We start from the raw sequence: 71,931 nt of genomic DNA on the forward strand, positions 1-71,931 counted from the left end.
GCGGGTTTTAAAGGTACGCATGAGCTTAGGCCTCGGGTCTCTCTCTCCCGTCCCTGGCGTCTGGCGAGGGTCCCGCTGGAACCTGCCAATCGATTCCGGCTTTGATCCGGAACGCTTTCGTTGCCAAACAGGCAACAACGACGCCACGTGGAAATTTCTTATTGGAGCTGTGACGTCGATGGCACTCGACAAAACGGAACGCTCGGGGCTTTCTCCCTCCTTGGAAACCCCCAGCACTCTCTCCTGGAGGCCCCTACCGACCTACCAGCCAGAGAGAGAGAGATAGATAGAGAGAGAGTCGCATTGCCTTCTCTTGTTCTTCACTCTGAAGCGGAAGCAAATTGTTGGTGCAGTGTGCTGAAGGTCTCTCCTGTGCCCTGTCTTTATCTCTTCGACGGGGAGGATGTGGAGGAGTGCCATGGTTAGCCTGCCCTTCCTCCTGTGCGCCCTTTTCTTTCCTCGATTTGGCGCTGCCCAACAAGGTACTCTCGTTCTTTTCCGATTCTCTAATTTTTCCTCTCTTTCATTTCCATTTACTTCTCTCTTCGATCCCTTACTTTCTTGGTTCATTCGGTGAAGAGTCGTTGGCATTGGTTTGCTGACATGGGTCTTGATCCAGGTGTCCTTTTAATGAATAGCCTTCATCTTGTGTTTGTCGTGTTGCTTACTCGAACGATCCGTTTTTAACTTGTCAACGCTTCTCTTAATTGTTGGTAATTTCTTTGGTTCCCTTTCTCTTCATTTTTGGCGGTTTAACACGCTCGTTTTTACGGTGGTCTTTCTCCTTCCTCGGTTCAGGCCTTCACCTTACTTTATTTGCTTCTCTTAATGTTTAGTGAAGGAACTGTGAACAAGGGGTGATGAATTCATCATTGAATTGGCTGTTAGTGATTGAGAAAGGTTTGCGGTAAGGAAGGGATAGGTGTTGTTTAATATGCTTATTTAGGTTTAGCTCAAGTGGATAACTGTGGCATGAAGGATGATGGTTAGTGACGTTTCAGATTAATTTGCCGTAGATATTTTTGTTTATTTTGCTTGGACATTGAAACATAGTTTGAATCCCCACAGAAAATATCAAAGCGGTATTAGCGGTTTACCAATTGAGTGAGTCTAAATAGTTGCTGGAATGCCATAGCAGTTGTCTGTTCTGGATAGTTCTCCCGTGACGTATTTCCTTCGCCTTTGAGCAAATTTATGCATTTGAATCGAAGAACTTATGTGGTATTTTAACGCGTTGTTCATTTAACTATTCATCTATATAGGAAATAGGGTGAGGGCAAGGGGTGTGGCTTCTCTTGCTATAAAGGAAAATATCACTTGACACGGCCATATAACAAGAAGGACATCACGTTATAAGGTGACATGGTTAAGCAACAAATACAAGTAGGTTGTGATATGCCTGCACATCACATCTTCTAGCATATCATTCCATTGTACATTTAGCATGTGTTGTTTGTCAATCACTGTCATTTTGTGATGCACATTTTGTCTCTGGTTAATTATAAGGTAATGTGGCAAATATGGATTTGTTATCTGGAGAAAGAATGATGAACAGCTAATTGTAATTCCATTCACAAGTTGCGCAAGTCTTTCTGTTGTTTGACATTGATGTATCTTTGTGAATAAGTTGACTGCCGGTTCTTGCTGCTCTAGGTTGGCTGAGCAGCTGAATTTGTTTCCCCCTTCTCATTTACTAATTTTTTGACATAAGCACCGTGTTCTATCTCAGTGATTTTTCGACCATTTCCTATATGTTCTTAAATGTTAATATGTATGACTTTGTAATCTTTTACTGAGAAGGTTGGGAAGAACTTTAAGAACCAAAGTACTTCCAAAAGCAGTGATCTCTTTATTTTTAAATAGGTAATGTCTACACAGGTTAAGAGGAATTGTCCAACTGCTTATAAGTTAAAGGAGATATTTCTATGTGGCATATTTACATGTTATTTTTTATGTTCTCTAATATGTCTAGCAGCTTATGACATCCATTTTTTCCTGGACTGTTTGTCTTATAAGCTATTTATTCATATCCTATGAGTTACAGATTTGCAAGCATGCATACCTGGACTTTTGTTTATAGCTTCATAGGTATCAGCATCAATAAGTCAAAAATTATTATAACTTGTCTTAAAGAGAATGGAGAGGATTGATATAAGCATGAAACATGCAGACACAAGAATTAAAAATATAAATGGAAATCTGTGTGTGTCAGTTGTCTTTCATGTACAAAGATTTTTACGCATCCATGATCAGTCAATGATTTTGTATCCCACAATTAGCTCAACCACTGGCTTCTATTTGGCTGAATAGAATGAAAAACTGAGCTATAACAGAATGACTGTTAAGAGCATGCAGAACTAAATCTCCACTAAGGAGAAAGAGATTGAGTAGCTGATTCAAACAAAAACATTGGCTTGAATATACAATTTAAACTTGGCATATAAAATTTATGATAACAGAATGACTGTTAAGAGCACGCAGAAGTAAATCTCCACTAAGGAGAAAGAGATCGAGTAGCTGATTCAAATAAAAACATTGGCTTGAATATACAATTTAAACTTGGCATATAAAATTTATGAATTGATAAGAGATTCAGTGATTTTTTTAGAAATTGGAGGCATGTAATCTTTTGGTGCTCTTATTTCTGCTTATCCCACATTGACTTAGATAAAAATGCAAGATTTGGCATGTATGCACTTGGTAGGATATGTTAAAGTTAGGATGGATACACACATATATGGAATTACCATTGGCCATCCAAGAATCTGGCAATCTGCCTATTTCAGTCAGATCCCAGTAGATTTTACCAGTCCAGAGACGTGGTGGGCTATCCAAAATGTACTATTTTAAAGAAGAAAGGTGCCGGAATTTAATGTCTAGCTTGAATTTATAAGGATTTAAAATCAATACTCTTCAGCTTCTTCAGTCATAAAATCAGATCTGCAGATTGGATTTGGTGACTTTTTAGTTTTTATCCTAGACTGATTGACACACCCCTTTTGCTTGTTTTTTACTTGATCTAACCTTGTAGATGCAATTTGAATATTTTATTTAGTAGAAAAATATGCCAAAATTGACAATGTTTGTGCTTTTAAGCAAGAACAACAACTCATATAATGCCAAAAACATTGAATAAGGACTCCTCTTCATGTGCCAGACAAATAGACAATCTTTAATGATAGTTGCCAATTCTGCAGATTTTTCTAGTGAAGATGCTGCTACCTTGTTGAAGAAAGCATCAGAAAATATTAAGATCGGGCACTATACCAATGCATTGGAAGAACTCAATGCTGCGATAGTATCTGATCCAACTTTATCAGAGGCGTATATGCATCGTGCCTTTGCTTATCGACAATTATGCAGGTAGGCCTGTGCTATTTATTTAACAACTATATTTATGTCTACGTTTGACATAGCTTATCTTTTGTGTACATGGGGGTAAACTTTTACTAAATTCATGTCTCTAATACGTAAGATTGTCACATAGGTTTAACCATGTTTCTGTTGTCTACCATAGGAAAAGATTTTTTTTTTTTTTGGTATACAAGCAGGAAGTCTTTATGAACATACTTTGCTAGCACCAAGAACTTTAGCCTTGGTGCTTTGGAGTTTGTGTTACATCTGATTTAGTAGATCATGGACCTGACAGCTCTGTCCTTTTCTTTCCATTTTTTAAAATCTTAAACCTTTTTGAAAACTAAACCAATGATTGGGTGGATCTTTTGCATGGGTGATGGACCTCTGATGGCCCCATATGCACTTATGTTTCCTAACTTTCTTGCACCATTATCTGCCGATACCTCTTATTGAAGATGCTTGTTCATGCAATGTAACATCTTTTTGCATCTTTTACGTTGTCTCTTATAGTCAATCCACTGTTAGTGACTTAGTTCCTTCTCTTCATCTCATATTTAGCTACTAGCTTACTGCTGGTGCTTCATCAGTTCTTCTGGTCTGTAGTAAGATGATTACATAATATGTCCTACACGTTCTTCCACGACTGCACTTAATGGCTTCCAAGCAATAAGAAGAGAACTGATTTTCAGTTGTTTCAGCTTAGGTTTTTGAGCATGTTAGTAACCAGTTTTAAAAGTGTAGGTGTAACAAGACAATTTTTGAAAAATATAAACAAGGTATGAGCCTTGAGGCATTCAGAGATGCAGTTCTTGATTTCTCAAGTATGGTTTCAGGAAGAGTCACAAATGTCACTGATATTTCAAATATTGGGATAAAAAGCACCAAAAATAAGTGAAATAAGGAAAGGGAAAGTATTGCAATGTTTTGAAATATTTGCCAAAATATAAATATTGAGAAAATATTGTATATTTTCCAAGAAATCATTTTTTAATATATATTTTAAAATTGGTGGGCTGTAAATATCTGAATGACTATGTTAAAATTTTGTCAATGTTTTTATATGAAATTAATTTCAAAATTTTATCTATTACTATATTTTAAAATTATGAATTACAGGAGAAAATCAATCTTTCTGATTAATAACTGAAAGAAACGTGGCCAATAAGATCCTGAAAAATTTTTGTCACTATTGTAAAGTAGGATACCAAAACTATAGCTTTTATCTGTAAGTTGTAAACACTTCAATATGTGCAATCTAACAAAAATAAGATTTGACTGTTGTTGGTGCATTTGATACCAATACTTTTAATCAGTTACCCTGAAAGTGTAAAGTTGATGGAATGTGGATATATTTGTATATGTATGTGCCTGGGTGCATGTAGGTGTGTGTTCTGCTGCCCAATAGTTCTGCCACCCAGATCGCTGTCTATCCAATTTTATCCAGTTTTTAATGTCAGATTTCACAAACCCAACCTGTCTGGACAGATGCAGAATTATAGATTTAAAAAATCGTGAATTCAACGTCTAAATAAGATTTTATATGAATTTTAAACTAACATTCTTAGCTTTTTGGTCCATAAGCTCTGATCTGCACATCGTTTTCATGATTTTCTTTTTATTCCTATACTTTTTTTGATATTTCACATCCATTCATGTAATTATTTTAGAAAAATGCTCAAAGACACCAGACTGGCAGAGACTCCAATAAAGGGATTCATTTTCCCTATTTGGATATCCAAACCAACACCCACTCACACATCTTCTTCCTTGTCAGATCCACATTCAACATTTCCTGAAAATGTTGCCTGTATCCAAAGATTCCAGTCTGTGCCTATTGCACTCATTTCACATAGAATATGTGCTCCAAAAAAAATTTTGGCTATCAATTGTACAAAATTTTGGATTTACTTTTTGTCCTTTCATTATTTTGTAACTCAATTTTTGAATGATTTAATTATGAAAATTCTAAAATTAGATGCTTGAACAATCTTATATCAATATGAGCTTGAAAAACTGCTATGAAATTATACTTTTTCCCACTAATATTATTTAATGTGAAATCAATAATTGCTACATTATTTTTACTTCTCACATTTTGTTTGTGTGTCACTTATTTTTTATTCTGAAATTTTTGTGAATAATCAATAGAGTTATAAAGATTACATATCATGTTCAGTTTAAGTACTCAGATTCTTATTCTAAGTTTGGTTTTACATTAAACCATTTCTTCTAAGGGGCTTAAATTTGAATGAAGAAGAAACTTAAATCTAACGATTGGTTGCTCTACAAAAGTAAATCACATTTTTGAGGTGTAAGCCTCTATAGAGAGGCTTAAGCCTTATGTAAAGGCATATGCCTTGAGACAAAGCAATGGATGAGGTGGAAGTAAATACCATGACCACTATGCAAGTTTGGAGATGCAATTGGAGACAAGCATCATTTAGTTCATATATGTAATCAATTCTTTACTTTTTCATGATACCTATAAGAGAGCCATGGTGGGGCGTCTCTAGGATGTGGGAAAGCATAAATACATCCTTGATCCTCCTTCATCAGCTTGTTAATCAGCTTTCCCAAAATTTCTAGAGTGCTTTCCTTTTCCTATTTTTAACCTATCTTATCATGCTTTTGATTTTATCATGCTGTTGCATGATCCTTAAAGGGCTTATCCACTTGTAGTCTTTTAGTTTGTATTGGTAAATGTGCTTGGCCTTCTCCCTAGGCGATGTGAGCCTGGTCTAGGCCCGCTTCCAGGACCCTGGGGTGAAGCTTGGCCAAGTGTGGCTGGGCTGCCCTGCAGCCATGGTTGGGAGCGGCCACGCTTGGGCGAAAGACAACTTTGCTCAACCATGTTTTTGGCTGTTAGAAGAACTTTTATTTTATAAGCTCACAACCCATATGATCCAAGTATGAGAGAGGGAGGTATGGCCCTTGGAAGTTGGTGGGCCAAGTGTCGAACAGATGGTGTGCACAGGGACAGGTTCTGGTCGATACACAGTCAGTTAGATTAAAAGGATAATAGCTCACTCGTCCAAACTCTAATCGAGTATGTAATGGCTTGTTGGAAAGATAATTTCAAGAGCTTTCCAACAAGTATAGGCACAGGTGGATCCAACATTGTTTGCTGGGGACAAACTGTTGAGGAAAATGACATCTCAATCTAGATTTCTGCAGAACAGAACCTCAATGTCGGGAAAACATCTGTCTGTTGAATCAATGATAGCTCTCTTGTCCGGATTCCGATTGAGGTGAGTAATATCTTGTTGGAAAGATAATTTCAAGAGCTTTCCAATGAGAATAGGTTCAGGGAGATCTGACTCGTTTGCTTAGATCAATTTGTCAAGAAAGTGCAGCCTAGATCCTGTTTTCTACAAAACAGGATCTGTAGGTCTTTCGATCGGCCAGATGTTGCTTTGATGGAGTAGATTGGGGCCTAGAATGCATGAGGGTGGAGTTGTCAGCAAAGTAGCCGTGCGGGGTCTCCTTTCTCGCTGGAGAGCTTCGCGTCTAGGGAAGAGTTGCGACAGTCGGACCTTGCTAGGCGATGGTGGACAGCCAGTGCATGGTTTGGGATTGAGGACAGATATAGAGAGTAAAACCATACCTTGGACAGCAGCAGCGGTCGTTGGATGGCGGCTGCCGGTTGGCGGTGGTGGTGGCACTTGAGTAGGATGCAAGAAAGGGAAGGGGGAAGAGAGAGAGAGAGAGAGACTCGCAACTAAATTTTCATTCTTCAAATTGCATAATCAACTAATGAACAATAGCATACTTAAATAGGTCCAGACATCCCTTACCTCGGTAAGGAAAAACTTCAAATTTGAATTTCCCTCCTAAAGAGGTTTCCTAATTCTAGATGGCTATAATTAAGGAGGGTTCTATTTCTGGAACCCACCCAAATCTGGCGTACATGGGAGAGAGGTCCACGTGGGCTGATGTGGTGTCCGGTTGGCACTGATGTGGCAGGGATGATGCAGGTGTAGTGCCCCTGATTTGGAAAGCGTGTCCAGCTTGCATACAGGTTGTTTGCATCCTGCATGGGTGGTGTTTGCTGGTGTGTGGACGGCGTAGACTGGTAGGTCGCTGGATGGGGTGGAGCACCAGAGAAGGAAACTGCGGCTTGGCCGCATGGGGGTCTGAGGCGCCAGCGTGTATGCATGTGGGTCCGATTCTAAGTGTGTGGAAGGCTGCCTCATGCTAAATGGATGGTGCTCACGCCTGAATCGGGTGCAATGCTGGATGTGGTTCAGCTTGATCGGGCTTGAGCTAAGTGTGCTGGCATGTGGACGGCGCAAATTGGCAGGTGGCTGGATGAGGTGGAGCACCAGAAAAAGGAGACCACGGGCTGGCTGCATGGGGGTCTGAGGCGGCAGCGTGTATGCATGTGGGTCCGATTCTAAGTGCATGGAAGGCTGCCTCATGCTAAATAGACAGTGCTTGTGCCTAAGTCGGGTGCACTGCTGGATGTGGTTCAGCTTGAGCGGGCTTGAGCCGAGTGTGCTTTCTCAGGTTTGACCCAAACTCCTCCTAAAAGATCTGTTGAGTTAGCCTAGCCTCGGTAGGTGCTGCGGCTAGGATAGCCTCCTCTTGAGGTGCAACAAGATGTGCCAGGTGAAGTGTGGAAACTGAGAAACGTGAAGCGCGTTGCCCCTTACTGAGGTCTGCATGGGTACGGTAAAGAGGGTTGGGAGCATTGTCACATATATCGTGTACGGGTATTATATGACGAGGAATTTCTCAGGTATAATACGACAAAGTTGTATATCTAGAGAATATCCCAGGAAAATCTCCGCAAGTTTTTAAAAAAATTTAAAACATTTAATAAATCCTCAAAATTGTAAAAAAATAAAAAATCATAAAAAATACGAAAAAGCATGAATAAGACGGGTTTTTTGTGACAATGGTTGGGAGGCAGCAAAGTGTGGGTCATGCTCTAGGTGGCTAGGGCCTAGGTGGACTGCGTCTTCTGGGCCTAGCTCTCGTGTGGTAGTCGGTCGGTTGAGTTGGGGTGGCCAAGGATCAAGCAGGGCTTGCTTTCTGTGTTAGCCTCCTTTGGAGTTGCTGGATCTGGAAATATGAGCTCTTCATAGGCATAAGCCAGCATTTACCGAGCTTGGCTGAGTTGCGGCCAAGCCAAGGGGCGATGTAATGGATGCGGCCCAAGGCAGGTCCGCATCACTAGAGCTGCCTGTTTGAACCATTTACTGCATTTTAACTGATTAGAAAAAGTTCAAGAAGCCTTGTTTGGCCTTTAGAATAGCTGAAATAAGCTTACAACTGCATCCTTGGTTAGGGAGTGCCAGTGACACCTCTTCACTGTTGGGCATAATATATTTAAACTTTAAAGATTTTTTTTTTTTTTTTTGACTTCTCATCCTCTGTATCAATCTCATTCGGAAACTAAATGATGGATAGACCTTGAAACCAAGCATACCTAGTTTAAGTTGAGACTTTCTACCATGACCAGGGTTACCAAAATCACCCATGGGGAGTGCAAAGTGTGCTTTGGAGATGAAGAAGAAAGCACTTTTGAAGCTTAGTATTTAGTAGGAAGCATCCTTTTAGAAAAGGAAGCGAGCTTTCTGCGCTTCTGTTTAAAGGAAGCATACTTTTGAAAAGGAAGCAAGCTTTCTATTATAATGGAAGTGAGTTTCCCTTTTAAAGGAATGACACTACCAAATTGGAATTGAGATTCATGTGGTAGGGAATTGTGGATGCTAGTGGATTCCAGTATCTTATAACAATTATTTTCTTTCATCATTACCAAACTTAAAAAGTGTAATTTAAAGATAAACACGTTTAATATTTTTAAGGTACCAAGGACAGAAAAGGGCCTTTAGTTTGAGCTGAATTTCTTTGTTAGTAAGAAAAATTATATTTTTTGGTCTTCTAATCACTTCTTTGCGCTGCTCCACTTTGATTCACTTCTTTGATTCTTGGTCTGCTTCTAGTTCATTCATCGATTCCCACATTTTAAAATTTTTAAGGGCTTTGGTTCCTACTTCTGCTTCCGAATTGCTCCTTGCTCTTTCTCCTGCAGTTGGTAACTCTGACATGACTGCCATGCAAGTTCAGAGATGCAACTGGGTAAGATTTTATGTGCATCTGAAGATGCCATCCATGCCTTGCTTTTTCATGACATTTGACTCTTGTATATATATATATATGTGTGTGTGTGTGTGTGTGTGTGTTCTTAAGTGCCTTTACATACCTCATACCTGTGCCCAAGCATGGCTTGACTGTCTTTTTGAAAAGTGTATCAGTTGTGTAAAGGGTATACACACACCCTCTTGCATCAACTGGTTAATCAAGTCCTCAAAATTTGTGGGTTGCAATGTTTCTTATGTTATCATGCTGTTGCTGTTGGTTTCTAAACTTGTAATTTTCTACTTTCTGTACTTGTCAACTTACTTGGCCCTCTCCAAAGGCTGCCTATTGGACTATGTACTACATCATGATTGACTGGGAAAAGTTCAAAAAGCCTTATTGGCTTGAGAGTGGCTGAAATAAATTTATATCCATCCCTGGTTAGGAGAGCGCCGTCAACATCTTCTTACTGTTAGGCTTTACACAATTAAAACAAAAAATCTCTGAGCTTCTATCCTGGTTGAATCCAAGTATGGTTAGCTTTAATTCCAGAGTTTTGGTTTTCTCCCTTATATCAAACAGTACCTGAAGCAAATGGAGCTTGCCATGTAGCATCAGTTTAAGGTCTTTGCGGTCATGCACAATAAGGAAATGTTGTCTTTTGCCTCAAAAACCAGTATATAGTAACACCTTTGAACATCGTTGTTACTTCCTGAATTTCTTGGAACAAGTTTATTACCTGGGCAGCTGTCTCTTCTGTAAAGTTCTGTCGTATCCTACCTTAATTCTTCTATCTCACTTTAAAATACTTTCTTTCATTGTCCCATTTGTGCAACTATATAATGCAGAACAAACTACTTGGAGTTTCACATTCAGCATACCTGGAATATGATATGTGAGTAAAACAAAAAATTTGTATATATGAACCTGTACTTCTTTAGAGCCTACTCTGCCTCTTGAATGATTACGATAAGAATGTCAATCTTTACTCGCAGTAGCAGAAATTGTAGTGAAAGGAATTGGAGTTACTTAAAAAGATTTTTCATATTCATAGCATATCATGGAACTTGCTCAAAACATGCCTGAGTTGGAACTTTCTCCAAATGTTATTCCATTTGTATAGGTTAGAGTCCTTATTTACCTTTTGTTTTAGAGATTATCAAATGAGGAAACTGTCTAGCAAGTTCATTGTAATCAGAATTAAGATATTTACTAGAATTCTTTTTTGATGGTTACCTAATCGACTCTATGAATCAGGAGGCATATAGGTTATTGTTAATTCACTAATGGTTTTGTTGATGTGAAAAATTATTTCATTCCTTACTTCCTGTTTCCTTTTTTAATTATAGCAAATAACTAAAACTGATCGAATTTTGGCTGAAATGCAGATATGAAGAGTCAGAGAGAGATTATAATAAATATCTAACTGAAAAATCTGGAAGTGCCACTGTGGAGAAGGAGCTGTCCCAGTTGGTACAGACCAAAAATGCTTTTGATAAAGCCTGGAGTCTTTTTGAAGCAGGGGATTTCTCAAAATCGCTGGAATACCTTGATAAAGTTGTCCTTGTTTTTTCACATGAATGCTCCAAGGTATCTAACTTTTCACTGTCAATGGGTTGAAGTTGCTTTTGTACTATGCCAATTTGTAGGTGGTTCTCTTTTTATTCTAACTTGTTGGGCAATTCAATGCTAACAAATCCGTTGCTGTTTCATCATGGATCTGCATCAAAAATGCAATCCGTACCTGAGTGTATGAAGTATGACTATTGTTATTTTTCAGGCTAAACTTCTTAAAGTGAGATTACTCATAGCTCTTAAAGATTACTCATCTGCAATTGCTGAAAGTGGATACATACTGAAAGCAGACGAAAATAATTTGGAGGCTTTACTACTCCGTGGACAAGCCTACTATTACCTAGCTGATCACGATGTTGCTCTAAGGTTTGCTATGTTGCTTTCCTGGAAATTTGTCTTCTATATCTGCACTGCTGAATCCAGATTATTTTGGTGATATCCTGAAACATCTGTTGCTTTGCTTTCTACAATTTCCAAATGGAGAATTATGCTTTTCAGTTCAAGCATGTGCTTTTATTGTTAGTTCACAATTATGGTCGCTTCAAAAAAGTGTCTGAATCATAGTTATAAATGTTTTCAGATATTTACTGGCAAGTTTTTTCATGGATATAATTGGGAAGATTTGTTTTTCTTGGGAAAATTTCTAGAATTTAAAAAATTAAAAACTATACAAAATACTAAAAACATTGTGAAATTATGATTTCGCTGCTAATTTTCTTAGAAAACATTGATAAAAATCAAAATAGTTATTGGAATTTTAAAGCAAAGGTAAAACTTACAATGTATTTAAAATATATTCATTTTAAATCTCGTGATATTTTCAACAGTTGAAATTGGATTTTCTGGTATTGCAATAGATTCCCTCTTCTTTCTTGTTCTATACTTTTTGGTGATACTATCGTGATGTTGATCTTAAATGCATGGATCTCAAAATCTGAGTCCTTGAGAGTCTAAGATCACATTAGAATGGAGCTAATGGAAGCACCTTCTGAAAGAGAAAAGCATGCTTTCTGTCACTTGATGTGGGTCCATAATTTCTGATTCAAGCCTACAGATTTTTCTGCTGTTTATAATATTACTTCAGCCTTTATTATTAACAATGAAAATGTGTATTTGACAGGCACTACCAAAAAGGTCTGCGGCTTGATCCAGAGCACAATGAGCTGAAAAAGGCATATTTTCGCTTGAAAAATCTGCTAAAGAAGACAAAGAGTGTAAGATCTACATTTTTTCATATTAAATATGAAAATAGAAAATATGTTTTCTGATCATAGTTTTTCTGTCTCTTATCGCGTTTATCTGCTTATAGGCTGAAGATAATGTGGAGAAGGGTAAGTTTCGGGTGGCAGTGGAAGAATTTAAAGCAGCTCTTGCATTGGATTCCGATCATGCTGCACATAATGTGCACCTTCAACTTGGTTTGTGTAAGGTTTTAGTGAAGCTTGGAAGGGGCAAGGATGCTTTAGCTAGTTGCAATGCAGCGCTTGAAATAGACGAGGAGCTTATTGAAGCTTTAGTGCAGGTTTTGGACGCTTCCTGCTTAAAATCTTGCTGGTGCAAAATTCTGCACATGGGTCAATCTATTTGCATGTGATGCATATATTGTCTACATAAAACAGTAGCTTTTTGGACACCTGTTATTTCTTTTGTTATTATGTTGTTTGATAATCGTCAAATGTTCAACATACGTCATGCATCATGGATTTACATTGTACAGAAGTACGGAAAGTAAGTTATTATTCAAACATGTGAAAGTCTGCACTTACCAAAAGCTGGAAAAATTAGCAGAGAATGACAGGTGGACGGTCTTTGTAGAAGCCATAAGAAATTTCATACTTGTGGGTCTAAGTGGTGTTGCTTGACTGAAGAAAATACAACAGTTTCTACTTGAAAGAAATCAAGTGTCATGTTACAATTGTAAAAAGGAAGGTTAATGTTTTCCATAGGAGCTGCCACTTAGTTCTGTAAATTCGTCTAATTTTTTCTTGAGCCATCTGAGATTCTAACGTTATTTCTTATATAGTCTTGTCGCAGTCTTCATGACAGTAAATTAGGGTATGGATATTTGTGAGGTGCATAAGCTGTTCTCTAAGTCTAAACTTCTGAAAACCTCCAAATTTGCTGTAGGAGATTTAAGAGACTAAGACCATCTCTAAGTTCGGGATGCACAACAGGCTACTTATTGCTAATGCATATAAATAAATCAGATGCAGTTTTGATATTTCTTACATCTTAATTTACGAGTTCTGTTTTATTTTCTTCTACTGTAATTTATTCCTTGTTGTGCATACTTAGAGAGGTGAAGCCAAACTTTTGACGGAGGATTGGGAGGGTGCAGTTGATGACTTGAAAATAGCAGCTCAGAAATCGCCACAGGTATGCATATATTTCTACAACTATATAATTATTGTGGTTACTTGCAGCCACTGCCTACTTTCCAGCCTTATATTCTGTGAGTAGAATTAACTGGGCCAGTTTTTTAACACATAATAGAGTTCTTTAATCCTAGTCTTTAAGGGAAGCACCCTAAGAATGGCGTAATATTGCTTGCATATACTAATCTAGATGGCCAGATTCAGAATGCTACTGTAATGCTTTATCTTGAGGCAATAATAATATGATCTACTCGATGATGTGTTCCAGGAAAATAGCATTTAAGTTGTTAATGATGAAAATTTTGAATAATTTACTGTGTTAAAATGGTGAGCATCCTAACCCAAGACTCCTTCATTCTTAATCCTAATGGTATCTTTTTCAGATATTTACCATATTTTTTTTGTAGGGCAGTTGAAAGCCTATTTTTGTAGTATATTTGAAATCTTTCTTTCCCCAGCTTCGTTCATTGTTGATCCAGAAACCTTTCACTTCTTCATGCCTTCCTTTCCATATTACGTTCTCATTTTTATATCATTATTCTTGAGATTGGTTCTCACTCGTTCTGTGCATGTGTACTTTACAATTCTTCGCTAAACGGAAAGATAGTCTCACGGAGTAGTTGGGGGAGACATCTTTCTCCACTTTGAAACTTTGGGATCTACAATTTTATATGTACATGTAATTAGGTCATAATGAGAACTTTATTTCTTTGTGGAGCTTGAAATTTTTAGGATCCTCATAAACTGTCCAGATTGAAACCTTTTGGCTTTTCCCTTCCCTTTCCTTGATTAAGTTGGTAAGCTTCAGATGTGGTGTTCTATAATTTTTCTAGGATAAGCCAGCTTGTTTTTTCTTCATTAGAGATATTTGCAGAGCAGAAGTTCTTTTGCATTCTAATAATCCTTATATATTCAAACAATTGTTTCCTATTGCTTGTTTTAATTGCTTGTTTTACTTGCTTCGGCTGATTGTACCTATTTCTTTTACAATCTGTCTTTTGCCTCTTTCTTTGACCACCATTTTTCATGTTTTTGCCTATTTCCGTTGGATAAGTTTGTGTTCCTTGTGAAGCAAGTTCTCCGGGAGCTTTCAATGAATGTAACCCATAAATCCCCTTTGCAGTTGTGGAGAACATAGTTCCTTATTTTTTCATCGGCAGGAGGGGTCAGGCACATGCAAACCAATTGTAGAGAACATATTTCCCAAGATAAACAATTCTGCTCTTTAGTTGGTGCTTTCTAATCATGTTAACTAGTGATTTTTGGTCGTCCTATTTGAGACTGCAGTCGATTTTAATTTTGCTTCATACATGTTAAATTTTTGTTTTTATTTTTGTTTCCAGCATGTTGTGCACGTCATGGAAAGTGTTGCACCCTCCTTTTTGTGGGACAAGCCTGGGCACCGGGCCGGGCTGGCGGCAGGTACCCGGTACCCAGCCCGACCCGGGCCTGGGCCCGGGAAAAAGGGCACCTGGCTGGCCTGGGTGGGCTCGATAAGCCCGGGTGAGCCTAATAAATTTTTTTAATATATATATAATTATATATATATAATTATAATATTTTATTGTGATTAATAATATTTATATATTATTGTATATTAAAAAATATATTTTTTAAATTTAATTGAGCTGGGTTCGGGCTCATGTTTTCATTGCCGGGCCAGGCCGGCTCGATGCCCAAGCTTACGAGTGTGGAACACTCTTTTTCCTTCTGCTTCTTACTGTTGCTGAGTTCATTTGGTGATGAGAAGAAAAAGAGAAAAGTGAAAGAAAAACTGGGTTTAGTTCGTTCTCTACATTTCTTTGTTTCATCCCTTTAAAAGCTTTACAGTTTGCACAAGAAAAGCTATTTCTGCTCTTAGAATAAAAAAGACCAGCCTACTATGTCACGTAAGTGCAGGTAGTGCAGGTGTACCATATTTTACCGAAGAACTTGGTGTAAATGTGTGTGCGTGCATATTATATATATATATATATATATATATATATATATATATATATATATATATATATATATATATATATATATAATAGGGGGGACTGGATTTTCACCCCCTCTCTTCTCCCCTCTCATATATCTCTTTCTCTTTCTCCTCCCATACCCACGAGCACTCTCCTCCTCACTAACGCTTTGTTTGGATGGAGGGAAAGGGAAGGAAAGGGAGGGGTCGGAAAAAAGGAAAAGAAAGGGAGGGAAAGAGAATGAGAAAAGAAAGGAAAGGAAAAAAAAATGAAAAATGTGATTATAAAACTTGTTTCGATAGAAAGGAAGAAATTACTAAAATCATGTTTATTTAGACTACATAAAGGAAAGGATAGAATTTATATTCCTTTACAATAATACCCCTGCACTAGATGAGGAAGAGGGAGGAGGGGGCATCGCGAACGGTGGTAAAAAGATAGACAGAGAAGAGAAGAGAGATGAACCTGAAGAAGCTTCTTTGCTGCGATGGTTTACCTGAACAATGGTAAAAAGAGACTCTGGATCAAAAAGGATGTTGCTATCATGTAAAACATTGTTCATGCATCCACAAAAAGAAAGAAAGGACATATACGGTAAAAAACGATAAGCCTTTCCTTTCCTTTCCAATGCCTCCAATTTTGAAGGTATTTGATTTGCATTAGATCATCCTTTTCATTTCCTCCCTTTCCGTTCCTTCTTTTGCAACAAATCAAGTTTTTTATTTTGCTTTCCTCTCCCTTCTTATTAATTAATCAATCAAACAAAGGATTTATTGTTCTTTTCTTTCCTTTTTTTCCCTTTCTCTCCATCCAAACAAGGTGTAAGGAAGTAGGTAGGAGGAGAGAGAGACTTAGAGAATTGAAAGAATCCCACCCCAAATTAGGTATGGAGGAATCTATATATATATATATATATATATATAGTGAATGAATGATAACTCTAGCTGTCCAGAGCTACGTCACATAGGTGTGGGATGCGGCTAGTTCCAAAAAAAAAAATTTGAGTGTGAGTGCGGCGAGAACATATATATATATATATATATATATATATATATATAATTTGTTATATCTAAGTAATTTTTGTTTGTCTATATTTATATTTTTAAACTTTTTTTAATCACGGTTACCTTAATCTCATACAAAATCCAAAGTTTTATTAAATAAAATAAGGGGAGAGGGAGAGGAGGGAAAAAAGAAGAGGGAAAGATAGAAGAAGGAAAAAAATGAAAAAAATTAAGAGGAAAGAAGAACGGGTCGGTCAGCAACTGATTTGGTTTGACCGAGTCGGATGCCGTCTTGGGCCGCACCCGCACCCGCAAACATTGTGGGTGCGCCACCATAGTTGGCACACCTATGTGACTTAGATTCAGAGTCACTAGCCATCTGGCCAGCGCATGCATATGAAACAAATGGATGATTGAGAGAAAAACAAGGAGAAAAAGATGGACTAATATTAGATGATAAAAATGCCCATCACTTTTTTTTTTCCATTGTTTTCCTTTTAATCATTCATCATGATAGATCAGTCGGTCTTTGATTAGATGGCTGGGTGACTTTGATTAGATCAACAACCAATTTGGTTTGACCGAGTCGGATGCCGTGTTGGCCGCAACCGCAAGCAGTGTAGGTGCACCACCATAGTTGGCACACCTGTGTGACTTAGATCCAAAGTCACCCAGCAATCTAGCCAGGGCGTGTGCATGAACTAAATGGATGGTTGAGAGAAAAACAAGGGAAAAAAAGTTTGGACTAATATTAGATGATAAAAATGGCCATTACTTTTTTTTTTTTTCCTTGTTTTCCTTTTAATCATCCATCATGATAGATCAGTCGGTCTTTGATTAGATGGTTGGGTGACTTTGATTAGATCAGCAACCGATTTGGTTTGACCGAGTCGGATGCCGTGTTGGCCGCACCCGCAACCGGTGTGGGTGTACCACCATAGTTGGCACACCTGTGTGACTTAGATCCAAAGTCACCCAGCAATCTAGCCAGGGTGTGCGTATGACACAAATGGATGGTTGAGAGAAAAAGAAGGAGAAACAGGTTTGGGCTAATATTAGATGATAAAAATACTCATTACCTTTTTTCTCCTTGTTTTCCTTCTAATCATCCATTATGATAGATCAGTTGGTCTTTGATTAAATGGCTGGGTGACTTTGAAATGCCATAGTCACCATTCAAATTTCCTATATATATATATATATATATATATATATATATATATATGTATATATATAGAAGTATGTGCATTTAAATTACGGCGTAAAAGTACAACCATATAAACTATAAACTGCTGGATCCACAACGCATCTTGTGGGCACCTGACCTGTGTGTAGCAACCATTTTGCAGCACCCATGTGACACCAGTGCCACGTGAAAATGAGTTTCAAAAAGCGGAACTGTTACCTGTATGGTTTTCTCAATCTCTTCGATGAAATGGAAGTGGTATCTTCTACGTTTAAGAATCAAATATTGTAGTTGTTTTATTCGTAATGTATTTGCTTCAATCCTTGTATGACTTGCTTTTCTTGTGAACCTTGTTATGTTATGAAATTGGAAACTTTCTTTCTTCCTTTGATACCATTCCTTGCATAAAGGACTAAGCAATGGGGAGATTTATATTCCTGAAAGGCAACTGTCCTTTGCACAATGAAAAAAAGAAGACCTCAATATTCGGAGTGGTGGTTCACTATTTTGTTTGGTTGGAGGGTTTTTATGTGTAATTCGACAAACTTATTGTAATGCAACTAGCTGACACTGGTGTACCAAGAATGTAAGGCCACTGGTTTCAATGGGATGATATAGAACACGTTTTCTCTGAGAATTTTGCGAAACGTATCCAACTTTTGGTGGTAGACACAGGCACGCCCAACTTCTGAATGGTACTTCATTTAAACCTCTTTTCATGTAATCACACGGTTAGAGCAACATATTCAAACATGCTGAGTTTTTGTTGCCCTTTGAAGGTTTGTTGTGCTCTTTGTAGAACTTTCCTTTGCTTGGTTCGTCAGTTATCATTTGAAGTTAGTGAAATGATTTAGGTACCTTTTATCAGTTCTGTAGACATAAGGTCATCTGCTTGAACTGTTGTTCTGTCTAACTTGTCATGTATTTTAGGATATGACTATCAGGGAGGCACTGATGAGAGCTGAAAAATCATTGAAGTTGAGTAAACGGAAGGATTGGTATAAGATTCTTGGAATTCCCAAAACTGCCTCTGTTGCAGAGATCAAACGGGCATATAAAAAACTTGCTTTACAGTGGCATCCTGACAAAAATGTGGATAACAGAGAGGAAGCAGAGGCCAAGTTTCGTGAAATAGCGGAGGCTTATGAGGTATTATCTTACCTGCTTTGTGGCTTAGATTTGTTCTAGTGAAAGTATCCAATTTTTTTTTCCCAAAATGGACGAAGTTCTATGAAAATTCACAGTTTTCCTTTGGATGTGTTTACATTTTTCTTTTTATGGTTCCAATGCACCGCAGGTGCTTGGGGATGAAGAAAAGCGTGTGAGGTATGACAGAGGTGAGGACTTGGAGAGCACGGGTATGGGTGGAGGGGGCTTTAATCCTTTTGCTGGTGGTGGACAACAATTTACGTTCCATTTTGATGGTGGCTTTCCTGGTGGAGGTTTTCCTGGTGGATTCCAATTCAATTTCTGAGATAGTTAAAATAGGTTCCCTTGGATTTTGATAAAAGGAAGCTGACTATATTAGATGGAAGAACTCGTAGATATTGGATTGGAAAACGTGCATCCAACTGCTAACAATCAAGTCATAGCTCGTAAGTTTTCACAAGCATGGAGGGAGGTGTACATGCAACACGTAGGTGAGGCTAGAGAGTGCGGGAGCTTCTCAAGACCAGCAGATTGCAGTTCTTGCTGTCTTTTCCTTCTACTTGAGTCTCCTTTTTCTACCATTTTCCATCAAAAGATGTAAGGGTGGGCGGGGGGCTTCCAATAGATAGTGCCAAATTACAATCGAACGATTATTTGGCATCGCTTCTGTATAACAGAACCTGCATTTTGTTTATTCATTGGATCTCATGAGTTTTCGAAGGCAAACTCATGCACGTGTTGATTTGCCGTCTGTGTTTCTTTAATTAAGAATATCCGATAATATTTCTTCTCCCATGAAATTCTTTGAATAGAATTTTACCGGAAATTATGAATGTCTCTGCATGCGTGTATGGCACAAGGAAGTTTCGGGTATAAAAAAGGTTTGGTTTGGAACAACAGGACCAAGCATGAAACTGTTTGCGCCTATTCCATAGGTTCCCTTGCGTTTTGATATTAAGGTTGCGTTTGATTACCTCATATCTTAGATCTGAGGTCGGATCTGATTTTTAGATCCTCAGTTTAACAAGTAGAGAATCTCAAGTCCGTGGATTTTTAGATCGCAAGGGAGTGGGTCTCTGATCTCGTGCACGGATCTTCATCCATGCGGGAGCCACTGGTGGGAGATCTTCCAGACGAGAGAGGAAGGAAGAGGCTGGCCGGGAGTTTTGAGCTGTGAAAAACCCTTGATCAGTGAAGGGTTAAGCGGGAGAGATGGGGAGGTTGGTTGGATGCGTGTTTACCCTCAATTGGCAATAGAGAGAGGTCGAAACCCTAGGAAGGGAATCTGTCCAACTCCAGTTTCCCTCTTCCCCTTTCCTCGCGTCCTGACACTACTCTCTCTCTCTCTCTCTCTCTCTCTCTCTTTTTGTGACGGTTTTCCTCATCTCATTTTTGCTTTTCCCTCTTTTAGCGTCCTTTTTTCTGTTCATACAACTCGTGTGAAGCATTGAATCTTGACCGGATCTTTTTTCTTGCACAAGCTAGAGATTCTCTTGGGAGAGATCGCCGTGGTGAGCTGTAACTTACTATTAACGTTGTAGCTTATCCTGCATCGATGCAGTAAACCCAGTTTTGTCTACTATATATATATATATATATATATATATATTAGTTGACTGAAAATTGAATACGAAAATATTGATATTTTTCCCCCTTAAAAGGGGTAAATCTGATCTTTTCTATAAATGAAGAAGACTAATTTCTTTACTTCGTTTCCTTCCCCCATTGGTTTTCCTTCTCTTTTACCTCATTTTGTTATTTATCTTTCCCTCTTACTGCGGCCATTTGGTTATGTTTTTTCTTATTTTCTTCCCTTCTGGGTGCAGTGAGAGTTTGAAAGCTATAGATCCTACGCTGAGATTTCTTTGTTTGTTGTTTAGGCTTCCTCTTGCCATTGTATTTTGCCTTGCTGTCTGTTTCCTCTAAAAAGATTGAGTTCAAAAGCTTCTTGGTTTTAGTTTCTGTGAACCTTCTATCATTCTTTTCTTCGGTTTCCCATTCTCAGTTGCTGTATTCTAAGTACTAAAGGAGTCCGATGCTTTTTGAGAGTTGCATTTGAGCTGTTGATTGTTCTTGAGCAAAAAGTGCTATTTTATGTTCGTCTGATTTGTTTTATGAATCTTGTATGAGATTATATGCTTCCCGTGGGGGATCTGAAAAGTTTTGCTGTTTCTGCTTTTAATTCTCTTTCTCTTATACAGCCATATTTGCCACTACAAAACATTTACTCTCTTTTTGGCTGAAGCAGCAAAGTCTATTCTTTTCAAATGTTTGTCTTTATAGGCTCAAAAATTGCTTTCATATTGGTCAATTAGAGGATCTTATCTTTGGATGTTTGTCCGGGACTAAGTTTCCCGTCTCAAAAACTCATTGTCTACTGCTGTGCGCAAGATTCTTTGATTAGGTGCTTGTGTGGTGATATTGACATTCTGATATGTTATATCCTAATCGATTGGTTCATCGCTTTTGCACTTTCTATAAAGTTTGCCTTAATTCTTTTGTTTAGGGCCTCATTTTAATGTTTCATACATGCAATTGGGACAAATAACGTAAAAATGTCCTTTTTAGAAAATCAAAACAAGTTTGACTTATAGAAGCCGTTTGCTTTGTTTTCAAGGACCACGATATCTATAATGTCAATTTCCAAGGCCTGAACTTTTGTGTAGACTCAGCTTTCTTTTCTTCTTGCCCTTTTAGTAGCCACAGGTGATTCTTTCTACTGAATCATGATAATAGATTGATTATGGCTCCAATAGATGCATCAAGGAGGAAGGATCATGTTTATTGGCGGGTAGGACTCATGAAAGAACTACATCCTGGAGGTTGTTTCACCTCAACAGGGTTACCACTGGATGATCTAATCTGCTTCAAAGAATTTCGGCAGGTAGCGTTTTCTGACTAAATGCCTATGGCAGCTCTTCTTTTGAAAAAACAGTTCTCTTCTGAAGTTTTTGCGACATCCCCATAAAGCCATAAGCCTAGTTTGAACTTGTTCAACATGTTGCTAGTAAAGCTTCTTTAAGATAAGGACGATGAACCGTATGTGTCGGTTTCCAAAGTTCCAGAGTCTCAAGGACTAGAAAAGAACGGTGATCCTTAACCTTTGGTCCCTCCCTAACTTCTCTAACTCTGTTTTGGCAGAGCGACCGAGTCCCATTACGTGTGCTATAATCAAACACCCGTCTGAAAGCTCAGGTTTTCATGCTGCTAGCTTGTTTCTTGAGAGAGTATAAGGTTTTTGACTCTCTGAATAAGCTGCAATATTATTACAAGTTACACTAATTAATCTTTATGTATATTAATTTGCTATGCTTGTGCGATATTAGGGCATTGAAGTAAATATGCATGTTGTACATTCTTTGTCACAAAGGTCAATATTGAAAGTTGATATATTGGTCGCAGAGTCCATCCCCCAGCATATATATGCTCGTGGCGTTACACGGTGACACGCAAACTTGCTCTTAGAAAACCCCTCTCCAAGGTTTTCAACATAGAAACCTCGGTAGTTGCCAAGGGTTTCAACAAACATCAATTCTTGGCAAGAACCAGGGTTTCAACAGAGATTGGCTGAGGATTTTAGCAGATAAAAACCCTCACTAAGGGCATCAACACAAAACCCTCAACGGTTGCTGAAGGGAAAAGCCTGTCATTTGATTGGCTCAAGCTTCATTTAACGTTAGTCAGTGTGTTAATAGTAAGCCTTCCCACCTGCACAAACTTCTCGATTCTCCCAAATGTCTGCCTGCGAGGAGGGTGGGGTGCAATCCTACCATCAGTGGAAACAACCTATCAAATGCTCTGCTCGCTTATTATGACAAGCAATTGTGATATACTCTTGATTGTGGAAGAGCAATGAAGTCATGACCACGAAGGGTTGGTGTCATTTCTAGACACCCTTGTTGATGACCACAAGGGTTTCTAGAGAAAAGAAACGCATCGTCGATAGCCGAGATATGAGAGAGAGAGAGAGAGAGAGAGAGAGAGAGAGAGAGAACCTGCTAGCTGCTGCCTGTGTTGCGTCAGGGAGGCATGGTCAGTCGAAGTCTAAGAGAGTGAGAAATTTGGCTAACGTTCTAAAAAACTTGGTCCACAGGATTAGAGTTACACGAATACATCATTCAACCAATGATGAAAGAAGAGATAGAAACTCTTCACTTCGATGCCAAGTTATGTATTAAGTCTCCACTTTGATGCCAGGTTGTGTATTTTTAGACAGTAGTGTACTATTTGTGAAACATGGTGTGCAGTGGTTGATAGTGTGATCATGCATCTCCTATATAGTTCGCATTACGAACGTCCCATTAGTCCATCAGAAGACGAAAAGCCATGTATGCATAAGATTAACCACTTGTTATTGGCAATTGACGAAGGACCTCTTAAAAGATCCCATAGAAGAGATTAAGGGTGCCTAGACATGGCACGTTATGGACCGGGTTCCTGATGAGTCCAATCACAAGTCCTTGATCTTTTATGTTCTTACTCATTAATAATAAGTTTTTTAGATAGCGCAAATCTTTGAAATTATATTGACTAGGTGATCAACTGATTTAAATGGTGCCGGGAAAAGAAACACGTGGACCATATGTAGGCATGAACACAAGTAGAGTCGAGCCTGAGCTAGGCCAGCTCCAGCTTGGCTAGACTCATGAAACCTCGAGCTCGAGATCAGCTTGAACTCGAGTCGAACTCTATAGAAGAAACTCGAGCTCGACTTGATAGTACAGTGCCAAGCCTGAGATCGACTCAATAGTACAGTATCAAGCCCAAGATCGACTCAATGGGCTCAATAAACTTGTTTCTGCTTGAGATCGACTCAATGGGCTCAATAAACTTGTTTCTGTCTAATTGTTCTCATCTTCTTGTTCGTTAACCTCATTGAGCTCGTTTGAAGGTCATTGAAATGAGCTTAATGAAGCTCGTTAACACAATGAATTTACTTTTTTTTTTCCTGTATAACTTTTTAAAGTTATGATTTGTTTTGATGCCATTGCAAGATAAAGAATAATTTGAAGTCCGTATCTCATTGTAGAGCTCCACATGTCTATTGTCCAAAAACTAATAAAACTGGTACATCCATACATGGATTTTGGATTGAAGTTTAAAATAAATAAGAATTCAACAAACAACTGGTTGAATATCACTACACCAGTTGTTTCTCCAGTAAAAGACATCCATTGCCAGGGGCTTGGGGTCAGCAGAATAGCAAACAAACTTAATTTACATATCTCAGGTAACATATCAAAAACAAACAAATGAATGAAAAACAGAGAACATATGATGGTACGTGGTAGAGCAACATGCAGTGAAGCTATAAGGGTTGGTAGTTCTCAAGGCAATGCTGAAGAGAACACCAATGAAATGTACAGAGAGAAGAAGAAGAACCACCTGAACAGCCTACAGAACAGGGGAAAGAGTGTCAAAAGCTGTGTAACACTTGGATTAAAAGATTGCTCTAGTATTCAAATATTTCCAGCTTCATGCGGGGACTGGAACAACAATCAAACCCATCCCTTTGGAAAAAGAAAACAATTTATCATCCACTAATAATATATTCTTTCTAATTCCTTATTGTTTCAACCAATGTTATAAAAGGCGTAGCGTATCGCGTATCGGTCGGGCCGACCTATACGCCGTATCGTAACGTATCGTAAACGTAGCGTAACGTATCGTAAAATTAATTTTTTAATTTTAAAAAATATTTAAAAATCAGAAAAAATAGACAAAAATTCTCAAAAATCTGAAAACAATGAACAAAAAATCAGAAATCAAGAAAAATAAAAAATGTATTCAAATATAAAAAAGATCATCATACATAAGGAACATTCATGTGTATACTATCAACAACACATTCAAAAATAAGAAATCAAATATTCAAATTAACATAATAAGCATCTATCACAATTTTAAACTTGAAAATTTTATAAAATTTGAGGACTTAGAGTCTTAAGTCTTGGAGTTTTAGGACTTAGATTACATCAGAATTTTATAAGTTCAAACATACAGTTATCATATTTCATGATTCAACGATGATATCTCTCAAATCGATAAATCATCGGTTAATTTTTATGAAAATACGCAAAATTTCTCCCTCCTATGTCTATTGGAGTCTTTAAATACAAGAAGAGAGAGAGGAATGAGTGTTTAAACTTTTAAAAAATAAAGAATTTTATGTTTTCTCCCGTATCGTACGATACGGCCGATACGGGTACGATACGCACGCGTATCGTGTATTGAACATGTATCGTATAGGTTTCTTCGACCTATACGATCCGTATCGTACGATACGCGTGCGTATCGTACGATACGGATAACATTGGTTTCAACTGCTTTTTTAGTCTTCCTCCTCTCATTGTGGAGATACAATGTCTCAACATTAATCATACACTGGAAGTTTGAAAGCATGCATCACCCAATTAAGCACCAAAAACCTTCATGGGAGTCATGCAGCAACAACTTGGTATAAATTAGGCTTAGACTACATAACTACATTATCTGGCATGAAACTGTGAAAGCTGAAAAGATCACGCAACCCAATAAACAGACTAAGAATCATTTTCTGAAAGCAAATTCTTAGCATCCATTTAGTGCATATTCCACACTATGCTTTTCTGTTTAAACTTTAGCTTTAAGTGAACTTGGATGAACAATCATTTTCTTGAAAACAGAATGGCTCATGATGACATAACGCATACATATACATAAGAGCATAAGAGCTCAGAAGCACATAACCACATAGATAATTTGACCCAGACATGCATCCAAATTCATAAAGCATCATACGGTAGTAATACAATATTTAAAATAAAAAAATCACTAGACGTGTATGCCTGATCAGAATGACCTCAGGAGTCAAATAAGCTACTTTTCTGATGCTTTTAATTTCTACAGCATGCATTTGAACGTTAATTAGCACACTATGCTGCCTGTCTCTGATGAAAGGTATTTTTCTTACAAAATACATATTCAACAAAAAGATTCAGTAAAAAGTAAAGTTCAGCCTTCAAGCCAAATGAAACTAACAAAATGGAACAATTACCTAACCAAAGAGAACTTAGGGAACTTGAACTAAAAACAGAGAGAAAATAACCACAAGCAATGTGAAGGAAAGAGAACATCAAAAGTCAAGAAATCAGTTTCTTTTATCTGAAACGTCTCCCTTAGATAATTCAACCGAGAAAGCAGAATCCTGAAAATGCAGATGCAAAAAGGGCCCTTAACATGGAATGCAACAACCTTAAGTCTTAGCCACTACTACTCCACTTAGTCCAAAGTATCACAGAGAAAAACAAAAAGAAAATATTAGCCATTTTCACATTAATATAACAAGGTTAAAACTTAAGCATGTTGAATACATGAAGGGGCTAGCCTTGACTTCCTAATACGCTCTATGGGGAAAACACTTTACAGACCAACCTGCTTTGTGAATCTGAAATGGAATCCCAAATATGATTATAAGCCTCCCAAAGTGAACAAAATCGATACCATCCTTATCTTTTTTCCATCGACAGACATCGTAACAGTGATGCGCCGATGGGCGATGGTTGCCGGTGAAAGAGAAAAGGGATCAATACCTTCTTTATTTTTTCCATCGGAAGCCATCGTAAACAGTGACGGGCCCATGGGCAATGGCTGCTGGTGGAATAGAAAAGGGAGCACGAGGCGGCGAGAGACTCTTCGCAGTTCGTCTACCGCCTACCCCTCATCAGAGAGAGAAAGAGGGAATTTAAGAGAGATACCTGATGCTTCACGGAGTGACGACCGACCGGGGATGCTAGAGGAGTCACTGGAGCTGCTAAGCTAAGGACGCCAAACTGGAGGTCGACCGTCAGAGACTCGGGAGCAGCGGCAGTCAGGGACAACGGGAGTGATGGACTCGAAAGAGGTTGGAGCGACGGGGCGTTTGAGTTCCCGCCGTCAACCCGATGAGTCTTTTTTTCTTTTTAATTTTTTTTTACTAATTTGAAAATCAGTTTAGTATTAAAAAACGAGTCGATACGAACCAGAAAATCACAACAATTAGAACCATTCGACCGAGTTCAGGGAACTCAAACTCGACGCGGCTATATAAATAAGTCGAGTCATGAACAATGACCCGGCTCGAGCTCTAGTCCAAGCTTGACGAGTCAAGGTTGAGCGTCGTTCCGGCATTCTTTTCGGCTCTTTCATTTTTCCCCACTCTCTCTTCCGATCTGGTTCAACTATCCGGGGCCGCAGTATTTTAGCACATCCATGAGATGAATCAAGTGTGGCGTAAGCGTCGGCCTTGTGCATTGGCTGAAAGAGCCCCAGCCATAATCGCGGTGTGGTTGGCTGCACGGATGTTTGTTTAGACCTTGCCCATAATGGCTGCAGAGCAATCCGGCGTTTGGCAAGGTTGGTCATGGAATGCCTTCTCGTGCATCTTCTTGATGTTCGCGTTTATGGCCTGCCATTCCGTTCTTTCTTTATCATTTTGGTAATTGATGGGGAAGAGATTCTGCAGGAAATTGTGAGGGTGGCAAACCCATCGTCCTGATCCTAGTGGGAGCTCCCGGTAGCGGGAAGTCTACCTTCTGCAATAACGTCATGAAGGGTGCTTTGAGGCAATGGGTTCGCGTCTGTCAGGTAAGTACATCCCCTTTTTCTTATTTTTCCTTGTTGCCCATGGTGGGATTTGGCGGCTCTTCCGACAGGTGGATTTGATCATCTTTATGTTTGTGGGTTTTTCTTGAACTTTCGTGTTTGATGGATTTTGTTGGGTTTTGTTTGTGGTTAAATGTTTGTTCTTTCATTGAACACTTGAATTCGAGGTCTGCCGTTTCTGCAGAGGCCCAGAGGTTTTATTTCTTTATTGGGCTATCGTCTCTGATCGATTTTGGTGTGCTTTCCAAGCTAAGCAGTTGCCCAGTTAGTGGATTAGATGAGGAATAACTATTCTTTGTTCAGAGATGCTACGTGCTACTTATTGACCATATGTCCCGAGTTGATGGTGAACTACTAGTTTTTTACTTTATATTGCTGATTGGAACATGCCTGTTGTACGAAAAGCCGTTTACAGTTTTTCCACAATATTTTTAAGCAACCTGAGTTTTTTTCCCCAAGCTGTGGATTTAATGGGTCAACTTCATGCGAGCATGCCAATTTCATGGATGTACTATCATCTTTAGAACTCCGTGTCCATCATATTTGGCTTCAACAAATTATTGTGGAACTTGGCTGATAGACATGAGTGGCTGATATGGGCTAATAATACATGTGTGGAGACTAAAAAGGTCTCAAGGATGAAAGTAATGTGCCAAGTCTATCATACGATGCTCTAGCCACTTGTTTCAAAGTCAAACTGTAGAGAGCTTTATTGATCTTACAAATATGATGTGGCTTGGTTTGATCTAGAAAGTCTACTGGTTTTTATGATGAAACTGCCTCTTGGAGACATCCACATAAGAAGGTTGTTTAACACCGAGTTGATGAATATCCCAATTATAATGTAGAGCAAGAGACAACATAATTCCACCGACAGTGGGCTTAACAATGGATGAGAAAAGTTCAACAAAGTCAATTTCAAGTATTCTATCAAACAATTAGGCAACTAATATAGTTTTTGTCTTTCAAGAGAGCCATTGCTCTTCAATTTTATTTTTAAAAACTCATTTACTTCCGCATGGTTCATCTCTTTAGTATGGGGAACCGAAAAGCTAAGGATTGTTAATTGGAAGGGTCTCACTCATAGTGTTGACCCATCCAATGTGTGAAAGAGCAACCTTAAGAGCCTGTGGTTCACTAGGAATGGAGGGTACCATAAGGGATTGGGCTTAGCAATTCTGGCCTTAAATTAGTCCTATTGACCATGTAATCCATATTCAAACCAGTACGCACATTTTTCTATAATAGACCCTTCAGTAGTATCTTCATTAATATTTTGACTTGCATCATGCATTTGGTTAGCTTCCTTTGTTGGTCATCAACTCATCATAATCATTTTTGCTGATTTGATGATGAGATACTTGAACTGATTTAAGTGTAGGTTCACTAGTCATAAGATGGTTGGAAACATAGTGATTTGCCTTAATCATATTACTTAGCCATGATATAATTCACTGTACCAGTGTCCATGAACCATGCCTGATCTGTTCCTCCTGAAACTCTCATAGTGGCCAAAACTTTTGCAATATCGTCAGCTTGAAAGGCTTGACTAAAATGGTAACAGTATAAGGTGTTGGTATGTTCCTCCCCTTACAGGGATTCTGATTCTGCTGCTTTTAGTTTCCTTGTCTTTGATATGATCCATTCTGATTATTTTTGTCATTGTTATCAGCTTGAGTAAAAAAATCACAACCAGTAGAATTAAATTGTTCTCTGTGATTGTTGAATCTGAATTTTTGGTTTCTCTCCCACTAAGCAATGAGGGAAATGTTATAAATGACGCACATTAGCAGAATATAATGACCTCATAGTCTCATGGCTTTGGGGTAAGGCTACGACTGCTTTGTGACTGGGTTTGGTGGTTTCAGCATTGTTGTTACAATACCTCATATCCACTTTTGTGACCATTTGAGATCTATGTCACACAAACTCTTCAAAAAAGGAGTTGCACCAGTGTCGACACGAGGCTGGTGCTGGTGCTGATATGGGTGCAGCTCCAACACACACCGCAACTGCATCATTTCTTATGCATGTTCAAAATATTTTCTATTTATTTTTTTTTCTTCTCTCTGTCCTTTTTTTATGTACTGTAATAAAAGTAAAAAGAAAGGACAGATTAAGCTAAGAAACAAACTAAAATTATATACATTATGAATACATATATATATATGTATATATAATAAATGTATTATATACATACACCTCGCTGCACCCTCGCACTGTGCCGGCACCTGCATCTGCACCCGCGCCCTGCACTCATGTGACATAGTTTGAGATCAAAATGCTTTGTTATGATGAGTAACTGGTTGTGGGTAGGGGGTCGACCTCCTTGCTGTTGGGTAAGGAATCTGCCCCTTTTGCCTGCACCCACGTCTTGCAGGTTACCTCCACGCATGATAACCGACTGTCTGGCAGCTAACGGCACCAATGGAGGTCAGGGTAGCATAGGAAAAGGTACCCAAGGCGTCAATGCTTCTTCACATGGTCCCTAGGAATAGGATAGTCGATGTTGAACACTATGAACAACAAAAGAAAGGCGTTTTTTTGGCTATTTCACCTGTCATCGGTAAGATGATTTGAATCTCCAGTTGAAGCTGCTCACTTCCAGCATTGGGCATACCTCTCCATGGGTTTCTAACATCAGTTCTGTGCAAATGACCATCTTCAGTTGGTACGCGCAATGTAACATCCAGCTTCTTAGCATCAGAAACAGTTTATGAGTTACAATTTTTGCCCTAAAAGTTCTTGAACCCTACTGTGTTTCTGTGTGAGTATTGCTAAGACATTACATCAGAATTTGAAACTAATAATACATATAAAAAGTGTACAACTTAGAACCAGATGGAAAATGGATGTCTGATGGTTACAAAATTTGCAGTCAAACTAGAGTTTAAGACTCTAAAATAGTTCAAGACCTAGTAAGAGGGGGTATTATGGTCATTGGTCAGTGGCAAACTTGTAATTTTCAACCATGACCAGGGGTAGATTAGTAATTGGCTAATCAAGATTAAATTATGGTAATCATGATTAAGTTTAGTTACTGATAGTTTAAGAGCTTAAGTACCCAATTAATGAGGGATTAGATCTCTTAAACTAAGATTAGACATTAAGCTAAACCTGAAACTAATCATTTAAATCTAATTAAACAAAATATATTATTGTTTTTTCTAAACCTCCTCAAGATAGGATAATATAAAGTATAATACATTGTCACAGAAAACGCGTATTAATAAAAAAAAAAACGCGTTAAATTCACCAAAAAGCAGTCCTGCGAATTAAACGGCAATTAGACACATTAAAAAAAAACATTAAAAAATAAAAAATACGTATTATACCCGTTTTTTATGTTTTTTAAACTATCGCACAATTTTTTTTTAAAGTGCGAGATGTATTTTAAAATAATGGCACCGCATGTAATATTGAAGAAAAGTTGGTTTATTTTAAACTTGATCACCCCTTTTAATGACAAAAATGTACTTTTAGGTAGAAAAAGAGGGCTTAGGTTAAAATCGAAATCCTCATTCTCGTTTTCTCATTCGGATGGAACTTGAAAGTGGACTTTGAAGTTGAGAGGAGAGTCGCCGGACGGATGAACGCTGAGAGGGGTCGACGGGAGTCGCCGGAGGCTAACGGGAGTCGAGTATCGACAGTTGTCACATGGGTGCGGGTACGGTACGGGTACGGGTATGGCGATTTTGTAAATTATGGGTACGCGGATACGGCAAATTTTTAAATTCTAAAAAATGATCAAATAAAAAAAAACATTAATAGTCTTATAATCTACAAAAAATCTCAAAATTAAAGAAAAATGAGAGGAAAATATAGAATCTTATTGGAAGGGAAATATAAAAGAAGGAAAATAAAAAATTAGAGAAAAAATTAAGTTTGAAAATATAATTTTAAAAATTTTAAAATGCAGCCGTACCCGTACCCGTGTCACCGTACCCACTTACCCGACACGGGTACCTGAGCAAAACAGACATACCTGTGTCACACAGATCGACGGGAGTCGCCGGAGGCTGACGGTAATCGCCAGAGGCTGATGAGAGTCAAGCATCAACGGTTTGTCTCTTCATTTTATGGGACCTAAGCTAGCTTGTTATAAACTTATAATCTGTTTGTTGGTTAGTCGAGCATCAATGGTGTTGGGACGTAAGTTAGCTCTTTTTTATACTTTTATTATGTTAGAAACTTAGAATCGTGCAGTAATAGGCTGTAACAGCTAGGAAAAGTAATTGTGCAGTGTTCAGCTCTGTTTTATTCATCTTTATCTTTTTTTGCAAGCTGTAACATGATTTCAGCTGTAGATTTATAGATAATTAGATATATATACTTCATAATTGCAAGTCCTTTGAACGAAGTTCTTTAATTCTTTCTTAATTTGTTAACTTGTTGAATGGTTTAGGTGGTGTATTTTTAATCATCCCTAAAGGCAAAGATATATTCTGGAAACATGGAGAATTAAATGAAGAATGAAAATTGGTTTGCAATTTTTGTGGAGAACAATATGCAGGAGAAATCACCCTGGTTAAGTATCATTTATCAGGCCTTCAATGTCATGATGTTGTCATATGTCAGAATTTGCTAGAAAGTATCAAACAAATGGCACTAAACGCTTGTCAAGATATTAACGAGAGGCCTACAAAAAAGGGAAAAATGCAAAGCTACCTAATAAGTTCAAGTGGAAGTGGAGCATACTTAGGTTCTTCCAGTTCAAACTCATTTACTAAAGGATGAGGACAACACCAAACAATTTCAATCATGTTCAAAAAACAAGAAAAAGATGATATTGATAGGCTCCTTTTTAAAGCTATGACTATGAACAATCTACCAATCAACTTACTTCAATCGAATGATTTTAAGAATTTTGTTGTTGCTGTTTCACAGCATGGCCCAGGATATTTCCCACCAAGTAGTGAAACAGCGAGAAGTCTACTAGATGATGCAAGGAAAGAGGTTGAAGCATATATTGAAGAAACAAAAGCTACATGGGCACAATTTAGGTGTACTATTATGTCAAATATTTAGAAGGATACAATAGAAGCAGATCATACATAAATTTGTTGGTAAGTTGTCCAATAGGTACGATATTTTGGTTGTAGAAGGTTCCTAAAAGTGCATAACTTATAACTGAATTTTTATCTTCAGCTATTGAAGAAATGGGGCCAAAAAATGTTATATAGATTATGACAGACAATGGAAGCAATTACAAAAAGGCAAAACTTGTCCTTGAAGAAAGGTATTCAAATATTTTTACTACATCATGTGCTGCTCATTGCATTGATTTAATGCTTGAAGATATTGATACTTTGGAAAATGTAGCATCTAACATGACAAAAGCTAGACAAATTGTCAAATTCATATACAATAAGCAGCAAGCTTTAGATATAATGAGAATTTACACAAAGGGAAAAGAGTTGAAAAGGTCAAGTGCAACAAGGTTTGCTTCTCATTTCATTTGTTTACATTCTATTTTAAAACAAGAAGAAAATTTGAGGTTTATGCTTGCCTCCAATGGTTGGAGCCTTGTAGAAGAAGAAGTGGAAAAAGATCATCCAAGAGAGATTACATATCTTATTCAAAATGAAGATTTTTGGAATATGGGAAAAGAATTAATCATGTTTGTTGAACCGTTGGTGAAAGTATTGAAAATGGTAGATGGAGAAGGAGCCACTATGGGATATTTGTATGAGGCACTTGATAGAGCTAAAGAAGTTGTAAAGACTGCAAGTAAGGACAACAAGGAAAAATATATGCCATATTGAAAAATAATTAATAGGAGATGAAATCGTAACTTGCGCAATCCAATACATGCTACAACTGCTTTTTTAAGTCCTCATTTATTTTGGAATAAAATGGAAAAAATGGATGAAGAAGTTCATGAGGGTTTGGACATAGTGACAAAAAAACTTGTTCGTCGTGAAGATTATTCTGAACTAGCTAATGAGTTGGTCAAATATCATAATAAAAATCCTACATTGTTTAGCGGGGGATTAGCCATGACTGTTATTCATACTGCGCATCTACGTGTCTCAGACTCTCATTTTATTGGTTTTTCTTTCTATGTTTTCAACATTGATGATTGGTTATGCACTTATAATTTTAAATTTTGTTTTGTTTTTTAATTATGTTAGGGATTTAGTGGGAGATGTTCGGTTCTTTTGTTCTTGTGTTTCAAGGTATAGCAATCAAAATTTTAAGCCAATGTTGTAAAAAGCGTATCGTAAGCCGTATCGGTCTGGCTTTAAGATACGCTGTATCGTAACATATCGTATTTAAAAAAAAATCAGAAAAAATATAAGAAATTCTCAAAAAATAATAAAAAATCAATAAAAATTACCGTATCGTACAGAATCGTAACCATATCGTAATGTATCATAACCGTATCGTACGTATCGTAACCGTATCGTAGCCGTATCGTATCGCATTGTACGATACGGCCCCGCATCGTATCGCATTTTTGAAACGCGACGATACGTATGTATCGTATCGCATTTTTGAAACGCGACGATACGTATTGTACGATACGGCCCCGTATCGTACGATACGGCCCCGTATCGTACGATACGGCCCCGTATCGTACGATACGGCCCCGTATCGTACGATACGTACAACACTGCATGCAGTGCATCAGCCTGTGAAAGAAATTGGAGTGCATTTGATGCTGCTAACACGAAGAAAAGAAACAATCTTGCTCCATCAAGATTAACAAATTTGGTCTGAAGAAGAAAATTTAAATATTGATATGGCAAACTTATCTTAAGATTCAGAAGACGAAAATATTGATGAAAGTGAAAGACAAAGAACTTCAAGGTGTACAAGAAATGAAGAAAATGACTCCACTTCTTGGGATGAAGACTAGGACATGTTTTTTTCATTTTCTAAGTGAATAATGACTTCATTTGTGTTATAAAGCCATGAAGGCAATAAACTTTTGTTAGTTATGTATTTGACAGACTGTTAGTTTTTATTTTCTAATTTTAATTTGTTGCTTATTTAGTCATTTTTCAATGTTTTTTTAATTTCTCATTTATTTTATTTTTATATAATTGTCAGGATTTTTTATTTATTTTTTAAGGATTTGCTGAGATTTTCCCAAGATATTCTCGAGATATACAACTTTGCTGTATTATACCCGAGAAATTCCTCGCCGTATAATACTTTACACGCTTTTTGTGACAATGGTATAATATAATAAATGATATATTAATGATTTTTTTCATTTTATTATTTTTGAGAATATAAAATTGGTCGTACCCGCGTACCCACAATTTTCAAAATTGTTGTATCCGAACCCGTACCGCCATACCCAAACCCGTACCGTACCCGCACCCATGTGACATAGTTGAGACAATTATAATTGATATCAGGATCATATATTAACAAGAGGAAACAGGAAAAACAAAATTCTGCTGGCCTCTGTAAGCCTAAGTCCTCCATGTTTAGTTACACTTTTGTCTCTTATTGTCTGCACTCTGCAGCATTCTTTCCACCAGTCAGTTTCTGGTCCTATGCTGGATTTTTAGGTGAGGAATGTCTAATGTGGTAAGTTTTGATTCCCTTTCAAAGACATATATCTTCAAATCTAGTTCACCATCTTGTTAAAGTTTGTTTCTTTTCTTGTTTGATGTAATATTAAAAACCTATTGCCTCGAGACCTGACTCATCCGTTCTTGACTCATGACTTGGTGGGTAAAGCCGATGACTCAAGTATAGATATACACCAAATTATTTCCAACTCTATTGAAGTAGTGAGTATGGTTCGATCCACAGGGAACATGATTAAAGATATGAAATAACTCCCACACTTAACTTTATTCATCAACTAGTGTGTATCCTAATAGAATAAATCAAAGTAACTCTTACAAATCAAAACATCAAAGATAGGTCCATACACTAGAAAATCAAAGATAATCCTAAGCTACTTCTTCTTAATGACCCCATGCTAATGTTTCATGCACTAGTTGTGCACCACGCATGCCAGAGCATCAACAAAGCCTGAAGAATAAAGAAAGTAATGTTAGTTAGGGCATAACCTAGGTCAATAAAAAACAAAATAATAACAAATGCTATAAATTTCTTTCTAAACCATCACTAAACTTTCCTAATCCTAAGTATAAAGAAATGAACTAGCACTAACACATACTATCAATGAAAAAGGTGCCATATGATAGCTGACACTTCGAGGAATCAACCCAGAATATGCATGAGAATTGCCATAAAAAGAACGTAAAGTTATTAATTATATGATATGATGCATGATTCATACATAAACCATACATATCAACATGCATAGCATATGATGGTATCCATGTATATGCATGTTTCTACATGTATTTCTATGCATAAAATATGTTAAATGGCATGCGTGAATCCCTAACTAATAATGGTATAATGATGTGAGATGATGTCACCTACTATATGCATGAGGATGGCATATGTGTGTTTAATATGATATGTCTAACATGGAATGGCATGCTTATGAATGCATTTATATGTATATGCATGCACATGGAATAAGATGGATGAATGATGTTATGTATATGACATGGTGCGATGACATGTCATGCCATGCTCACATGATCGGAATATGAGATATTGAGATGTATGTATGTTATATGTGATGTAGCTGAACATGATAGTTGATACTATCATTTGATGTGTATATGTTTATGAGTCATGGCACGGCATGCATGAAACACATGGGCTATACATGGATGGGGGGATGAGATGTTGACCTCTATGTGACCTAATGATGTATGCATGAAGTCAATTGCCAACCTATATATGTTAGTAAACTAGTTAACTAAGTGCATGCATATCGTGTATGTTAATATTAATTAGTTAAATATTTAGCTATGTTAATTAAGATAAGAATTAAAAAATTGGATGCCGGGTGGACACTAGGGCATCCAACATGGCAGCCACATCAGCCATGGTGGAGCTCAACCACCATGGATGTCCTATCTCAGTTGTCATAGGTCAAAGAAATTAAAATCCTAAAATATATAATTTTTATGTTAACTGCCTAATTAATCAGGTCAGCAGCTTTTAAAAGTTAAAGTCTTTCCTAATGTTGATGCCATTTAGGAGCTGCCTAAATTGACATCAACCCTAGTTAGCCTCTCCGACTAATTAGGGGAGTTACCTGTTTTAAGGAGTTTCCTTTTTTCTAATTTGACTTTCTAATTCTCATATTTTGACAAATCTAACTTACCTAATTAATCACTTAAAGGTTAGAAAACAACCAATGGGGAAAGTGATCCATAGCACGCATGATTTAGAGAGAAGTCTCTAGACCACATCATCTAGAGGATCTCTCTAAAGCCCACATAAAAAAAAAAATACAAACTTATGCACTTTCTAAAAATATGTTATCTGACATAGACTAGAAAAAAATGCAACGTGGCGCATTCCTTGACTTTCTAAAATTGGAAATATTAAAATGTGTTAGTTTCCCAAATCCTCACTAATCGCATTAGGAAATTGCCATGTAACTTATTTCTGTAGTACCCCTAATCTTTCACCTAATCACACACATACCCTTACTGTCCAGCCAGTATTAGCCATGAATGAGGAAGTTATTGCAGGAAATCATGATGGTCTGCTGGAAAATGCAGAAATTTCAGCCAAGTGCAAAATGATCATGCAGCCTGAAAATCTATATGCGATGAAAATCAAAATGCAGCAAGACCATACTCTAAATCAGGTTCTGATATGCAACTCTATATATGTAAATGAATATAAGAAAAAATGCATGCTAGTGCGGCCAACTGAATGTGGACTCTAATCACACGCAGAAACCTAAAGCACATTAACTCCAACCAGCAACTACACATGCTGTTGGAACTAAAACAAAACAGATCAGAGATAAAATAAATAAAACAGATCCTAATATAACTAAAACTCAATAGAAACAGACCCTAGATCTACCCTAGAGACCACAACACTACTCTAAATAAAAAAAAATCATTACATATTTATGTACAAGAAAATTAGCAGATCATTATCTTGGAAGGAAGAGAGCTAAGCAACAGTCACAGGGCTGCTGCCGGCATCTCCCTCTTCTCTATCAATTAGTATGTGAAATATATATACGAAAAATACAGATTATATAAATTATATAGTATTATACATATGTTAGAAGGAAAATCTGATCATCCTACTTCACGCAACCTATCGGCCATTGACATTAAAGCATATATATAAAAGAATATTAGTCCGGCACAAGCCATTGATCAGTCTTCCATCCATAATTCGACCAAAGGTTTGGAGATTTAGCAAGACAATCGAACGATAACAAAAAGAAATAATGCAGAACATGATAAAATAGATATGCAATGTCCTAGAAGAAAAGGGAAGACAAGAAACACCAACCTTTGTTGATGCTCCGATGAAGGGGATGAGATGACACGTGACTCCTACGGTCTCTGGCTGCATAGTTCTATACTCTTCACACACCCCATATCATGGATGATATTATTCTTGCAGTCTCCAATAAGTTACGGGCAAAAGGAGAGGTGGAAGGAAGGAGGTGGAGTGCCGGCAGTGTGAACCCAAATTTTGCTTACACAAAAGGTGATGTCAACCTGACTTTCGCCCAAGGATCTCCTCCCAACCTGTTGCAACCTTTAAAAACAACACCCAAGTTGGGCGAAAAACACAAGAGAGATGGAAAACAAAGAAGAAGAAGAAGAGGAATGACTAACTGGGATGAGAACCCTACTTTCCTTGGTGGAGGAACAGCTTGATAATGAAAACTCTCTTGGACAAGCTTGAGGAATGAATAAGGAAGACTTAGAACTCCACTAACCAAAAAGGCAAAACATTCCTCTAGGACTTATTCTATTTGTGAAGGAAAATATGGAACTACTTTTCCCTCTTTCCAAAAGCCTCATAAACATTTGAAAATTGCTCAAAACATCAAAATTTCATTATATATCAAACTTCTATCCTATATTAAGCTACGTTTTGAGCTATTCTACATATGAATTCTTCAATATATATGCTTCTAGTGCTTGGTTTGACTTGGATCCGAATTTAAACCCATTTGACTCCTTAGATTTGGATCCGGATCTCTTGCAATGTTGCGATTCAACAAATATGTGATATTTGTCCGCATTTACCCCTATTTCACATGAAATTTAAAGCATAAACTCTTATCAATAGAAACAATGTTTAACATGATTTCTTAGTAATTAAAACATGGATGAATGCATGCCAAATTGTATAAAATTATGATGCATCATTAACTATTATATTTATATATAACTTGTCATTTAAATATAAGGAGATTATAGAATGATTTGATTACATGTGTAACTCAGAAATAAGTCAATGTAACAACAAGTATAACTATGTCGTATTTATTCATGTGATGAGAAGAAACTACATAATTAAGCTTAATCAATTTTACTTTCCATTTGCAAAATGCAAATTTAATAAATGAACAATAATTCTAAAGTTTTGTATTCACTATGTTAGAAGATTCATGTTAAAATTAAGTAATTGACCTAGTTAGTAAACAATCACCTCGTTGATTACAAAATGCAAAGTTCATCACCTCTTTGCACCTTGTCAAACAAGTCTCAACCAAGTCAATTGAGTTTTAACCCAATCGAACCGAGTTTTGGCCGATTCCGAGTTGTGGCCAAGTCAAGTGGAATCATGACCGAGTTAGGCTGAGTTTCAGTCATAAATGAGTCTGCTACTGGGTTGACCATGTAGTGGGCTGAGTTGACCTTAGTCAACTGAGTCAGCAAGTTGACTTGGTGAGTTTTAGGACACCAGTTCGATGTGCATTCCTCTATATGATCCTTCTGTTGTTATTTTGTAAAACCAATTTCAACATTGTATTTCTATGTAACAATCAAGGCAGACTTCTATGAGTAGTACATTGGTCATCTTTGACAAGAGAATGAGCTTTTTGGCAAGCAACGTCATAATGGAATGACATATTATAAGTCCTTGAATGACATATTATAAAGTCTTTCTCTTCTATTTTCTTAGGAGGGATGATACTCAAAATAGAAGAACGTTTCATGTTTACATCCTGCAGATTATATTTTGTGAGAGTCTAACCTAGGGGAAAATCTTTACTAGAGTCCATTGGACAGGCATGGCTTTTTCCTCATGTCCAACTTCTGGATATGGATAAGTTTTTTGTGTAGCTTTTTTTCTGTTTGGTAGATGTAATAGATTATTTAAAGTTTACTTGTTTTCCACGTTTTCTGTTTGTTCTATGTGGTTCTTACATATTTTTTGTGCTTTATGCAACTTCTTGTTATCCTTCAGGACATTATTGCTAATGGAAAAGCTGGGACGAAAGTCCAGTGCTTAAAAAAAGCATCTGATGCATTAAAGGAAAGAAAAAATGTGTTTATTGATAGGTGCAATTTAGAAAGAGGGCAAAGAGCTGAGTTCATTCAGCTTGGCAAGCAGCAAGCAGATGTGCACGCAGTAGTCCTTGATCTTCCTGCTCAACTGTGCATTGCACGGTCAGTAAAGCGTACTGAACATGAAGGAGGTCTGAAAGGTGGCAGTGCTGCGGCAGTTGTAAACCGGATGCTCCAGAAGAAAGAGATGCCAAAATTAAATGAAGGATTCTCTCGCATTAGTTTTTGCCATACCGAAGCTGATGTTGAAGATTCTGTTGATACATATAGGAAATTGGGCCCATCAGATAGCCTTACACCTGGATGTTTTGGTCAGAGAAGCTCTGATGCCAAAGTTCAAGTTGGTATAATGAAGTTTCTAAAGAAGTTACAGCCATCTGAAAATGCCGATGTTTGTCAGGTTTCCGATTTTGAAAAAGATAAAGAAGCAAAAGAGGGTCCCAGTGGAGAAGAACTGAAAGAACCTATTCCATCCTCTGGCCTTTTGGATACACGTGTTAAAGGGAGACATAATTTGTCTAAGGATGTCTTTGTTGCTGATTACTATACACTAGCATTTCCATCAATATCAACCTCTGATTTCCAATTTAGTCTTGAGAAAGCATCTGAAATTATCGTTGAGGAGGTCAGTGAATTCTTGAGCAAGACAGAGAATTTGAGATTGGTTCTCGTTGACTTAACAGAACAGTCAAGGATTTTGGCTATGGTCAATGCTAAAGCTGTCCAGAGGAAGATTGATAAAAAAAGATTCTGTACATTTGTTGGTGACATTACTCGTCTCTATTCTGGTGAATGTTTAAGGTGTAATGTAATTGCAAATGCTGCCAACTGGTCAGTTTTCTTTTTTATCTTTTACATACATTGGTTCAATTTGTCTACAAAATTAATGCAGAAATGGATATTTTATCCCATCTAAAGTACATAGTTCAAGGCAGTCTAATCTATACTTTACAAATGACGGGCTTGTGTAGATTGTATTCTTAAAAATATATATTGAATTTTTTATATCTTATGCATTTATGTGTGTATTCCTTAGTATATAATTACTGCTTCTTAGTATATAATTACCATTCACTTGAAAAATTCTGTGTACTTATTCTTCTGCAACTAAATGGCTAAGGTGTTCTATCTCTAAGCAAGTACCTCTAACATTCATTCGAGCTGCATCACATGGACACTGTGTGGCACCTGGATTTTATGTAAATATACTACTTTTTCATTAAAATTATACGTGTTGATATGTTACACAGTCAATTGGAGTGTTCACGGTACAGGCTACAGGCTACGTGTTGTAAGATTTTGTTGATTTCTTTGGCCTCATGTGAGTGGCTTCTCTATGAAGTTCTTGCTGAAGCAACAATTTTAATCTGCACTGTCTTTGTGCATCAGACTACCCAAGAATATGTGCTTTTTGGAGGTAGGATTCAGGAAGTGGATGAAAGTAAGGACTAACAATACAGATGTATATTTACACGTGCATTACAACAATAAAATACATGACATGAGGTTGGCTCAGAACTTTGACTACCGGCTATCCCAAATTCCCATTGTTAGCATATGCCAATGCGTCAGAGCCTATGGACAGACCTAACCAGTATTTCTGCAGGAGGCATGGCTGGTCCACAACAATGCAAGAGTGTAGAAGGATAATCATTGTCCGATATGGTCGGCATGCCATTGGATGTGTTTTATTACAATCTTTTCCCGATAAACCCTTTAGTTATGAGACAGTCAATCTTTTGGCTATGTCTCGTGGGTGCGAGGTGCAGGTGCGGATACGGGTGTCAATGTGGCACATCTCAGAAAAAATGGGTGTGGGGATGCTGCTATATATATTGTATATGTATACATATATATAAGTAATAGTGTCATATATTTTTGTTGTGATAATTAATTTTATTCAAATGTCATTTTAGTTTTTTTCAAAATTAGACATTTAACAATAAGTTTTTTCAAGATATTGGCAGTCTGGCTATCCTTTTTGAAGGATGACAGACTGGTCTCATCCTTTAAAAAAGGGCAACCACGTGCTTTCATCCTTTTAAAAGGATGAGGAGAGAGAGTGATGCAAAAAAAACTGAAAGAGAGAGAGAAGGAAAAAATAGGAGGGAAAGAAAAAGTGAGAGATTAAAGGAAAAGGACAGAAAGAGAGAAAAAGAGGAGAAAAAATAGGAAAGGAAAAATGTGACAGAAAAGCCCAATGTGGTCCCAGTTGTGTGTCGGAGTTGTACCATGTTCACACCCACACCCATGTTGTGTCGAAGATGATGCCAAACTCTATGCTACATTTTATAGGTGATGCATGTGTCAAACTGATATGTTCTTTATTTTATGTCAAGGTACCAGGAACATAATGTAACATCCCAAGTATCCAATGGCAGACTGTCTTCTCTTTGAAGCAGTGCAATATAAACCTAAATTTCATGTGCTCAAGTTGCTAGACTAGAGTATCTCTTAATTCTTTCAGGTTGTATGTTTTGAGCAGGACTTGTTGAAGCCGTAGTCACAACTATTGTTTTCACATTTTAAATGGTGAGGTTTTTCTCGGGTATAATATGCCAAGTTTGAAAAAAAGACGAGAAAGTACAGTAAATTAAAAAAATATATAAAAAATCTTAAAAATTAGGGAAAAATAAAATAAATGAGAAACTAATAAGACAACATAAAAAAATAAGTATTTAAATAACAAATAAAAATTAGGAAATAGAAACAAAGTAGTTTGGTGTTAAAATAACCTGAAAAAATGTCTAAAATGGAAAAAAGGGGAAAAATGCGAAGTAAACACCTTTTTTTTGCGTGTTCTTTTACCTTTTTTTTTTGGCCGACCTATTTTTCACGTTTTTAATGTTTTTAAAAAAGTGTGTTTTTTGCGACTATAGTTGAAGCTAGTTGGTGCTTCTGTTGTATCCTTCCATCAGGCAATATTGAACGAAGAAAACACTGAGAATCTACTGCGGCACTTCTGCTCTCTACCCATCCGAAGACTGTTTGATTTTAATTTTTAATGAATAACAACACAAATGAAAAATAGCGCAATGTGAATATTTGTCATTGAAGCTGTATTGACAGTTTTCCCTGCATGGTTGTAATATTGTTGGTTTATCATGCAATGTAAAAATGTTTTTGTAAAACAAGGTTCTCATGTTTGCATTCTTTCTGGCACATCATCCTAGTATGTTACTTTCTTGGTTCGCAGGCGCTTGAAACCTGGTGGAGGTGGGGTTAATGCTGCCATATTTAATGCTGCTGGTGAAGATTTTGAGCGTGCAACCAAGAGTCAGGCTCAAACCCTGAATCCTGGGAATGCTGTTGCTGTACCTCTACCTGCAGATTCCCTTCTCTTTAGAAGAGAAGGCATCAGTCATGTCATTCATGTCCTTGGGCCAAATATGAACCCAAATAGGCCAAACTATCTTGGAAAGGACTATGTGAAAGGATGTGATGTTCTTCGAAGAGCTTACTCATCTCTTTTTTGTTCTTTTGCATCTATTGCTCAGACTGCTAAGTTACCAGTGGAGCACAGTCAGAAATGTATCACAGGACCAATAGGAGAAAACCATATTCAGGAAAATCTCAATGATCACTCCATAAAGGATGCAGAACAGAAAGTCAAAAGGGAGGGACTAAGAGAACTAGATACTGAAAGTAACAAGAAGTGCAAAGGAGAGTCTCCTGTACTTCCTAAAGGTGACTTGTCCCATAGTTCTTTTGGTTGCAAACGTTATAGCACTGGTTCTTCTGTAGATGGACCACTTGAGGATATGCCTGCACGTGCAGAGACAAATGTTGAAAGGAAGGAAAAGAGCATTAATGAGTATAACAAGTCATGGGCTTCATGGGCACAATGCCTATATCACATTGCTATGCATCCTGATGAGCACAGAGAGGAAGTTATTGAACTATCGGAGTCCACTGTCACGATTTACGATCTATACCCTAAGGTACTTCTTACCTTCAGTTGAAAAGAAGCATCCTTATTTCATTGTGTAGCCCGTAAGTGCTTTCTTGTATTGCCTATCATGCAGGCAAAAAAGCACTTGCTGATAGTTGCTAGACTGCATGGACTGGATAGCCTTGCTGATGTGTGCAAAGAGCACATTCAATTGTTAAAAGAAATGCAATCCGTGGGGCTGAGGTGGGTGAAGAAATTTACATCTGAAGATCCATCAACTGGGTTCAGGCTTGGATATCATTCGGTATTATCACTTAGCAACTAGACTGGGGGCTATAATTTTCTGCAATGCTGAATAGTTTCAGAGATATTATAGTTGTCCATATTTGTGGTTTTGATTCAGGTCCCTTCGATGCGTCAGCTGCATCTTCATGTCATCAGCCAGGACTTTGAGTCTACATATTTAAAACACAAGAAGCATTGGAACTCCTTCAACACTCCGTTCTTCCGTGACTCGGTTGATGTGATTGAGGAATTAGAAAACCATGGTAAGGTCAGCATCAAGGAAGAGAGCTTCTTATCTATGGAATTACGTTGTCACAGGTGCCGAAGTGCACATCCTAATATCCCCCATCTCAAGTGCCATATCCAAAAGTGCAGTGCATCCTTCCCTGCAAGTCTGTTAACTCATGGGCGACTATACTATACGCTTCCCCAAAATTTAGGAAGTGATGGAGTATGATAGCTACATCTGCTGCTTCTTTTTATGTAAAGAATGTTTGCAATTATGAGAGAGAGAGAGTGAGAGTGTGTGTGTGTCTTAGCTATATATGCAACTCTACAACAATTTTGTTTGCAACCATAAAATGTATGTGGAGAGAGAGAGAGAGATGAATATGTTAGCTATATATGCAACTCTAGAATAATTTTGTTCTACTGAATTTTACAGTCGAAAAATGTATGTGGGGAGAGAGCTAGATGGGAATAATGTATTAAAGTCTAGAGGTTGACGGCAGCATTGGTAGGATCGTATGGGGAGGAGGAAGGTGGTCAAGTGAGATTCTATATAATTGTATTTAGGGGAACTTGGCGGTGGGAAGCAACAAAATGTGATAGACAATCCAATCTAAATTCTTTTTAGGTAAAGAATGTTTGCAATCATGAGAGAGAGAAAGAGTGTGTGTGTGTGTGTTAGCTATATATGCAACTCTACAACAATTTTGTTTGCAACTATAAAATGTATGTAGAGAGAGAGAGAGAGAGAGAGAGAGAGAGAGAGAGAGAGAAAGTGTGTGTGTTAGCTATGTATGAGCATCTACAACATTTTTGTTTGTAGTTATGAAATGTATGCGGAGACAGAGATAGGGATTAGAGAGAGAGAGAGTACGTTAGCTATATATGCAACTCTGGAACAATTTTGTTCAATTGAATTTTACAATCGAAAAATGTACGTGGGTTGTTGCATTGAACTATTTAACTGTTAAATGTATGTGGGGAGAGAGAGCTAGATGGGAAGAATGTATTAAAGTCTAGAGGTTGACTGCAGCATAGGTAGGATCGTATGGGGAGGAGGAAGGCGGTCAAGTGAGATTTTATGTAGTTGTATTTAGGGGAAGTTGGCGGAGGGAAGCAGCAAAATGTGATAGGCAATCTAATCTAAATTCTTTTCAGGTAAAGAATGTTTGCAATTATGAGAGAGAGAGTGTGTGTTAGCTATAAATGCAACTCTACGACGATTTTGTTTGCAACTATAAAATGTATGTAGAGAGAGAGAGAGAGTGTGTGTGTGTGTGTGAGCTATATATGAAAATTTACAACATTTTTGTTTGCAGTTATGAAATGTATGTAGAGACAGAGATGGGGATTAGTTTGAGAGAGAGAGAGAGAGGAGTATGTTAGCTATATATGCAACTCTGGAACAATTTTGTTCTACCGAATTTTACAATAAAAAAATGTATGTGGGTTGTTGCACTGAAGTATGTAATTGTTAAATGTATGTGGGCAGAGAGCTAGATGGGAAGAATGTATTAAAGTCTAGCGGTTGACCGCAACATAGGTAAGATCATATGGGGAGGAGGAAGGCAGTCAAGTAAGATTCTATATAATTGTATTTAGGGGAAGTTGGCACTGGGAAGCAACAAAATGTGATGGGCAATCCAATCGAAATTCGTTTTAGGTAAAGAATGTTTGCAATTATGAGAGAGAGAGAGAGAGAGAGAGAGAGAGAGAGAGAGAGAGTTAGCTATGTATGTAACTCTACAACAATTTTGTTTGCAACTATAAAATGTATGTAGAGAGAGAGAGAGAGAGAGAGAGAAAGTGTGTGTTAGATATATATGAAAATTTACAACTTTTTTTGTTTGCAGTTATGAAATGTATGTGGAGAGAGATAGGGATTAGATTGAGAGAGAAAGGGAGAGGGAGAGAGAGATGATTATCTTAGCTATATATGCAACTCTAGAACAATTTTGTTGTACTGAATTTTACAATAAAAAAATGTATGTGGGTTGTTGCACCGAACCATTTAACTGTTAAATGTATGTGGGGAGAGAGCTAGATGGGAATAATGTATTAAAGTCTAGAGGTTGACTGCAGCATAGGTAGGAATATGGGGAGGAGGAAAGCAGTCAAGTGAGATTCTATAAAATTATATTTAGGAGAAGTTGGCGGTGGGAAGCAGCAAAATGTGATAGGCAATCTAATCTAAATTCTCTCGAAACTAAGTTCCTCACCACTTTAATATGAGCTGCATGCCATTGCCAGCCTGGCCACAAGAGAAGGGTTACCTTTCGTGAGGGCCTGAGGAAGGAAGGAAAAGTTATGATTAGGACTCCGTAATGAAGCTGCAACAAGTACGGCTGTGTTTGGGTGACACCTGTAAACCGGGTTTGAAGCCGAAACTTCGTTTTGGCTCAAAAACCTAGTTTCAGTGGCGTTTGGAAGACGACGAAACTGGGTTATGCAGAAACGCAGTTTTGCTCAAAACCTGGTTGAAACCAAGTGGTGGGGAGTCCCTGGCTGAGGTGCTGCCGAGGCCCCGCCGAGGGTCGCCCGACCGTTCCCCCAGATCACGCGGACGGTGGGTGGCAGCGGAGGGGAAACCCGCCTTGCGGAGGGGACAACCTCCCTCGAGCGCTGGGACGGGTGCGGGGAGCGCGTCGGCTCCTGGAGTCCGCCGAGGTCGTTCGAAGACGAAGTGAGGCTAATGTGGGGACGAGGCGTCGGCGGCAGGCGGGGGGGTAACCAACCTTGCGCTGGGAGGCGGACGGTCGGGTGCGAGGGACGCCTTGTGGCCGCCCGAGGTACCACGAAAGCCTGGGGAGGTTAACGATGGGTTCTACGTCGGGGAGCGACGGAGGCGAGCTGGCTGCTGTCCTACCGTGGAGATATGCGTGCCGTGGGGAGGGTGCGCCTTGCCATCGGGGAGGGCTGGTCCGGCTGTGGCCGGGGCTGGCTCGTTGAATTGTTCTTCGACCGGAGAGCATGTCGACGGTAGGGAGGCCCTTGGAGGGGCCGGTCTGCCGAAGGGGGCCGGTGTGGATGGAGTAGCCGAGTAGGGCCTACACACGGACAAGTCCGGTGTTGACCTCACCCCTTCACCGCAAAGAACCACGTCACGGTGGCTTGTCCGTGTTTGTGGAGGAAGAGAGAACCACGCCCAACCTTCACAAGGGACCAAGGAATCTACTGCTAGCAACGAAGAACCACGTCGAAGCTAGGAGGCGAGAAATGTACCTTGATACCGAAGAACCACGTCAATACCAAAGAGGCCTTCCTTACGTCGAGACCTTGACAACAAAGGCCGAAGACCAAGGGTGCTGCTACGCAGCTCTACACTACTATCTACTATAAACTACTTTGATATTTTTCTTCTTCCATATCCAAAACAAAACACAACCCACCTATTTATACTAGCTGAAGTGGATCCGGGGCAAAAACGGCCGTTGGACCCGACCCGAGCGACGTGAGTCGCTGAGGCGGGCGGCGCAGGCGGTGAATGGCCGAGCTGGGCGGTGGCGCGTGGATCCCTTCCCTGTCGTGTAGCCTTGGACAAGATCCCTCAGGATCTCGCGCACTTGAGTGCGGAATCCGGGTGGGATGTCGCTCCTCGGCGGGCGCGTGACGCCTTGCGTGCGGCGGTGGACAAAATCACTCGGTCGGATGCACACTCGAGTGCGGAATCTCCTAGCTGAGCGCGGGTCTGGCCTTGGCGCGGGCCGCGTGCGCTTGCGTGTGGTGCCGGCGGGATCTCCTCGGGAAGGCGCGAGATCCTGGTCGGCCTTCGCCGTGAGCCTTTCCGATTGCGTGTGGCGCTGGGGGAATCTTCCTAGGGAAGGCGCGTACTCGAGTGTACGATATTCCCTCGGTGTCGGTTGTTCCCCTTGCTTCGCTTGCTCCCCTTGCGTGGGGTTCCGGACAACCTTCCCTGGTTGTGTGTTGGCGCTGGTGCGTGCTTCGGAGCTTCCTATTGTGCGTGAGCCACCGTGCGGATGGCGTCCTTTCTGGGTCAACACCAGGTGCTAGTGGGTCGGTGGTCTGGGTGCTAACCGACCCCTCCCTACCCGAACTTTCTAGAGGTTCGGATCCACTGTAGGCAAGCTGGGCGGCCACCAAAGTTCCTCGGGCGGCCCGTTCTAGCCTGTATGGTATGGGCATGGCTCGACAGGTGCGGCGTGCAGCTCGACGCCAATTAGGGCCTGATTTAGGCATGTCGGGTCTAGTCCGCCGACAACCTCACTTTGATTGGCCTCTCGCCGACGGGGTCGCCTGGGCTTGAGTTTGGCCCGGACCCTTTGGTGCTCGGCTGCTGGCCTCGTGATGTCTACTTCAGTCGGCACATCTTTTTTTTGGGCGGACAGGCCGTCAACGTCTCTAGCTTGTTCGAGTAGGTGTAATGCTGTACCGCCCTTAATCCTGCCTCGACCCTTTCGTCTGGGCCGATCCCGTCGGTCTGCGGTCCATGCCTAATACCGCCTGGGCTGAAGTCATCTCCGCCCAGCTGGGGAGCGGTTAGGCCAGCCGCTGGTCCTCCGTCTGCTGGCATCTGGCTCGACAGAAGGTGGGGTCGTATCAGTCCACCCCCCTTATCAAGAGCTTGTCCCCAAGCTCTTGGCTCCTCTTCCCGTAGATGGCCTAATCCTTCTGACGCCGGGTCGTAGGCCTTCGGGCTTTTGGGAGGGGTGTCCAACCAATCCCTTCCGGGTAGGAATATCTTCCGGATCCCCGCCGGTAGGTTTGGGTGGTCCGGACTTCCTCTTCCGACTGTGGTGGGCCAACCTCGAAGGCAATGGAAGTCCTCCATTACTCATGTAGGACTGCGATGACCGGTATATCTTGCGGCCGCTCTGGCTCCTACTTGTGAGCAAGCTCCTCCTTGGCTACCTGGGCTAGATCTTCTAGTCGAGGCAGTTGCTCAGGTTTCGGGGTGAGTGACACTTCCATCTCCCAATTGCTACATGGGTAGATCTGGTCCTGCCGCTGCATCTCTTCCTTGAATGTCTCTAGGAAGGACTTGTCCGGCACGGGGGGCATGTTTCTCTGCGAGGGCTGCAGGCGTCGGAGTACGTCTGGCAGGTTCTGTCGATGAAGCAGTTGTCCGGCAAGTAGGGGTAGTGGGTGGGTCCCCACCCGTTGCTGTCCCTTGCTTGCCGGGCGGCGCTGGCCGACTCTTGAGGGAAGGTGGCGGCAACCGTCCTTCCTCTGGATGTCGTCGGAAGGGTGCTGAAACAGCGGTTTGGGGGTTCCCGAGTTCCTTCCTGGACACGGTCGGCGTTGGGCCAGGGTGCTTCGGTGGCCCAGTAGTAGTCGTACCTCAGATTTTCGATGTGGATAGGTTCTCCTGGTTCGACCGTGGCGTATTGCCATGGCTTGATGATCTTTCTGGAGTCTCCTAACCATCCATTGTAGGAGACGTTTTTGAGGTACATGATGTGGTGTAGCGGGTCCCAGCACAACTGGAAATGGAAGTCCTCGATACCGGGTCCTTGGATGCGTATCTTGCAGTCCCGGTGCGTTCCTCCCAGTGCTAGGGGCCACGGAACATCGCCGTCCATGGGCAGCCCCTTCCAAAGGACTCACTTAAACAGGTATTGATCCTCATCATATGCTGGAGGACCACCCATATTGGGACGGATGGTGGAAGTGGCATCTGCTCCTCCTTGGGTGAGTTCGGATGCCGGTGGCATACCCCGTAGGGTGAGCATCTTTCATCTCCGCTGACATAGGTCCTGTCGGTTCCACTAGAAGAGCATCCTTCCGTGTCATATTCACTGGATGCCCTGGAGGTTTCGGGGGTCAAGACCGAGCTGTTGTTGCTCCTCGGAGATCGGAGCATTTTGGCCATTCCTGGAAGCTGCTGGCGTCCGCGTCGGCTCTGATACCACCATTGGTGGGGAGTCCCTGGCCGAGGTGCTGCCGAAGCCCCGCCGAGGGTCGCCCGACCGTTCCCCCGGATCACACGGACGGTGGGTAGCGGTGGAGGGGACAACCTCCCTCGACGCGGACTGGTGCGGGGAGCGCGTCGGCTCCTGGAGTCCGCCGAGGTCGTCCGAAGACGGAGTGAGGCTAATGTCGGGACGAGGCGTCGGCGGCAGGCGGGGGGGGGGGGGGGGCGGGGGGCGGATGGGGTAACCTCCCTTGCGCTGGGAGGCGGACGGTCGGGTGCGAGGGATGCCTTGCGACCTCCCGAGGTACCATGAAAGCCCCGAGAGGTTAACGCTGGGTCCTACGTTGGGGAGTGACGGAGGCGAGCTGGCTGTTGTCCTACTGCGGAGATAGGCGCGCCGTGGGGAGGGTGAGCCTTGCCGTCAGGGAGGGCTGGTCCAGCTGTGGCTGGGGCTGGCTCGTTGAATTGTTCTTCGGCCAGGGAGTGTGCCGACGGTAGGGAGGCCTTTGGAGGGTCCGGTCTGCCGAAGGGGGCCGGTGTGGATGGAGTAGCTGAGTAGGGCCTACACATGGACAAGTCCAGTGTTGACCTCACCCCTTCACCGCAAAGAACCACGTTACGGTGGCTTGTCCGCGTTTGTCGAGGAAGAGAGAACCATGCCCAACCTCCATAAGAGACCAAGGAATCTACGGCTAGCGACGAAGAACCACGTCGAAGCTAGGAGGCGAGAAAGGTACTTTGATACCGAAAAGCCACGTCAATACCAAAGAGGCATTCATTACGTCGAAACCTTGACAACAAAGGCCGAAGCCCAAGGGTGCTGCTACGCATCTCTACACTATTATCTACTATAAACTACTTTAATATTTTTCTTCTTCGATATCCAAAACAAAATACAAAACACTTATTTATACTAGCCGAAGTGGATTCAGGGCAAAAACGGCCGTTGAACCCGACCCGAGCGACGTGAGTGGCTGAGGCGGGCGGCGCGGGCGGTGAATGGCCAAGCTGGGTGGTGGCGTGGGCTAGGATTGGCCGAACGAGCGGTGGCGCGTGGATCCTTTCCCTGCCGTGTAGCCTTGGACAAGATCCCTCGGGATCTCGCGCAATTGAGTGTAGAATTTGAGCGAGATGTCACTCCTCGGCGGGCGCGTGATGCCTTGCGTGCGGCAGTGGACAAAATCACTCGGTCGGATGCGCACTCGAGTGCGGAATCTCCTGGCTTAGCGCGGGTCTGGCCTTGGCGCGAGCCGCGTGCGCTTGCGTGTGCTGCCGACGGGATCTCCTCGGGAAGGTACGAGATTCTGGTCGACCTTCGCCGTGAGCCTTTCCGGTTGCGTGTGGCGCTGGGGGATCTTCCTAGGGAAGGCACGTACTCGAGTGTACAATATTCCCTCGGTGTCGGTCGTTCCCCTTGCCTCTTTTGCTCCCCCTGCGTGGGGTTCCGGACAACCTTCCCTGGTTTTGTGATGGTGCGTGCTCTGGAGCTTCCTATTGTGTGGGAGCCTCCGTGCAGATGGCGTCCTTTCCGCGTCAACACCAGGTGCTAGTGGGTCAGTGGTCTGGGTGCTGACCGACCCCTCCCTACCCGAACCTTCTACAGGTTCGGATCGGCTGTAGGCAAGCTGGGCGGCCACCAAAGTTCATCGGGCGGCCCGTTCTGGCATGTATGGTATGGGCATGGCTCGGCAGGTGCAGCGTGCAGCTCGACGCCAGCTAGGTCCTGATTGAGGCATGTCGGGTCTAGTCTGCCGACAACCTCACTTTGATTGGCCTCTCGCCGACGGGGTCGCCTGGGCTTGAGTTTGGCCCGGACCCTTTGGTGCTCGACAGCTGGCCTCGTGATGTCTGCTTCAGCCGGCACATCTTTTTTTTGGGCGGACAGGCCGTCAACCTCTCTAGCTTGTTCGGGTAGGTGTAATGTTGTACCGCCCTTAATCTTGCCTCGACCCTTTCGTCTGGGCCAATCCTGTCGGTCTGCGGTCCATCGCCTAATACCGCCTGGGCTTAAGTCATCTCCGCCCAGCTGGGGAGCGGTTAGGCCAGCCGCTGGTCCTCCGTCTGCTGGCATCTGGCTCGGCACAAGGTGGGGTCGTATCAGTCCATCTCCCTTATCAAGAGCTTGTCCCCAAGCTCTTGGCTCCTCTTCCCGTAGGCGGCCTAATCCTTCTGACGTCGGGTCGTAGGCCTCCGGGCTTTCGGGAGGGGTGTCCAACCAGTCGCTTCCGGGTAGGAATATCTTTCGGAGTCCCCGCCGGTAGGTTTGGGTGGTCTGGTCTTCCTCTTCCGACTGTGGTGGGCCAACCTCGAAGGCAATGGAAGTCCTCCATTGCTCATGTAGGACTGCGAGGACCGGTATATTTTGTGGCCGCTCTAGCTCCTACTTGTGAGCAAGCTCCTCCTCGGCTACCTGGGCTAAATCTTCTAGTCGAGGCAGTTGCTCAGGTTGCGGGGTGAGTGGCGCTTCCATCTCCCAGTTGCTACACGGGTAGATCTGGTCCTGCCGCTGCATCTCTTCCTTGAATGTCTCTAGGAATGACTTTTTCGGCCCGAGGGGCCTGTTTCTCTGCGAGGGCTGGCCGTGCGGGTGACGGTAGGGCTGCAGGCGTCGGAGTACGTCTGGCAGGTCCCGTCGATGAAGCAGTTATCCGGCAAGTAGGGGTAGTGGGTGGGTCCCCACCCGTTGTTGTCTCTTGCTTGTCGGGCGGCGCTGGCCGACTCTTGAGGGAAGGTGGCAGCAACCGTCCGTCCTCTGGATGTCGTCGGAAGGGTGCTGACACAGTGGTTTGAGGGTTCCCGAGTTCATTCCCGGACACGGTCGGCGTTGGGCTAGGGTGCTTCGGTGGCCCAGTAGTAGTCGTACCTCAGATTTCCGACGTGGATAGGTTCTCCTGGTTCGGCCGTGGCGTATTGCCATGACTTGATGATCGTTTCAGAGTCTCCTAACCATCCATTGTAGGAGACGTTTTTAAGGTACATGATGTGGTGTAGCGGGTCCCAGCACAACTGGAAATGGAAGTCCTCGATACCTGGTCCTTGGATGCGTATCTTACAGTCCCGGTGCATTCCTCCCAGTAATAGGGGCCACGGAGCATCGCCGTTCGTGGGCAGCCCCTTCCAAAGGACTCACTTAAACAGCTATTGGTCCCCATCGTATGCTGGAGGACCACCCATATTGGGACGGATGGTGGAAGTGGCGTCTGCTACTCCTTCGGTGAGTTCGGACGCTGGTGGCATACCCCGTATGGTGAGCATCCTTCATCTCCGCTGACATAGGTCCTGCCGGTTCCGCTAGAGGAGCATCCTTTCGTGTCATATTCACTAGATGCCCTGAAGGTTTCGGGGGTCAAGACCGAGCTGTTGTCGCTTCTAGGAGATCGGAGCATTTTGGCCGTTCCTGGAAGCTGCTGGCGTCCGCGTCGGCTCTGATACCACTATTGGTGGGGAGTCCCCGGCCGAGGTGCTGCCGAAGCCCCGCCGAGGGTCACCCGACCATTCCCCCAGATCACGCGGACGGTGGGTAGCGGCGGGGGGGGGAACCCGCCTTGCGGAGGGGACAACCTCCCTCAAGCGCGGACGGGTGCGGGGAGCGCGTCGGCTCCTGGAGTCCGCCGAGGTCGTCCGAAGACGGAGTGAGGCTAATGTGGGCACGAGGCATCGGCGGCAGGCGGCGGGGTAACCTCCCTTGCGTTGGGAGGCGGACAGTCTGGTGTGAGGGACTTCTTGCGGCCACCTGAGGTACAACGAAAGCCCGAGGAGGTTAACGCTGGGTCCTATGTCGGGGAGTGACGGAGGCGAGCTGGTTGTTGTCCTACAGCGGAGATAGGCGCGTCGTGGGGGGGGTGCGCCTTGCCGTCGGGGAGGGCTGGTCCGGCTATGGCCGGGGCTGGCTGGTTGAATTGTTCTTCGGCCGAGGAGCGTGCCGACGATAGGGAATCCCTTGGAGGGGCCGGTCTGCCGAAGGGGGCCGGTGTGGATTGAGTAGCCGAGTAGGGCGTACACACGAACAAGTCCGGTGTTGACCTCACCCCTTCACCACAAAGAACCACGTCACGGTGGCTTGTCCGCGTTTGTGGAGGAAGAAAGAACCACGCCCAACCTTCACAAGGGACCAAGGAATCTACGGCTAGCAACGAAGAGCCACGTGGAAGCTAGGAGGCAAGAAAGGTACCTTGATACCGAAGAACCACGTCAATACCAAAGAGGTCTTCCTTATGTCTTGACCTTGACAACAAAGGCTGAAGCCCAAGGGTGCTGTTACGCAGCTCTACACTACTATCTACTATAAACTACTTTGATATTTTTCTTCTTCGATATCCAAAACAAAACACAAAACACCTATTTATACTAGTCGAAGTGGATTCAGGGCAAAAACGGCCGTTGGACCCGACCCGAGCAACGTGAGTGGATGAGGCGGGCGGCACGGGCGGTGAATGGCCGAGCTTGGCGGTGGCGCGGGCTAGGATTGGCCGAACGAGCGGTGGCGCGTGGATCCCTTCCCTGCCGTGTAGCCTTGAACAAGATCCCTCGGGATCTCACGCACTTGAGTGCGGAATCCGGGCGGGATGCCGCTCCTTGGCGGGCACATGGCGCCTTGCGTACGGCGGTGGACAAAATCGCTCGGTCGGATGCGCACTCGAGTGCGGAATCTCCTAGTTGAGCGCGGGTCTAGCCTTGGTGCGGGCCCCGTGGGATTTCGTGTGGTGCCGGCGGGATCTCCTCGGGAAGGCGCGAGATCCTGGTCGGCCTTCGCTGTGAGCCTTTCCGGTTGCGTGTGGCGCTGGGGGAATCTTCCTAGGGAAGGCGCGTACTCGAGTGTACGATATTCCCTTGGTGTCGGTCGTTCCCCTTGCTTCGCTTGCTCCCTTTGCGTGGTATTCCGGACAACCTTCCTTGGTTGTGTGCTGGCGCTGTTGCGTGCTCTGGAGCTTCCTGTTGTGCGGGAGCCACCGTGTGGATGGCATCCTTTCCGGGTCAACACTAGGTGCTAGTGGGTCGGTGGTCTGGGTGCTGACCGACCCCTCCCTACCCGAACCTTCTAGAGGTTCGGATCGACTGTAGGCAAGCTGGGCGGCCACCAAAGTTCCTCGGGCGGCCCGTTCTGGCCTATATGGTATGGGCATGGCTCGGCAGGTGCGGCGTGCAGCTCGACGCCAATTAGGGCCTGATTGAGGCATGTTGGGTCTAGTCCGCCGACAGTCTCACTTTGATTGGCCTCTCACCGACGGGGTCGCCTGGGCTTGAGTTTGGCCCGGACCCTTTGGTGCTCAGCTGCTGGCCTCGTGATGTCTGCTTCAGCCGGCACGTCTTCTTTTGGGGCGGACAGGCCGTCAACCTCCCTAGCTTGTTCGGGTAGGTGTAATGCTGTACCGCCCTTAATCCTGCCTCGACCCTTTCATCTGGGTTGATCCCGTCGTTCTGCGGTCCATCGCCTAATACCGCCTGGGCTGAAGTCATCTCCGCCCAGCCGGGGAGCGGTTAGGCCAGCCGTTGGTCCTCCGTCTGCCGGCACATGGCTCGGCACAAGGTGGGGTCATATCACTAAGTTTTAGGAAACTTGCCCTCCCTCGCTTTTTTCATATAAAAAATAGGTTTTCAGTGAGCAGGAGCATCTGGTGGTGGTGTCTTGTCCAACGGCATGGGTATTCTATCCAACGGCATGGGCTCAAAGGTTTTGGTGTTGCTTTGTAGAAGCATGGTCAGAAACGGGTGCATCTTATCGCAATCAGTAGGGGAAAATTGCTAGGCATTTGTTCTTATGTTCACTTGCAAGTCCGTCAATCGATTTCTGCTATTTATACAAATCAGCCCTTCATTGTGAAGCCATTGCAAGGGATTGAAGCAGAAACAAAGGTGGTTGTTGCAGGTAATCCCCCTTTTCAATTCAGTCCCTCTTTTTTGTGGTAGATAGGAATGTCGTTCTACAACTTACTTCAGTCCCCCTATTTTTGCTTTATATTTTCATGTCTTCTCTGCATTCTTGGATAATATGCTTGAGCTATGCAATCTTTAGTGTCATGGCCCAAAACACGATGAAATTAACAGTATTGGTCTTTTCTTTTCCCCTTCATTTTTAGGGGATCTGACACACGCCACAAGTGTCAGAGTTCTTTAGTCAAGAGGTACTCCAGAATCTCCTCCTTTTCTCCTCTGGAGGAGTAAATTTCTATCAATGCTTTCGTATTGTTTCCTTTGCCTTTATAATTCTATTGTTGATTTCACTATTTTCATTCTACATTAGCTTATTTCTTGTTCACAAATAGAGTATGTGCCTTAGCCTTGTTGGATTTTTCGAAATCTTCCTTGTTGCCACCTCTCTTCTGTTCGAATATAGTTCTTGATGATTGTCTCTATATGCTCTGCCTTTTTAGTCAGACCATAAAAATTCTCATATTCATGTTGTATGAGGTGGTGATGGATGTGCTCTCCCAAGAATTATGGTTAAGACATGCTCTTCTGGCATTGGAGTGCGAAGTTTTAAGCTCGATATCCACCACCTCTGAATATACTCACAAGCTGTCTCTCCTAACTCCTGACAGAGATTAAGGGTGTCGATGGTCGGCACCATAAAAAGATTTGGCTCATACTTTTCGATGAAAGCATTGAGTACCTCATTGTAATATCACATTTTGGTGGGATCAATGGTTCTTAAGTACCATTGTGCTGCCTTGCCTTCCAAATTTCGAGGAAAATAGATTAATAATGGCTTGTTATTATTGCAAAAGCTCTCAAATTTAGCAAAGAATATTGACAAATGAGTATGCAGGTTTTTGTCCCCTGAGCTTGCTGAATTTTCTTGGAAGTTCCTCGACAACTTCATCATCAAGCACCTCACAAAAATCTCATCTGAAATATGTCTTCTTGCCCTTGCTTTTGAATCCGATGGGACTGCTCTCTCCATTTCATCAATGCAAGACTGAATAAGATATACAATGCACCCAGTGGAGACCTTAAGTTCCTAGATTTGAGTGGAGCATTCTGAAATCTTGTAACATGGCCTAACTATTGCTCCTTGATTCATCGTTTGCTAAATCACCTTTTGAATGGCTAGCATAAAGGTGAGACCTACCTGATGTAGATTCTCCACCTCCTTTTGAACTTTAAACTCTTTTCCTTTTTCAGCTTGTAATCTCGTGCAAGGAGTCATAGAAAATCTTTTTCAAATTTATACACTCTAGACCTAGCTGATTCCTCATATAAAGAAAGATCAATCCTAAGACCACCACTTAATAACCAAACTGCAGATGCCCTGCCATTTTTTACTGTCCATATCAAAATCCATGACTGTATTGAAGTCTCCTCTAATTGTATGGAAATCCATCTACCTCTTGGAGAACTTTGTAATGCAGCATTCTAGATGAAACAAAAAAAAGAATTGGCCAAGTATAAGAATGTTTGTCCTCTTGTTGTGCTAGATGTAGAGGACTAGCTGCTCATTCCTTTAGAAAATGTCTCATACAAATACACTCCTCGTCTAGCTTATTTATCATTTGTTTGTAATGCATGTAATGACAAGAAGTTGTCTCCGGTGTGCCTCAAAGCTCAACCATCTTGAACAACATGCCTGTAAAACCACTCTTGTAGAAACCAAAGGTAGCCCTCGATCGTGTCAGAATCTCCAATGCCGAATCGGGTAAGACCCCTATAGAGAAATGCAAGACCATCCAAAGCAAGTGAAGGGGTGTTGAGTCTTGATCTTTCCCCACATCCTAAATAGCTCTAAAACGTGTAGATCCATCATATTTTATCCGTTGGGCAAGACCAAGAGTCTTATAGTGCAGATCATCATCACCTCACTAGTTAGGTACTGTTGATTAAGTGACTTGGCCCTTGTATCCTCTATTGTACCTCCAAAGTATGCATGAAAATCTACGAGTCTGAGGAAACTACAATCTCCCTCCTTCTTGAGATCCCAACTCTTGATGTTTGTAATTCTATACAATAGATCCTTGTAGTGGACGACTTTAAATTTCATAACTAATTGATGATCGATTGTGTCTCTATGATGTCCCACTTGCTCTAACAGACCCAAAATATGGGTGAATTTGTCTAGAAGGGGTGTTATCTCTCTAAAGGTGAACCAAAATGTGGACATGTATAGGTTCCACCTCTCATCCAATGCATGAACCAAATAACTATTGATCTAACTTCCTACTTACTAATAATGCTACTGTTTCGAGACCACAGTCATCCAGGTGATAGGGGAACACCTCTACAAACTGCTCAGAATACCAGCCTAATACAAGTCCATTTGGGAAATAGGTCTAGTGTCTGGGTCAACTCTAATAATAGAGTGCATAATGTGCCCCTAAAGAAACATCCTGATCATGGTGACTGACAAAAATGACATTGCAGGGGGTCAAGACAGGCATACACATGAATATACAAATACAGAATATTCAGAGTAGGTGATGAGACTTTGCCTATCAAGATTGACATAATAGGAGGTCCCAATTGAAACGGCAATTTTGACCTTGACAGGCTGCGGAGACTCTACAAGATCACATTGAAAAGAAAATTTATAGACGATTTTGACACAGAAAAACAAGGGCTCTTTTGAAATCTGTCTAGTTTTTGTATGGATAATTTGATGCACACTATTAAATGAAGTGTAGAGAATAAACATATAATCAAACAAGATACACACCATTGTTTAAAACAACACCCCCAAATGACATAGCTCTATCATGCGAATGATTAAAATCAACTTGGTCACATAGAATTAGATATCTCAGGATTTCCAATCCTCAGTTATTCCATATAACAGGTATGTCTAGATACATGGACAAGAAGTCCATAGTATGTGGCACAGACTCCTTCAAATGGAGTTTTAAAAGGGCAAGTGTCTTCGATCTCCTTGATCACTCACCAATATATCGAGCTAGTGCCTTAGTATGGGTGAGGGAAGGGCCAATACCCATCTCTAGTATGTTGGTCCAACTATTGAACCACCCTAAGCTAATGCACACAAGGAGTGTTCGTGACGTGATGATTGGTACATATAGGTAAGGAGAAATTTAAATATATCATCACATACATAAACAATTGGCTCTAATGCAATGTGGCCTAAAATGGGGGTTAAAAGCACAAAAAGAAGCAAACATTGTATCAAACAACTCTTAAATTTAGAGAGATGATATGTAATCCTATATCTATGTGAGTATAGTAAATTTCTCTCAATTCTAATTGTTAAACGTCAAAAATATATACATACATCAAATGAGGGTACCTAGATGACTCTAAGGGTGAGATGACATTTAAAACTTAAAAAAGTGGCACATTTTTGTTAGTCAGATAGTGACAGTCCTATCACAGTCACTACTTTGTTTACATGTAAAATTTTCATTCTTACATGCAAACCATATAAATAAAACTTGTTACCTATACTCAACTTCGTTCCTTGTGTGAGATCTTGAGAAATGGGACCCTACCTGTCAGTACAAGGTCTGATAGTTCTTAGCGCCTTGACTAGGGATAATCAGACCAATGACTAGACTAAAATGGTTCATTTCTAAAGTGTAAATGTCATCCAAAATCTAAGAAAGCAAACTTACCCTACTTATGAAATCATGCATATTTAAAAATATAAGCATATCTCATAAATGGACTAGTGAACAAGAAGAAATTAATCTAAAGTCTATTCATGTTCAGATCATCGTACATCAATGCAAATCGATGTCCTAAATCTAATATAATGCATGCAAAAACTAAGTCATGTAGACATCTAGTTTACTCTCTACTGGAACTTGGACCTATCAGGAGAAATCTGGATCTAAATCCAAGTCTTGTAATCATGATTTGAGAAATTTTGTATAATTCTTGTCATAAATTTGAAATAGGAGATGTAAAAGTCAAAATATCAATTCATGTGATTGAGACTCATGGTCCAAAATCAAGGTCAAAAATCTAGTAAATTTGTTCTTGTATTCCTAATTAGATCCTTTAAAATCTAAATTCTAAAAAGGATAGATCCAAATATGATTATTATAGGGTCTAAAATCTTGTATTTGGATCTGATTCTATGGCGATTGAATCTAGGTTTATGATCAAATACTCATTTGCTTTGAAATTCAATCCAAGATCAAAGATCTGAAATCTAAGATCCAAGATCTGAAATTCAAGATCTGAAATTTAGAGTCTGAAATGCAAAATCCATAATCCATAATATGAGATTTATGATTTGAGACTTGTATGTGAAATCTGATTCAAAATCCAAGATCCAAAATCTAAGACTTGAGATAAAAAATTTGAGATCCAAAATCCATAACCCAAGATCCAAATTTTAATATTTGTGCAAGTAGATTGGACTTGAATTAATGTCATGGTTTAGATCAACATAAGGTTTATTATTTGAATCCAATACTTTCAATTGAGATCCAAGATCCAAATGAGCCAGGGGTAAGTTGGTCAATGTGACTAAGTTCGGCCTTTCTACACTAGGTTTGAATCTACTTGGGTTTGACTGTAGCAAGTGCATTTGGTCTTAGTCAAATCATATGATATATGATATACACTTCATTCATTTTGTATGAATGAGTGTTTACAAAAGTTTGACTAAACCTAAGCTGTGGCACTAGGTTTACAATTTGTAAGCTCTAAAACCGGTGTGAATTAGGTTTAAGAGAAATGAGCTAAGTTTGGATTATGTGCTTAAAAGAGATTGTTTTTTTTTTTTAACACTCTAGAGAAAACTATGGTTTGAAAATGATTATTGTATGAGGACCAGGCTAAATTCAGGTTTTACATACATGGGCTACTTTGCTGACCCACTATGGTTTCAAACAAGAGGTATATGTGGGTACATGGTGGTGCTTGTCAAAATAAAAGTGAAATGCATGATTAGAAAAAACATGAAATAGAATTATATTCTACATGCATGGTTCAAGTAAAGCTACATATGCAAAAACTTGACATTAAAAGAAAGAGACAAAGAATAGAGGGGCATACCTAACCCCTATGCCAACAGTAAAGACATTAAAATAAATCTAATCTGGAAAATAAATATTCCAAACTAACCAAAAAATAAAATAAACTAAACATGCTAGAAACACAAGAAAACTAAACATGTTAAAAGCAAAACCTACACAAAGCATGCATAAAGAAAAGGAACTAAATTGCAAATAAGAAAAGAAATAAAAGGGAAAACCAAATTACCTAAAGCTAACACCCTGGTTGAGCCCACTCCAATGAACCCCACATTGAGTCTGGTTGAGTCTAGTTACAGTGCTAATGCAGAACACACCAAAACTTAGATCAAGACTCTTAAAAATATAACTTGTTTTGAGCTAGACCTTTTTTTGACTACCCTGTTAAAATTTTACCAACTCTTTGGGCTTCTCAAAGAATAGCTCAAAGTGTGTTGTGTCAAATGGGAGGGAGGAGGCCTATTTATAGGGGAGATAAGGGGCAAACACCTTTGGAATTTTCAATCTAGGACTAAACTTTTGGCACACTCACTCTTCTTCAACGCTCCAAACCATAGGTTGAAATTATATTTTCAATTGTATTTTGCTCGTTGTTATCTCGTTTGGACTCCGAATTCGATTCCATAAAAAGCCACGCAAGTACAAAAAAGTACTGATCGATTCATGATAAAGTATTTGGTGAGAATGGAGGACGAACAACATGGAAATATGAAGAGGAGAAAACAAACTTTTAAACCTTATTCTAAAACTTGATACAAATAAAAAAAATGTTTGTCTGGACCACATATGGATACCGATTTCAATTTCATATGCATTGAAGTGCCCAACAATGAATTTTGCGTGTTTCAAGTGCTTACTTGTGAATTGACATTAAGCATGGAATGAAAAAATCATGATACATTTTTGGGATATAATGTGCATTAAGCTCACATTGGATCATGGATCTACGTTTGATGCTGAGAAACTAATCCAGGTCCAGATCCAAGGAAAATTTAAGAAGATCCTGATATTTTATGGGAATTTGGATTGTGATTTGATATCCAGGATCTGAAATGATAATAATGGATCTTGATCTATATAAAGATAGATATTAGTTCAAAGACTTGGATATGAGATCCATACATGGAAATAAAACTTGAGTATATGATCTGAATCATAAATATGAAATGGATATCTTAACCTGAGCTCGAGCTGGGTTAGGTGGGCTCAAGCTACATAGCATAGGTTGGACCTGAGTTGGGTTTAGTTTCTGAAAAATTGGGTTCAAACCAAGGCTTCGCGTAGGCTCAACCTAGGTGTTGTCTTTTGAAAATTCAGTTTTAATGAAAAATTTGATGAAATTGAGCCTCGGCACAGGCCTATCAGATCCATGAAATTTATGAAAAGCTAACTTAAGTTTATGTGGCTCATAAGTTAGGTTTTATAAAAAAAAACCTGCATGGTGGCAAATGACCAAAATACCATTGTATGTGATTTTGGGCTGAAACATGTTCAAAGAAAGGGATGGGATTGAACTAAAGTTCTAGAATCAAAGAAAATCATAAACCAATGTATATGTAACCTATACCCTATGTTTATACAGAAGAATATGGCTCAAAAATAAAATAACCATTTTGCCTTTATTTGTATTTTTGGAGTTTCGGATTAATTTTTTTGATCTGGCTAAACCAGCCTATGGTTAGACTCCTAATTAAGCTCTGGTTAAAATCTTGTTGAAAAATTCCTTCAGATTGCATTAAAAAACAAAAACAAATTTTTATCAAGTCGTGTGCAACACATTTATGAAGAGAAATCAATGAAGGCCAAAATATCAGATTTCATAGGTGGCAAAATGGCAATTTTTTGGACGACCTAATGACTTGAGTCTGGTGTTCAATGCTAGTGTAAAAAGTGCTTGTTTGGCTCAAAGATAGTCTTTTGTTCATGAAATTTGGCCTTTGAAAATTCAATTGAAAATCTCATGGTGAAAAGTAAAATGGTCACTTGAAATTGTGATAATTTTGAGTGTTCACATTTTGTAAGATCTTGAAATGTGTTAATGTAATGAATGGTTACTTTTCAAACCTTTCGAGGTTTATTCATGTTAAGGAACATAAAGCTTCAAGACTCAAGTCATGATTGACATGTGTTCATGCATCAACTTTTTCCATTAGCAGTAAGAAAATGTTTGATAAAATGGTCAATTTAGTGCTTATCTAGTTTCATGGATTGTTCAAAAAATCATGTTCAAAGATTGGAAATGATGGCAGCTTCAAAAACATAGAAAAGTATATAGCACTTATAGTATGTCATTGGAAGAGGATATTTTCAAACTTTTTCTTATATTATAGTGCACCTGCCCATTCATTTAGCATCGAAGGCAAGGCTCGTTGGATCAATACAATAGGGGTAGATGTATCCTATTGAAAGATATGTGGAATTTCTGATAATGGTTATATAAAAATTTATAGTAATTCATTTTATGTGTCGCATGTGTAGGTGCTCCCTCAATTTGAAAACTTATGTATGTAACAAAAGTCAATCAAAAGGCTCTATTGTGGACGGATATTTGTTTGAAAAATGTCTCACATTTTGTTTGTGGTATTTGGATGTCATTGAGATAAAGTTTAATCATATTGAATAAAATTATGAACAACTTGATGATGATTTGTTGAGAAAAGGCTGCCTAGAGTTAGATCTTATTCATGTTTATGTACTTTTCAGATGACTAACTATTCACATTTTTAATCTTTATAAATATGCCATTTGTAGGCAACACCTTTGCTTGCTGAAATCACAACATTGAATACCTCAAGAAGTTGAACAAATTCATAAGGACAAGTTTCCTTATTGGTTTCAAAATAATGTAATTTCCTAATCACCTTTAAAAATATTCATGTACTTATACTTAATAATGAATATATATATATTGAATTACTTTTATTCATATTATAGGTTTGTCTACTTCATGAATAGATGCTACTGAAAGCATCACCAAAGAACTCATATGGTCATCGCAGAAACCTTAAAAGATAGTAAGAGTGTTCAAAGGTTTCAGTGAAAATGGGTATCACAAGCTGAAAAACAGTTGGGAGATCCCTCAGGAGAAAAAAACCACATACCATGTTTGATGCTCATTTCAAACTCTCAGCTTGTATGATTGTAAGCTATAATATTATGTATGTTGGAATTTTGTTGCCTACATATTGATTTATTTTGTTTTCTTCTCTTATAGCTTATGACCTACTAAATTCCAATAGATTTGACTTCAATGTGATGGTTTGCACGATTCTTCTTAAAGAAATGGTGGTAAATGCCCAAGATTACTATGGATACCAAGACCTACACATGGTATGTATGATATCTTACAAATGATTGTTATTTTTTGTAGTACCACTGCCTTGAACATACAAGTTTTTTATGGCTTACATCTTCATCTCGAGTAGAATATTTGTTCTCTTTGTATTTAAACTAAATAAGCAGAACTTACTAGTACTACTAAAATTATAAGAAAGTGAAGCATCCTCATAGTTCTCATTTGCAGCTATCAAATGTTTTCCTCCAACTCTTGGGAGAAGCGGTTCCATGCACATATATTTTGTACACTTTTGACATAGTAATTTAGAGCTTTTCTAGTTGAATTAACTTTTCAAAACTGAAACCTTTTCAAATTTTGCTTCATGTTTGAATTGTCTATCATGTTTTTTGTTGTTACTCTAAATTGGTTTTGTTTCTGCAAACTGTTCTGTAGCTTGTGTGCATACAGTGTAAAAGACTTACAACAAAATCTTAGTGCTTTATGTTGTTTTCCATTAATTAGCTAAAAGTTGCATGTTTTTTTGCATGCAAGGATGGCCTTCATAGAGGCTTTGTGGTTCCATCACTAATCATTACGATGTTTCTCAAATCTGCAATACATAAAGGCAAAGAACTTGACGTCTCAAGGTCTTATATACTTTTATCACAACCATGGTAGCAACTGTTTGTAGAAATTGTTCATGAACCAACATAGCTTCTTATACCAATTCAGCTTCTATTATCTGAGTGATTATCTTGTATTTTGAAATTCATTTTGTTTGTAAAGATGAGCTTCTTTGACAAATATATGCTAGATTTATGGCTTTCATTTGTGTCCTTCAATTCAATTATGGAATAGGTTGATTTGCAAATTGTTTTTTTATGTTTGAACAGGCAAGTGGTATGAACTGGACTGTTGACAAATTTACTGATCAGTCTCTTCTAAATGCAGTTGGTTGGGGATTTGTTGTTCATCACCTGTACAAAAGGTATCCAAATGATAAAATAGAATTGGACATCACTGCTACATCTCCACCCTGTGAGGGAGTTGAATGAAGTTGATGATGATACCAGGGCACAATGTTTTGTTGTACATATAAAAGAATGAACAATATTTTGCGGATATTGAGTAATGGCTCTTTTTTATGTGAATGGCATTTTAGTATAGTACATGACATTTTTTGGATGTGTTCATTAATGTGTATAGCTACAAATTCTGATGTAAAATTTGATATATTTTTTTGTGTACTCAATAATGGGATTATGTGTAAGACATACCGTAGTTTAGGAGAAAAAAAACATTTATTGATGGTCAGTAAATAGTTGTTTCTGACGTAAATAAACTTCAGTAATGATCAGCATCTGCTGATGCTAACTAGAGTCAATAAAAAGAGAAATATTTGTTGACATTAACGAACATCAGTGGTGGTTTAGCATCAGTAAATAAAGGATGTCTACTGACATTCACTTGCATCAATAAATCCTTTGCTAGAGACTTGCCAACAGGCCTGCCGACATGAGGAACACCAGTAATTAGTCATTATGTACTGATGCATATGTAATGTTACAAATAAGATATTTTGCCTGAGATGTTGCAAAACGTTAGTAAAACCTTTAGCTAACAGTCTTTACTGACATTTGGTTTTGTATCAATAAGAAAATCAGTAAATAGTTTTATTAACACTTTTTTTTTTTACTTTTACTGACGTTTTTTAAGTGTAGATAAAAGTGTTTTTTTTTTGGTGCCTTGAGGTCATGGTTTTGCAACATGCATGAAAGCCATTCGACTTCTCAGTCATTGGAAGAAGTGGTTTTGTGCTGCAGGCAATGTTAGCGTCAGGGTAGATGGGGCAGGGGACTGAGGCAAGAAAAGATTTAAGCTTGAAAGACACGGCAATGCCTAGTATTTGGACACAGCCTTGTCGCTTCTCCATTAAAATATAGGTGCGATTATCCGTACGAACATGTCGCTGGAAGAAGCTCAATCTTCAACCAGATATTGCAACAAATATGTTCCAGTTTCAGGAGACTCATTTATCGCCTTTTTGTTTATGGCATATACATTAATTCAACCGGCTAAATACAACAAATATTGTAACGCTGCCGTGTTTTAATTTATTATTTTTTTGAGGGAAGAAGCCATAAATTTTTCATGAGGAGGACTGACTTAAAGTTTCTAAATTTTGATTAAGGTTGAAATATCATTTTTTAAAATTCTTATATAAAAAAAGTGAAATTTTCTAAAATTTACATGTGAATTTTTGAAAGATTTTTTGTTGAGGTAGAGCCACGGCCCATGCAGGCCCTACCTTGGCTTCGCGCCTATTCCTTCAAACGTCCAGTCGGTTTCCTTTTAATCCAAGGGTGGCAAAATAAACCAATTTCTGCATTAATTATAAAAATCCATATCCATTTATGTTCTCATGAAGGATATTCGATTCTCCCACCATGAGATATACCGAAAGAAAGCCGAAGGATCGAATTTTTTTTAATTTTGTTATAGCCAAAGAGCAGTTCTTATTTTAAATTTTAAATTAGAGAGGCCATGCAGAAGTAGACGCCTGATGTCAGGGGCACTAGCGTACGCTGCGTACCCATTCAAGTTGCGGCCCGAGAAGGAAAAGCAAATTAATATAGAATTCCCACCCAGTGGACTCTGTCGGCATTCAGAGGTTGGGAAGAATCCTCTTTCACGCGATCTTTTGGAAAAAGAAAAAAAAACCAACAAAGTGCAGTTGGTAAATCCAACGATCAAGGGTGCAAGGACGATCGTCAAATTGCCACAACTGGAAGATATTTATTGTCCGAAGTCCATAGTACAAAAAATATCAAACAATTAGTCAAAAGTCATGCAGCAATTTGTATGTTTATTTTTATATATGACAACTAGAGTCACTAGACACGATGGATCAGCAGCTTGACACATTATATATTGCAGATATTTCCGGACCCCCATTATATGTAAACTTACTCCAATGTTGGTGGTTCTTATCTTGTGCATATATGGATGTGCTGATCATTACTTGTTCATGACGCCGCAATTTCAATTATTTTTTTTTCCAAAACATAAGATTTTGGCCAATAAGTTGTTGACATTTCGCTAATCGCTTGAAAAATGCAATGAACCAAAATGTCAAGTTTAACATATTTTACTACCAAATTTGATATAAAACCTAATCTACAATGTCAAAATTTTGTAAAAAATTAAGTTTGAAAAACCATAGAAAAAATGTATTTTGTTTGCCTGTACATCTTTCCCTCTCTCTCTCTCTCTCTCTCTCTCTCTCTCTCTCTCTCTATATATATATATATATATATATATATATATATATATATATATTATATGTGTATTGTGTGCATTGTGTGCGTGTTAGACCCTGACAACCAATTGTTGGAATAACTCAGGCAGCCTTTTCTTATTTCTCTCTATTAAGTGCAAACTAATGAATAGTGATTATTCAACTATGAGAAAAAGTATTTGAATTGTTTAAATATTAACTGCCAAGATTATATATATATATATACACTACATTGCTTAAAGTGTCAAGTTTATGGGCCCTTGCAGAATGGCAACTCTACCTTTGCTTATTGTGCCTACCATGTCGACTTCTTTATACTGTACACTCTCTGTAACTTTGTCCTGTTCAAACAAAAAACTGAACATATAAAATAAATCAAGACATAAATATTGTCTTTCTTAATAAAGGACCCCGTTTTCGGGCTTATGTTTCAAAGTTTCTGTTCCTCCTTAAGATCCCCCACTTTGAGGGTGTAGAAAATAATCGTGAGAATTAAAAGGGCAGAGAGAAAAAAATGCATCATAGAAGGGAAAGTGATCAGAAAAAGATGCAGTTAGAAAACAACCACTCTAAAAATGCTAAAGTAGTAGTAATAGTTGAACACACAAGCACACATGTTGTCGAATAGTTATTAAAGAAAGTGGATATCTAATAATGAGAAAAAGGGAAATTAAGTTGTCCCAACATGCCGGTACCTAATATCTTTCTTTATATGAAGGGATATTAGAGCTTATATGTTAAGGCGCCCCATGGCTCCTATATCTCTTACAAAATCAAGGCAAACAAAAAAAATATTTGATTTAGAATTGACAAGACCAAGTGTAGAAAAATCATATCTAACACCCCATTATTAGTACAACCCAACCAAGTGGAATATCTCCATGTTCAAAAACTTAAGAATGGAACACGAGATCATCTGTTTTTAATCGCACACTAAATAGTTGAAAATCCTGACCTTCAAATACTCGTGAAATAATGGCTATAGATTGAAAAGAGTGATATCCTTTTTGTTTCTTGATTCACACATGTAACAAGAGCGTCAATAGGGACTTTTTCTTTCTTTTATATATATATATATATATATATATATATATATATATATATATATATATATATATATATATATATATATATATATAGAGAGAGAGAGAGAGAGAGAGAGAGAGAGAGAGAGAGAGAGTCCTAAGTGTATGGAGAAGCAACCCACACAAACAATGAAAATGATCTGAGAGAAAGTTGGTATATAAAATAATCGACAATATTATAACTCGGTGGTCCGGTCCCATGATGTGGATCTAAATGACCAATTAATGTTAAACAAAGGGAAGCAGAAGCAACATGATTGCAGGAACAGGTAACGTCACGTCAATAATATGCAATAAGCCGACGGAGACAGAGACGCCCGTTCTTCGCTTTCGTAATTTTATGGTTGTAAGAAAATGAAATGGAAAGCGACATCATTTTGTAGAATCCCTTTCATCATCCCAACCCTCTCCCGAACCTTGGGTTGGTTTGTCTTAGGCGTATGGCTTTAGGGAAACAAAAAAGAAAAAAAAAAGGAACATCTGTTGGAATTAAGGCCCTGTGGTTAATAGTATAATGATTCAGAGGGAATATTTAAAAGTAGAATGATTGAAGAACACCACTATATAAATAAACTTGGAGCCAGCTTAATATATAAACAGGAGGAACATTACATTAGATTTCCTAGCTTTTCAAGAACAACCGAACAAGTGGATCTGCTCTCTAATTTTATAAAACAGAAATTTATATGGAAACCCTCAACTTTCTATATACTTGGGAAAAAGCGACAAAAACATTTACACAATTACAAAATACAGCTGCTTAAATTCGCAGAGAAGGTTATATGGAGTAACGTAAAAAGGGTGTTCCCCTGACCGGATGGCCCTGACAAGTCCTTGGGATAAAAGGGAAAAAGGTTAAACGCATCAAAATGGAACCGTCATTTCTACTGTCAGCCTTTAAGTAAAGGAAAACGAGGTCCTCGGCTTTCTCTGTTTCCGAAAACAATAAATAGTCCGAAAAGAGAGTGAAGAATTTTTTACTCGCCCCCACATACTACGATTCCCCTCACCTACCACAAGCCGAGAGAAATGCAACCATTTAAGAGGAGCTTTGGGTGCATTTCCAGCCCACCCTGAGGACTCTGTCATTCATTCAAACAATCGCCCTACTCTTTATGTGCAGCAAGAACGTATTAAACACTCTGAGTCTCCCCGGTCATTCAAACACCCGCCAGCCCAACCTTGGGATCGTGGTGAGAGATAAAGAAAGCAAGCACGTGAATGTCTTGACAAAAATAGAATTCCCCTTTTTTTTTTCTGTTTTGCAACACTTTCTTGCTTCATTCTAGGCAAAATGGAGAACCATGAGAGGCTGTATCTCTAACGATAGAATCACCGAGGGACCAACAGCCACCTCCCTGTACAACGTTTCAGAAAGAACAGATATGGAGCACCAACTTAAGATCATGACCGCATCATTATAAGCATCTTTTGATGTGGCGCGGTCAGAAAACACAACTGAGCCAAAAAGGTAAAGGGAAAACTACCAACACAGGAACTAGGGATCAGGAGAGCATGTGAAAGATTTCTATTTGAAGCAAACCCAACGACACATAAGCGCGTAGCATTGCCCACTAAAAATATGGAAAAAAAAAAAAAAAAAAAACACATAAGCTGTGACCGCAAACAAAGTTCCTTTCGTTTTTCTAGGACTTCCCATTGGAAATCGAAGCAATACATGCAGCTGTTATTTACCATCGGCGGTTTTAGATCTCGTCACGCTCTCTGGAAACCGAATAGAAGACAAAACTTGGGGGGCGCTAAGCAGGGGCTAAGTTATTGAGGGTTGGGGGGTCTGCTGTTTGCAGCAGAGACGCGAGACCCCCATTCCAAGAGCTCCTTGCTGGTGTCATCTTTGTGAACAATCACCTCAATGAAGCAGAAACAATCCTTCTTTGTGCCGGTTGCTGTTGCTATTGCCTCTTTCAGCTCCTCCTCTGTGTGCACCTGCAAAAACAGAACACTTTTGAGGAAAGCTTCTCCAATACTCTAATCAATGAAAGGATTTCTCATACGAGAAAACGAATTTCCGTTGAAAAACAAAAGAAGGAAGAAGAAAAGCACCTTGGTAGTCCAACATTTTCCTTCTCCGTTGTATATGGCGTCAATAAGACCTGTGTAGTTCCAATTCTTTATCACATTGTAAGGTCCGTCATGGATCTCCACTTCTATCGTGTAGCCTCCGTTGTTGATGAGGAAGATGATGCTCTTCTGATTGCACCGCAGCATGGTTGACACATCCTGTGCTGTCATCTGCATTTACAGAAACCATAGAGGTGCAGCTGATTAATCTCACCAGCCTCGCTTAAGCTCCCTGCAACTTCTCGAAATGGATTCCATATGGATATAGGGATGGAGGTTTTCATTTCTTGTCAGGCTTACCTGGAAGCTTCCGTCGCCGATGCACGCAATCACACGCTTGTCCTTTGCAGCTTGTGCATATCCGAGCGTTGCACCAACAGACCAACCGATTGAACCGTACTGCATCTGGAACTCATACCTGTTCGGAGGCCAATGCGAACAACCCTGCCTCAGAAAAAGAAGACACACAACAGAAAATTTTGGAAGAGAGAAGAAAGATTGCCGGTTCTCACCCGCACCCTTTTGGCAGTTTAAGCTTCTGGCAGTTAAACCAGGAGTCCCCTGTTTCAGAGATCACGGCAGTGTCGCTGGACAACATTTCCTGAAACACCCAAATGTCAGTGCCCGCGAAAGATCTCAAAGAAGCAGCGAAGGAAGAACTCTGATCTTTTTAAGCACCTGTACGTGTTTGAAAAGGATATTGACCCTCAAAGGCTCATTAGGAGAAGCCTTCGGAGGAGCGCCTTCAGGAACGTAGATCCGATAATAGTTCTCGTAGGCGGTTGTGTTCCGCTTCAACCTCTTTGCCAAGGCGTTCAAGAAATCTTTCATGAGGATGCAGCCGAAAGCGGGGCCATTGGCGACCACTACCCTGTCTGGTTGAACGATGATCGCCTTCTCCTTCTTCAGCAGCAATGAGTAACCGACGGAGCTGTAGTCATTGAATATTGGTCCTGCGAAGAGGTAAGCGTCTGCCGACTCCACAATCTCAGCGCAGAACCCAGTGCTCACAGCACCCCAGTAAGTGCCAATGAAGTGAGGGATGTGCTCCGGCACCAACCCCTTGGCAGACGGCATCACTGCCACCGGATATCCACAGGCATCGGCCAGCTCCACGAACGCCTTCCCGGCCTTGGCAACTCTCAGTTTCGGGCCGCCCACCATGACCGGCTTCACAGCCTTGTTCAGGAATTCCACCGTCGCTTCCACTGCAGCTTCCAATCCCATCTGGTTGCTCAATCTAAGAACCCAAAACCGTGATCAGAGAAACAGATGCAAC

The 71,931-nt window shown here is 40.1% G+C and overlaps 3 protein-coding genes across 5 annotated transcripts in view; 2 read left to right on the forward strand and 1 right to left on the reverse strand.

Moving 5' to 3' along the window:
- Positions 1-207: 207 nt before the first annotated feature.
- LOC116254258 (dnaJ protein P58IPK homolog B) lies at positions 208-19,472 on the forward strand. Of its 2 annotated transcripts, XM_031629517.2 has the most exons (10): positions 210-482; positions 1,263-1,357; positions 3,198-3,363; positions 10,830-11,031; positions 11,222-11,382; positions 12,137-12,230; positions 12,326-12,538; positions 13,312-13,392; positions 18,473-18,691; positions 18,840-19,472. In XM_031629517.2, the coding sequence occupies exons 3-10, from the start codon at positions 3,329-3,331 to the stop codon at positions 19,014-19,016; spliced, it is 1,182 nt and encodes a 393-aa protein (XP_031485377.1). In that variant the 5' UTR covers positions 210-482; positions 1,263-1,357; positions 3,198-3,328; the 3' UTR covers positions 19,017-19,472. The 2 variants fall into 2 exon arrangements, with proteins under 2 accessions (XP_031485376.1, XP_031485377.1); XM_031629516.2 differs by lacking the exon at positions 1,263-1,357 and having other exon boundaries at positions 208-482.
- A 7,341-nt stretch (positions 19,473-26,813) lies between these two features.
- On the forward strand, positions 26,814-44,758 carry LOC116254085 (transcription factor bHLH140). Of its 2 annotated transcripts, none has more exons than XM_031629162.2 (6): positions 26,814-27,064; positions 27,174-27,295; positions 39,608-40,539; positions 42,905-43,649; positions 43,734-43,843; positions 44,004-44,208. In XM_031629162.2, the coding sequence occupies exons 1-6, from the start codon at positions 27,034-27,036 to the stop codon at positions 44,065-44,067; spliced, it is 2,004 nt and encodes a 667-aa protein (XP_031485022.1). In that variant the 5' UTR covers positions 26,814-27,033; the 3' UTR covers positions 44,068-44,208. The 2 variants fall into 2 exon arrangements, with proteins under 2 accessions (XP_031485022.1, XP_031485021.1); XM_031629161.2 differs by having other exon boundaries at positions 26,837-27,064; positions 43,734-43,904; positions 44,004-44,758.
- A 25,311-nt stretch (positions 44,759-70,069) lies between these two features.
- The window catches only part of LOC116255153 (pyruvate decarboxylase 2), a 3,521-nt gene continuing 1,659 nt past the window's right edge, over positions 70,070-71,931 (reverse strand). The window contains exons 3-7 of the mRNA XM_031630918.2: positions 71,331-71,892; positions 71,165-71,253; positions 70,953-71,070; positions 70,635-70,823; positions 70,070-70,517 (exon numbers count right to left, since the gene is read on the reverse strand). Coding sequence (XP_031486778.1) covers positions 70,347-70,517; positions 70,635-70,823; positions 70,953-71,070; positions 71,165-71,253; positions 71,331-71,892 — 1,129 coding nt within the window. The 3' untranslated portion in view covers positions 70,070-70,346. The remainder of the gene's footprint in view (positions 70,518-70,634; positions 70,824-70,952; positions 71,071-71,164; positions 71,254-71,330; positions 71,893-71,931) is intronic.

This window comes from Nymphaea colorata, chromosome 5 (assembly GCF_008831285.2).
Source record: "Nymphaea colorata isolate Beijing-Zhang1983 chromosome 5, ASM883128v2, whole genome shotgun sequence".
Taxonomy (NCBI): domain Eukaryota; kingdom Viridiplantae; phylum Streptophyta; class Magnoliopsida; order Nymphaeales; family Nymphaeaceae; genus Nymphaea; species Nymphaea colorata.

Bases quoted from the DNA above. Each gene is read 5' to 3' on its own strand.
- LOC116254085 (XM_031629161.2), top strand. From the start codon at position 27,034: ATGGCTGCAGAGCAATCCGGCGTTTGGCAAG. The intron at 40,540-42,904 runs GTCAGTTTTCTT...CTTGGTTCGCAG, and splicing joins ATTGCAAATGCTGCCAACTG to GCGCTTGAAACCTGGTGGAG. The intron at 43,905-44,003 runs GTATTATCACTT...GTTTTGATTCAG, and splicing joins TCAGGCTTGGATATCATTCG to GTCCCTTCGATGCGTCAGCT.
- LOC116254258 (XM_031629516.2), top strand. From the start codon at position 404: ATGTGGAGGAGTGCCATGGTTAGCCTGCCCTTCCTCCTGTGCGCCCTT. The intron at 3,364-10,829 runs GTAGGCCTGTGC...GCTGAAATGCAG, and splicing joins GCTTATCGACAATTATGCAG to ATATGAAGAGTCAGAGAGAG. The intron at 12,539-13,311 runs GTTTTGGACGCT...GTGCATACTTAG, and splicing joins TTATTGAAGCTTTAGTGCAG to AGAGGTGAAGCCAAACTTTT.